At 40.6% G+C, this 72,089-nt stretch overlaps 1 protein-coding gene and 1 long non-coding RNA gene across 2 annotated transcripts; one reads left to right on the top strand and one right to left on the bottom strand.

The window, feature by feature from the left end:
• Window positions 1-27,436: 27,436 nt before the first annotated feature.
• On the bottom strand, window positions 27,437-46,343 carry LOC125484841. The gene is made up of 2 exons (XR_007263664.1): window positions 46,282-46,343; window positions 27,437-27,876 (listed from the first exon to the last, which is right to left on the bottom strand). It is a non-coding gene; the product is annotated as an uncharacterized LOC125484841 (long non-coding RNA).
• LOC109927452 (G-protein coupled receptor 83-like) lies at window positions 45,568-67,730 on the top strand. Its single transcript, XM_020527477.2, has 4 exons — window positions 45,568-46,172; window positions 49,188-49,313; window positions 59,599-59,732; window positions 65,369-67,730. The coding sequence occupies exons 1-4, from the start codon at window positions 45,747-45,749 to the stop codon at window positions 65,985-65,987; spliced, it is 1,305 nt and encodes a 434-aa protein (XP_020383066.1). The 5' UTR covers window positions 45,568-45,746; the 3' UTR covers window positions 65,988-67,730.
• Window positions 67,731-72,089: the final 4,359 nt, after the last annotated feature.

Below are 72,089 nucleotides of genomic sequence, written 5' to 3'. Positions count from 1 at the left end.
AAAGTCAAGTGAGAACATTTGGGTCAATGCATGATTATGAGCAAGAAGACGTTTGAAAAGAGAAAGTAGCATCCATAATTTTTCAAATGATTAATTTCAAGTTAAATACCAGTTGTTGTGGTTTAGTGACTGAGTAACCCAGATAAGGTTAAAGGACAAAAGCGAAATACTACAGATGCTAGCATTCTGAAAAGGAAACAGAAAATATTCAGAAGTGCGCAGCAGGTTCAGCAATATCTGTGGAGAGTGAAATAGGATTCTTTTTCAGACAGATTTCGGATCACTGGTCCCAAGTTGTTAACTCTGCTTTCTCTCCACAGATGCTGCCAGACCTGCTGAGTTTTCCTAGCAATTTCTGTTTTTGTTTCCAACTTCTGGCATCCACAGTTTTTTTTAAATGTTATCAAGTAGGATAAACAGCCAAAAATATTAAAGTGCTGCAAAGACAAGAAAAAAGATGCATTGGTTATCCCTCACTTTTTAAAATGTTACAGAGTGTGAATAAACATTGGGATACACACAAGGAACTGAACTAAAATACCACCATTTCAAAAAAATAAATATTTTGTTGGATTTATCATCATGGAATTCTTTAGAAACATGAGATAAATGACATTCCATAAATTCAAAATCATTTGCCAGATCCAGAAAGATTATTTTGCTCAGCAGTACTTATGATTTAGTACACATTAGAGCATAGACTACATCAACAAGATGTAACTATTTGGGAAGTTTGTAATAGCACCATTACAGTGTAAATAGAAAACTTGATCAATTATATGGAAAGTTGACAACGATGGGCACTTTAATAGCTTAACCTGTGCAGGAGCAGCTAATCACTGACTGTAACATCTGGATTAATACGTCAAGCTGCATATGTGCAGACAGCAGATGTTGCAGGCAGTTTCACAGGGTAATGTTGGCAATTACTAACACCATCATTGCAACTGTAAATTCTCGGCTAATTTGTTAAAAATTGTAGATGCAAACTGGTTCAGGAAAATACCTTAACAACCTTCAATATGTGCACTCTTCTGCTCTCCCAGGCCATTCACAAATGTCAAAATTAGATTTTTTTCTGCTGGGAGTGCCTTGATCTAACTGATACATGCGTGGGTCGTGTTTTGCCACAGTTGCTGAAATGAGACAACCTGTACATTCTTGAGTTACTAATGATTCACGTGGGGAATTAAAGCACAAGGCTTATCTGAATTTCAGTGGCACTTCTATATTGTGCATGAATTCAAATACAATGGGAAGTACGAACAGGGGTTTGCTGAGACTCCAATGGCATAATGATTTGATGCAGCGATAATATGCTTCGTATTTTTTTTTGTTAATGTCTTCTGAGGTCCCTCCTTTGACCATGCTTAAAAATCAGTGCGATAGGATGTGAAAAGATATGAAATGCTTCTTGGAACTGGCTTCAAACTGAAAAGTGCTCGTGGACAATGCAACCTCTAAATTCATACTGTCCTTTCTAGCAGTAAGTAATGCCTGCATTTCACAATGAAAGCACATAACAAACATTGATTTAGAGTAAAGATAAACTGTGTCTCTTTCTAAAAGTGAAAATATCCTCCGAGTGATGCGTGTCACGACAAAGGTTAGAGTAGGTTCTAATTTTCTGACCCAGAAGTAATATCTAGTATAAAACATCAAACACTTTCAATCAAGATTGAGCTGTTTTGATGCCTAGCCTACTTGCAATCCCAGCAAAGCTTAAATGGAAAAAGTGTAGTGTTGTGCCAATATTTCAGATTGCAGGAACTAAATATACGAACATTGGAACAGAATTAAGCCATTTAACTCCTTTAAGACTTTCAGTGTTCAAGTTGAAAAGGTTAAATAAGAGTTAAGCAGAAAAGAACAATAGATTAGTAGGTGTACTCTAGACAGTTTGGTAAAGAGCCAGGACAGGGAGTAAATGATAGAAATAAGCATGCAGCATAGATTGAAAATCAGCAGGACAATGGGAGGTGTTGGTCGTCATAAATAAAGCCTGATGTTTCTACTGTGGGAAATAAGTAACATTTTTGGACTTTGGACTTAGACTCCCTACAGTGTGGAAACAGGCCCTTCGGCTCACCAAGTCCAATCCGGCTCTCACAGCATCCCACCCAGACCCATCCCCCTATAACCCACCTAACCTACACATCCCTGAACATAATGGGCAATTTAGCATTGCCAATCCACCAAGCCTGCACATCTTTGGACAGTGGGAGGAAACCGGAGCACCCAGAGGAAACCCACGCAGACACGGGGAGAATGTGCACTGGTTAACATATAGTTGTAAACTGACCAAATTTGAAGTTGATTATCTGGTTTCAGTTGTATAAGAGAAGAGAACTTGTGGGATTTTGCTAAAATTCAGTCTTGAAATGTTTAAGACTAACTGTCCCTATCTACAAATGACTAAATGATCATAACATGTATCTCAGTCTCAAGGTGGTTTGTCAAGTTGAGCCACAACAGTATCTGGTATATTCGACAGGATCTTGTGTCGCTTACCTGGGACTAGTGATGCAATAGTGTGAGTATATTCTAATTTGTTACCCATTGGTAGGGTAAAGATCCACACCAGACTGACATGGACAAGATCCAAAGAATCTGAAGGAGGAGCTGAGTGAGGAAGCAGAACCACACTGGTGGGACTGCAAAGCTGAAGCTGTGCAAACAGGTCAGGTTCTTAGAAGCTACCAAGTCAAACCGGCTGGTGAAACTGTACTGGTCAGGAGGAAGTGAATATCTGAAGGAAAATCATACGTGTTTTTGGAAGAGAAGTCGGAGGAAAGTTTAAAATGCAACCCTTTGAAATTAGCAATTTTTTTGTGGGTCTAACTCCGCACAGCTTTTGTACTTTTAGATATTTTTAAATTCCAAAAAGGTATGATTGGCCAGATTGAATGATTTATTAGGCTCCTGACTGAGTGCCAAGGCAATTTTTTTTTTCTTTGTTTTCTCTTCTGGAAAGCAGCCAGCAAAGAACATTAAGTCCTTGTGAAGACAAGGGATGAAAAAAATAATGAACAAATGCAGACACAACCACATACACATACGTAGTTTCTTTGGGAACATCATGTTTAAAAAGGAAATTTAAAATGTAAGGGCACAAATAACACGGTTTTTTGAATTTTGAGTTGTGAAATGTCTAAAGGAATTTAGCAGATTGCTTTTGGAAAAACGGAAATGATTTCCAAGTGTAAAGAATGAGCATGCAAGAAACATTAGCACTTGGAATCAAATAGAAATGTTTGATTTCTGTTTTAAAAATATTTTATTGGAACAAAGGTTCTCTAATTCTCGTGAATGAGACAGAATGTTAATAATGTGATGCCTTAGTGAGAAGAGAAAATTGAAAAGTTTTTTGTGAACTTTGAATAATTCAATTGAATATACCAATTTGGGATTTCCATAAGTTGTAATGAAAGGAAAATGCAGATGAGACTTATGTATATGAGAGAAAGCTCGAATTGAAACACTAACAATCTGGAATTTATAATAGAAATAATAAAGAGTATTCACAAGTTGGATATAGTTTAAAGAAAAGAAAATTGTAGGATCTGGTAATAAAAACATTTGTGCCAGCCATCAAGCCATAACTTTGAGGTGTTACAAAGAGCTGCAACCCAATCAAAAGATCGATAGCTCTCCTGCACTAATCAGTGCCACTGGGATCGGTGGCCACTACTGGTAATGCATATGGGGCAGGATCACAATGTTCTAAATGCCTTAGGGTTCTGGATGGCTTTTTGCTGGAGTTTGAAATTCCATATGGGGAGGAGTATCTGATTGGGTGGTGTGATTAACCGGAAGACTTAGGAACAGAAGTAGATCAATTAGCCCGTCAAATCTGAGATGACATTCCCTGAGATCGTGGCTGATTTGATAATCCTCAACACCTCTCCACTTCCCTGTTTTTTCTTCCACCATAAGACTTAATTCTCTTATCGATTTAAAAATCTGTCAACTTCAGTCTTGAATGTACTTAAGGACCCAGCTGCTACAGCCCTCTGTGGTAAACAACTCTGCAGTCATTACCCTTTGAGAGAAGAAAGAATTTCTTACCTATCTCTTAAATAGGTGAACACTTACTGTAAGACTATGACCTCTGGTCACAGACTCCTCCATAGTAAACATAGGTACAGAGGAATATAGGAAAAGGTATAGGCCATTCAACCCATCGAGACTCCTCCACCCACCCTGGCGTCACCACAAAAGTTCAATACAGCCAAACCTGATCTGTTGAAGCCCTCCTCCTCTGGCAGGTTGAAGGGTATAACATTAAATATATGTGGGGTACTGAGTATTCAGTTTCTGTAGCAGCTCAGAAATACTCACTCCTCTTTTGATTATCACTGCATTCTAATTTGGGGGGGCCCTGCTCACAATGATTGTGGATCACTCTAATGTCTTGTTAGTGCAATGGAATGTTCCCATTCAGGAAGCACTGATTGAGTTCTTCTTGTGTTTAATCCATGCTAAGTCTTGCCCTGCAGTTGCTTGATGCTGACATCAATTATGAGAAGATTTTTCTACCACCAGCTCTTGAGTTATGTGAACACTGACTACATTACCCAGAAATACAAAGTTAGAAACATGGACTTAATTTTATTGGAAATCAGTTCGGTGTCTTTTCAGGTGGGTCTTATGGAGGGTTTTTCTCCATGAGCAGAATGAGTTTCCTGACGCTATGATCTCAAAAATGCACCATGCCCCTACTGAGTCCCACTCATCCAATTTTCCCACTCACAGAGGCAGAAATATTCCCTCTGACAGGACATCCTGGGATTCCTGGTACCAACACAATATTCAAAAGGTTGTGTGCTTTCAGTCAAGCACTGTCAGCCTGGGAGATGTCCTGCATAGTTTGATTTATTTGACCCAGGTGTTGCAGTTGAGGGAAAATTGGTGCCCAGATTTTCAGACAAGGAATGAGGGTCATGATGGATGGGATGATGCAGAGGAGGGCTTGTTCTCTTCTTACAGGATCAGCAGAAGAGACCATGATACCGGACCCTGCCAGCCTGGCCCGACATTGCCACCTGGTTAGTGCAATCCAAAGAAATGTCCAGTGGTGTAAGAAGAAGACCAAAGTCTAACTAACTACCTTTGACATCCATAACTGGCCACAATTGCATAAACCAATCAGTACCTTGTTGCTGGCCAAATCTCACTTTGTATATAATGCCTATGTGTTAGGCCATCTACAAACTGTTCCTGTTTACAGATTAAAACGGGAAGCAGTGTAAACACCATATACAATAAGTTTCAGTAACTCATTTTTAAAAGTGCAGCAATTAGTTTCACACTCCTTGGTGTTAAAACAGAACTTTTTCCATTTCAGTCCATAATCAAAAATACAGAAACTAAGATGACATGGTGTTTACCACGTATGCGAGTTTTTAAAAGGGGTTAGGGTTTCAGCTAGTAGAGTTATATGTTGATAATACATATTTTCGTTTTGCCTGTGGCTATTATTTATTGATTTCTAATAAATAGCAGTTCCTGTTAAGTACAATAACCTGGTCAGTGGATTCTGTTAACTGGAGTGCAACAGATTGGCAAATTGGGGGCTTTGAATCATTTGATTAAACCTTTGACTTTTGTGATGACCCTGTGAATTGTGAGGCAGGGTGCGTTGTGACACCAGATGTCAATCTACTCAAATCTGGTCTGTTGAAATCGTCCTCCTCTTACAGATGGAATGGTGGGATTTGAACTGTATGTGGGGTCTGAGAATTCAATTTCTGTCAGGGCTCAGGCCGTTTTTAACCCATCTGCACCAGCACCAACATTAAAAGCTGTGCTAACATTTCCAGGAGAAAATGTTCCAAAATAAGGAAGAGGGAGCCAGAATGGGTGGTGTAGTGCCAAACATTTGAAACCCTGTGAAGAGAGGAATCTAGTCCTGGCCAGCGAAGACCCAGACTGCTCCTTGTCAATTAATAAACATTGCTGAATCCCCAATATAAACTTCTGGGTGTTCATCATTGACCAGAAGCTTAACTAGATGACCCAATAAGTGCTGTGGTTACTAGAGCAAATGCAAGTAAGGGGCTGAGTATCATGCAGCAGCTGGTACCCTATGCCTGACTCCCTAAAGCCTAAAACCTATCCTCCATCTACAGGACACAATGGAATGGAATGTTCCCCACTTCTTTGGGTAAGTGCAGCTCCAGCAACACACAAGAAGCCAGATACATTCCAGAAAAAAGCAGCCCACTTGATTGACACCCTTTTGAGAACTTTAAACATTCACTCCCTGCACACTATCACATCTTGGGTGTGGTGTGTAACACCCATAAAATACACTGTAGCAACTTGCCAATGATCCTTCACCGGCACCTTCCAACATTGTGATCCCTGACTGGAAGAACAAGGGTAACAGATGGATATGAACAACACCACCTCTCAGAGACACACCATCTTGACTTGCAAATAGCATGCTGTTACCTCATTGTCACTGTGTTAAAATTCTTTAACTCCTACCTAACAAGGATGTGGTAGTTACTATACCATATGGATCACACATATTCAAGAAGGCAATGGTTTAGGAATAGGCCAAGAAGTGATGGCTTTGCCAGCAACACTCACATCCTATGAATGGATGATTAGGTGACCTCAAACCAATCATAAGTGAAGGGCATGGACACAGTGGACAGAGAACAGCTATGTCCCACAGTTGAAGGGTCAACAACAAGGGGCATAATTTTAAGGTGAAAGGCAGGAAATTTAGAGGAAATTTGAGGAAAACGTTTTTTTTTACCTAGGGGATGGTGGGAATCTTAAGTGCATTGGCTGGTAGGGTAATAGAGGCAGGAGGCCTGATAGCCTTTAAAAAGTATTTGGATGAGCATTTAAAAATGTTATAACACTCAAGGCTACAGCCAAATGCGAAAAAGTGGAACTACTTTTTGTTGTGAAGACTTAAAGGGCCAAAGGCCCTCTTTTATACTGAATGATTCTATGATTCTAAATAGTTGAGGACCTTGCGAGGATCCTTGTATGAATCCACAAGTTAATTTGCTCAAATTGATGTACATTTTACTCCAACTTTCTATTTTCTACCATCTAATACATCTCCCTGCCTTGCATGGCTTCAAATAAATGGTAACTCACATGCAAATGCAACTTCATCTGAAGATCATTTGTCGTCTTCTCTTCCCTGAGTATTAGACATTTCAACTCTGGGAAAAAGATTCTGACCACCACTCATATCTATGCATCTCATAATTTTATAGACTTCTATCAAGTCTCCCCTCAGCCTCTGCTGATCTGGAAAAAACAACCCAAGTTTTTCTAGATATAGTAGGAACTGCAGATGTTGGAGAATCTGAGATAACAAGGTGTAGAGCTGGATGAACACAGCAGGCCAAGCAGCATCTGTTCCTCTGATACAGCTCATACCCTCTAATCCAGGCAGCATATCAGCAAAACTCTTTTGCATCCTCTCCAAAGCCTTCCTGTAATTTGGCGACCAGAATTGAATGCAGTACTCTAAGTGTGGCCTAACCAAAGTCTTAAAAAGTTGCAACATGACATCCTGACTCTTGTACTCAATTCCCCAACCAATTAAGGCAAGCATGCCATACACCTTCTCTACCACCCTATCTACTTGCGTGGCCATTTTTGGGGAGATATGGACTTGAAACCCAAGATCCTCCTGTATATCAGTGCCATTCAGAGTCCTGCCATTAACTGTATGCTTTTCCTTAACTTTTAATCTCCCAAAGTGCAGCACCTCACACTTACCTGAATTAAACTCCATCTGCCATTTCTCCACCCATATCTGCAACTGATCCATATCTTGCTGTATCCTTTGACAACCTTCTACACTATCCACAACTCCATCAATCATTGTATCATCTGCAAACTTACTAATCCACCCATCTGCATTTTCATCCAAGTCATTTATATGTATCGCAAACACCAGAGGTACCAGTGTGGATCCCTTTGGAACACCACTTGTCACAGACTTCCAGCCAGAAAAACAACCTTGCACCGCTACCATCTGCCTTCTATGGGCAAATCAATTCTGCAACCACAGTCAGGTCACCATGGTGCATCTTAATCTTCTAGATGAGCCTGCCATGAGGGAGCTTGTTGAAAGCCTTATTAAAATCCATGCAGACAACATCCACTGCTCTACCCTCATCGATAACCTTTGTCACCTCCTCAAAAAATTCAAACAAATTAATAAGCCATGCTGACTATCCCTAATTAGGCCATGCTTTTCCAAATGCACGTAAATCTTATCCCTAAGAATTCTCTCCAATAACTTTCCAACCACCGTTGTGAGACTCACTAGTCTATAGTTTCCTAGATTATCCTTATTTCCTTTCTTGAACAGAGGAACAACATTAGCTACTGACTAGACCTCCTGGACATCTCCAGCGGCTGATGAGGATACAAAGATCATGTTCAAGATCCCAGTGATCTTTTCTCTTGCCTCTCTAATTCATCTGGGATAGATTCCATTGGGCCCTGGGGACGTAGCCACCTTAATGTCCTTTAAGAGATCCAACACCACTTTCTTGATCTCAAAATGCCCTAGCGTATTAGCTTGTTCCACACAAATCTTAGTATCCTCCATACCTTTCTGCTGGGTGAAATATCGACACAAAGTACACATTTAGGATCTCACCCACATCCTCTAACTCCAAGTACAAGTGTCGTCCTTTATGCTTGAGTGGTGCTAACATCTTCCTAGTTATCCTGTTTTTTTAACGTACGTATAGAATGCCTTGGGATTCTCCTTAACCCTCTTAATTGCCAAGGTCATTTCATGAACCCTCTCGCTCTCCTAATTCATTGCTTGAGTTTCTTCCTGCTTTTTTCATATTCCTCCCAGTCCCTGTCCGAGCTTCCTAAACATTACATACGCTTCTTTTCTTTTAAATTGACTAAATCCACAACCTCCCTCATTATCCAAGGGTCCCTGTCCTTTCCATCCTTGTCCTTCCTCCATCCTGAAACATGCCAGTTCTGAACTCTGATCAGCAGGCCTCTAAACAATTCCTACATGTCAAATGTGGATTTAACTGGTAACAGCTCCTCCTAATAAATACTCCGTAGCTCATGCCTCATACTGATGTAATTTGCCCTCCACCATTTTAGTACCTTCCTCCAAAATCCTGACTTATCTTTATTCATAGCTATCTTAAAACCTAAAGAGTTGTGATCACTGTTTCAAAAATGGTCTCCCACTGATAAGTCAGTCATCTGGCCAGGTTCATCAGCCAATACAAGGTCCAATATGGTCCCTCCTCTAGTTGGACTATCCACATACTGTTTCAAGAAACACTCTTGGATGCAGATAACAAATTCTGCCCCATCTAAGCCTCTTGCTTTAAGGGAGTCCCAATCAATATTGGGGAAGTTAATGTCACCCACTATGATAACCCCTTTGTTATTGCATTTTCCATTATCTGCCGACATACTTCTTCCTCAATGTCTCAGTGGCTGTTAGGGGGCTCATAGTACAATCCTATCAGAGTGATCGCACCCATTTTATTTTTGAGCTCCACCCATATTGCCTCAGTGGATGAGCACTCCAGTATGTCCTCTCTGAGTGCAGAATTGACATTCTCTGAATTAAGGTTTTAGCAAAGATCTGTAGCTCGGGTTGTGGGTGAGATTGATGACTTGCTCACCGAGCTGGCTTGTTTCTGTTCAGACGTTTCGTCACTATGCTAGGTGACATCATCAGTGAGGCCTCCAATGAAGCGATGTTGTCCTACTCTGCTTGGAATTTATGCTGTCTGGTTCATTATGGTCAGTCGTGTCATTTCCAGTTTTGATCTGTATGGGTTTGTACATGAGGTCCAATTCTATATGTTTGTTGATTGCATTATGGGTTGAGAGCCATGCCTCTAGGAATTCCTGTGCGTGAAAAATGTTTAGCTTGGGCTACTATGGTTACATTGTCCCAGTTAAACTGATGGCCTTCACGGTCCGAGTGGCCTGATATTAAGGAAAGTTCATGTGTTGTTTTGCTGCTAGCTAATGTTTGTGTATTCTGATGGCTAGTTTCCTTCCTGTCTGTCCAATGTAATGCTTGTGGCAGTCGTTGTATGGTATTTAGTAAACTCTGTTGGTTCAGCATGTTGTCGGAATGCGGTCTTTAATCCTTGTGAGTGTTTGTCGTAGAGTGAATGTGGACTTGTGGGCTACCATGATTCCTAATGGTTTTAGGAGTCTTGTTGTCATGAAACATCTGAACAAAAACAAGCCAGCTCAGTGAGCAAGTCAGCACCTTATTCTCCTGATTAGTAACGCAACTCCTCCACCTGTTTTTACCTTCCTCTCTATCTTGTCTAAAAACAACAATACCCTGGAACGTTGAGCAGCCAGTCCTGTCCCTCTCTCAACTAAGTTTCAGTAATAGCCACAACAACATAATGCCATGTACTGATCTAGGCTATAAGCTCATTTTTAACGTAATCCCCAGAGTGTGGAAACAGGCCATTCAGCCCAACAATTCCATACCAATCCTCCGAAGAGCATCCCACCCTGATGCATCCCCCTACTCTATCCCTGTAACTCTGCATTTCCCATGGTTAATGCACCTAACTTACACATCTCTGAACACTACGAGTAATTTTGCATGGCCAATCCACCTAACCACCACTCATCTGCCTTACCGATAATACTCCTTGCATTGAAATAAACACTTCAGCCCACTGGTATCATTGCGTTCACATACCTGTCTGCCTGTCTTTCCCTTCTGACTTATTGGTCCTAACATCTACTTTCCCCTCAATCCCTCCACTTGCTGACCTGCTGCTCTGGTTCCAAGCCCCTTGCCACTCTAGTTTAAACCCTCTGGGTAACACTAGTGAACCTCGCTGCACTAGGACGGATTGATTTGAATTAAGAATTTTGCTTGCATTTCAAGTTACTGTGTGGTGAGTTTGGATCTGTAGTTTATAGCCAGTTCATATAGGCCTTGTTTTCACTCAGATTGCTGGAGAATAGCCTCCATGAGCTGGCATTCCATCACTTTGTTGCAGTTTCCTACTCTGGGGACTGGCTGCAAGATCTGAGTCAAACCATTGACATTAACATTCAGAGGGAGACAGGCTATAAGGAAGTAAAGCTTAGTCACAAGGGATTTCAATGCTCAAAGGTAAACAATGCTGCTTATTTGTTCATCTGGAGCTGGTGCTGAATAATAACAGTTGCAGATTAAATTATTAGTTCTGGAATTCTACCACAGCAATCCATGCACTATGGAATGGGACAAGTACCTAATACCTTTTCAGGGACTTTGCTGATAATTTAAAAGATATTTTAGTTAATAACTGGGACAGCTGCAAGTCGACTAACTTAAATAACTGACTTTATAAAGAAGCTGGTATCTTGTTGAATTTCTCTCACTGCCTTCATTCTGTAAGTACACACTATTCAGAAAACTCATTTAAAATGATCTTGACATTTAAAGTCTTTGTCAAATGCATAGCATGTGCCCTGACTAACAATACGAACCAGCATTTCATTCTTAAGCATTGCTGTGACTTGAATGGTTATATGTCTTATCCCAAATCATTTTAGCCCCTTCACTTGAAGGGTCCTTGGACTATAACTGGCAGCTGACCAGACACTGGCACTTAGCATCTGCTGCTCTATGAGCAGGATGGATATTTGGAATGTACAAAAGTAGACCAAGATGAAAGAAAAGGGAAGGTCATTAAAATTTAATTTCCTTCCAATTTTCTGTTCCCCTCCTTTTCTTATCCTGATTTGGACTTACACCACATTTTCCAATAGTTCAACCAGGTAATGGTTTCATTTTTGAACCAGAATGAGAGAATACCAAACTACCCACAAAGCCAAATATTTTGAAATTGACTGTCCCTGAAAAGGTATTAGGTACTTGTCCCATTCCATAGTGCATGGATTGCTGCGGTAGAATTCCAGAACTAATAATTTAATCTGCAACTGTTATTATTCAGCACCAGCTCCAGATGAACAAATAAGCAGCATTGTTTACCTTTGAGCATTGAAATCCCTTGTGACTAAGCTTTACTTCCTTATAGCCTGTCTCCCTCTGAATGTTAATGTCAATGGTTTGACTCAGATCTTGCAGCCAGTCCCCAGAGTAGGAAACTGCAACAAAGTGATGGAATGCCAGCTCATGGAGGCTACTAACTTCAAAGCTATCTTTGTCATATAATGTAACAACCATTACATTTTACTATCGCCTCTTTATGAACAACTCAGAGATTGCCTTATAATCCCTGTTTAATTTCTTTTCATCTCGCTATTTATCTGTGTCTATCTGTGTTGTATTACCAATTCTTCTTCTCAAGGTTAGTTCTTCTATAGGAAGGTTGTTGTTAAACCTGAGGGGGTGCAGAAAAGATTCATAAGAATGTTGCCAGGACATGAGGGTTTGAGTTATAGGGAGAGGTTGAATAGACTGGGGATTTTTCTCTCCCCTGGAGTGTTGGAGGTTGAGGGGTAAACTTATTGGGTTATAGTGGAATGGGTCTGGGTGGGACGCTCTGAGGGTCGGTGTGGACTTGTTGGGCCGAAGGGCCTGTTACCACACTGTAGGGATTCTATGATTACGTTTATAGAAGAAGTTTGTAAAGTCATGAGGGGCATACACAGGGTGAATAGCCAAGATCATTTTCCAAGTTTGGGGGAGTCCAAAACTAGAGGGCACAGCTAAAGGGAGAGGGGAAAGATTCAAAAAGAACCTGAGCAGTAACTTTTTCACGCAGAAGGTGGTGGGTATATGGAATGAGCTGCCAGAGGAAGTGGTGGAGGCAGGTACAATTGCAACATTTAAAAGGCATCTGAATGAGCATATGAATTGTAAGGGTTTAGAGGGATATGGGCCAAATGGTGGCAAATAGAATGAGGTCAGATTGGGATGTTTGGTCAATGTGGATGAGTTGGACCAAAGGTCTGTTTCTGTGCTGTATGACTCTATGAGTCTAACAAGTAATAAACTCACTTGTTTCTTAACTCAAAAAACTGCCTAATAAAACTCTCATAATTCTAAATTATGAATGCTTCTATGTCATTAGGCAAAGTAGTAACAGGAAACAAAATCAACCATTTTAGATATCTTTTCTTAATTTTTCTGAATCAGACAAATTATTGCACACGTCTGGAGTATGCGGGACATGAATCCAAACTTCCTCTAGTCCAGAGGTGGGGACACTACCAATGCAGAGCCCATTGAATAACTTGTTACAGAGATAGTAGGAACTGCCGATGCTGGAGAATCTGAGATAACAAGGTGTAGAGCTGGATGAACACAGCAGGCCAAGCAGCATCAGAGGAGCAGGAAAGCTGATGTTTCAGGTCTAGACCCTTCTTCAGAAGTGGGGGAGGGGATTCTGAAATAAATAGGGAGAGAGGGGGAGGCGGATAGAAGATGGATAAAGGAGAAGATAAGAGGAGAGGAGACAGACAGGTCAGGGAGGCGGGGTTGGAGCCAGTAAAGGAGAGTGTAGGTGGGGAGTTAGGGAGGGGATAGGTTGGTCCAGGGAGGATGGATAGGTCAAGGAGGCGGGATGAGGTTAGTAGGTAGGATATGGGGTTGGGGCTTGAGGTGGGAGGAGGGGTTAGGTGGGAGGAAGGACAGGTTAGGGAGGCGGGGAAGAAGCTGGCCTGGTTTTGGGATGCAGTTGGGGAAGGGAGATTTTGAAGTTTGAATGTGGTATACTGTATCCGCTGTTCCAGATGTGGCCTCCTCTACATCGAGGAAACCAAGCGGAGGCTTGGGGACCACTTTGTGGAACACCTCCGCTCGGTTCGCAACAAACAACTGCACCTCCAAGTCGCAAACCATTTCAACTCCCCCTCCCACTCCTTAGACGACATGTCCATCCTGCATAGGTATATGCATGAGAAGGGTTTAGAAGGATATGGGCCAAACGCTGGCAAATGGGACTAAATTTATTTCGGATATCTGGTCAGCGTGAACAAGTTGGACCAAAGGGTCTGTTTCCTTGCTGTATATCTGTTTGACTTTATATTTTTACACTGGAGTAGGTAGGACTTTAACCCAGAGCTACGAACGCACCAACTGAGCACATTAAACAACTTTTCTCCTTGCATATCCTCAACTACTGTTTTATGACTCAGTGGATAAGGGGACTCGGGCTTAAATATTCCTTAATTGCAAGCTCAATAATTAATTGGTCTCACTAAAGGTGAAGGTACCACCAAGCCTAGCTGTCTGGCCAGCTGCACTCTGTCACTGTAAGGGCAATTGTCAGGCCAACGGTTGATCCAAATCCTCATTGTAATTGGAGTTTTTTGGCGGATAACAGCTGTTATGACGCAATTAAAAAGGACATAGTTATTTTGAGGAACCACTTAAATATGATGTTTGTGCAGAATCTCATTGAAGAGCCGAACTTCAAAAACATTGCAAAAATGTATGTAATTATTTGCAAATCACTAGGCAACACTCTGCCTTTGTTTAAAGGCATGTTGCTCCACGAAGCTATCATTAAATGTCTAATAAATTTTCTTTAAATAGGATTATTGCGTATTATGAAGTAGTCAATGGAATAAAACAAATCAATTTGAAAAACCTTGTGTTTGTTGGATGGATACGGGGGTGGGAAAAAAGCATCGAACATATGCACACAATACATAAACGTTTTAATGCAACTCAGTTTCTCAATCATGTGAGCAAATTGTCCTAATTACATTTACTCATGTTGTTCCCATTTCTCTTTGCACCCTTTGTCTTCATCCACCTGTTCAATCTAACCTTGGATAATGCCACAGTTCCTCATCTAATTTGATTAATCTAATTTCAATTTCAGCCAAACACATTACTCCTTCACTCAATGGAAACAGTGAGCTTCTATCTACCATGTCACACCATTTCAATATTTCAAACACAGTTATCTTAAAAGGACTTCACAGTGCTTGCCATCTTATATGCAGTTGCAACTCATGCATACTCATCAACAAGCCAACTTGTCACAATGAATTCCCCTTTCAACTTAGGTTCTGCAAAAAAACAGCAATAAACATGTTTAGATGGACAATTATACATAAGAGGCATGTGTCATGGTTTTCAGGGAATGGATGGCTGTCAGGGCACACTTTAAATATGGTGCCAGCACTTTCAACACATGAATTAATGGTGAAGCCAATGACTTTGTGCCCACATTGCTGTGAAAATCTGTGTTTGACCTGCACATAAATAGCTAATGAGCTAAGTTGCACATGATCTCTAGATTAAACCAGACACACCTTCCCGTGAGATGGCGAAATGGATTATTTTGCCCCTTGTCACTGTTTTCTGCCTGTCTTGACTTAATCTAGTTTGTTTTCTCCCCCAATTTCAAAGTCATTAATTTTCCATATGATACTTTGTTAAAGACATTTTATGAAGGCCATGTACAATGATTCCACCTCATTTCCCCAGCTACTATATCTGTTACTCTCCAAAGAATCCTGAAAAGAGTAAAGCATAATGTGTGAATTGAGCTCGCCATACAAGAGATAATTATCTAATTGACCAATATGTTCCATGTGAATTGTGTATTAGGTTTACAGTTAACATTTCATAAATGACATGAGACTCATACATGTGAGAAAACCTTGCTACTATTCACTTTGTGTTAACTTCCCCCACACACCATAAAAAAAATGGAACATGAATAGGACAATTTCACCTCAAGCCTGACCTAGTATTCTATAAAATTATGGCAGATCTGCCCTAGACCTCAAATCCTGTTTCATGCTAGCTCCTCACAGCACTCAAATCGTGTATATTTCAAAAATCAAGCTATGACTTTTGTAAAAGCTTTCCATGATATAGCCTCCACAGCTCTCTGGGGTAGAGAATTCCAGACATTCACCACCCTCTTGGAGAAGAATCTCCTTCTTATCTCAGTTTAAAATGAGCATCCTTTTACTCTGTAACTCTGCCCCTAATCTGGGATTGTCCGACTCATGGAAACATCTTCTCAACCCCTACCCTATCAAACTACCTCAAAATCTTATATATCTCAATAAGACCACCCCGAATTTTTCTAAACTCCAATGATTAAAGGATTAACCTGTTCAGCCCTTCTTGATAAGTCAACCTCTGCATCCTATAAATCAGCCTAGTTAATCTATTTTGATCTATCTCCAATGCCAATATATCCTTCTTTAACAAAACTGTACACAGCACTTCAGGTACAGTCTCACCAAGACCCTGTGTAGTTGCAACAAGACCTCCCTCTTTTTAAACTCCAACTCCCAATAAGTACAAAATTCAATTAACATTGTTAATTAATTGCGGCACCTGCACTGGAACATTTTATGCATCATGTACAAGAACATCCAGATCCTTTTGTGTTGAGACTTTTTTTTGGAATCTATCACCATAAGAGTCTGCCTTTTGATTTTTCCTATGAAAGTGCATCGCCTCACCCTTTCCTACATTAAAATCCATTCCCAAGTTTTTGCCCACTCATTCAACCTATCTATGTCACCTCGCAGATTCTTTATGTCCTCATCAAAACATGCTTTCCAACCTATTTTTGTATCATCAGCAAATTTGGACATAACACACTCTTCCCCCTCTTCAAGTCATTAAGAAAGATGGAAAATAACTGAGGCCCGAGGACTGATCCTGGAGTCCCTCCAATCTGAAAAAGTTGCATTAAGACCAACGCTTTGTCTTCTGTGTGTTAACTAATCTTCAATCAATGCTAATAAATTACCCCAATACTGTGAGCTCCTATCTTGTGCAATGATCTTTTACATTACACCTTATTGAATATCCATTGGAAATCCAAAAACACTCCAATAGCACCTTTCTTTGCTGATATGGTTGGGATTGTTATGCAGTCCTCCATTGTGACAGCCAATGCAACATTAACAGTTTAAGTTATCTACAATTTGCCTGTTCATTGTTATCAGTTCCCCAGTTGCATCCTTCAAGGATCCCACACACACTTTAGCTACTCTCTTTCTTTTTATATACTGTAGAGACACTTAGTTTGTTTTTTTTTATATTTCTTGCCAACTTATTTTCATAATCACTTTTCTCCCTTCTGTAGCTTTTTTAGTAATCTGCTGCTGGCTCCTAAAAAAATAAATCCCAGACTACTGCCCGATCACTACTTTTCACCATTTTGTATATCTTGGTTTTAATTAGATATTCTTATTGACTGGTTTTTGTTCATCACATGTGGTTCATCCTTCTCATTTGGGATCTTCTTTTTGAGCAAAATATATTTTTACTGAGCATTATGAAATATCTGCTGAAATATCTGACATCCAGTGACCTTCCTCTTAGTCAAATTTCCCAAGCCATTTTAGACAACTCTTTCTTTCTTATCTCTATAATTACCTTGATTATGTTGAGGACAATAGTTTGAGACCTGAATTGCTTTCACTCAAACTGAATTTGAAATTCTGCTGTACTGTGGTGATTGCCTCCTGGACGGCTCTTAACTATGAAATTGATTATTAATCCTATCTCATTACTAGATCTAAAGGAACATATAGTTTGTGCAATGTACTGCTTGAAGAAACAGTCCCTGATGCACTCTCCAGATTCATCTTCCATGTTACCCTTGCCCAGCTGATTTTTCCAAACGATACATTGATTAAAACATCGTGACAATTGTGATGCCCTTCTTACCTGCCTCCATTATTTCCTGAGTTACACTTTGTCCTACAGTAAGGCAACTCTTCATGAGCCCAAAGACAACTCTCACCGATTATTTTTTTCACTTGCTATTGCTTATTTCCACCAAAACTGATTCCACGTCACAATCTATTGTACCAATATCACTATTCACCTCTGCACCAATACCTTCCATTATTAACAACACTATCACATCTGCCTCTCCCATTTTATCAGTTTTTCCAGAATGTCAAATACCTTTGAATTTTGAGTTCCGTAGTCGAGATCACTCACTAACCATCTCTCTCAAATCATGCTAATTTATTTATATTTGTGCAATTAGCTCATTAATCTTGTTGTAAATGTTGTGTGCATTTAGAGAAAACAGCCTTAAGATTTGACTATTTACCATTAACCTGTATTCCAGTTCTAATTGATGCTGCATTCTTTTGCTTATATTTTCTGCCCCTTCCTACGACACATTGGTTATTGATTGCCATTTCACTTCCCTGCATAACTGATCATATGTTTCTTTTTGATTTTTTAAAAATTCTCTTCAATTGAAGCCCACTCTCCCCCAAAATTTGTTTCAAACCCTATCTAACAACTCTAGTTATATGATTCATTAGGACAGTGGTCCTAGCCAGGTTCATATGAAGCTCATCCCAATAGAACAGCCCTGACACCAGGTAGGCAACAAAGCATTCAAGGCCGTCCTCTCTCCTGCAGCCAACCGTATCTATTCACTTAGGTATAGTATCCTCTATTGCTACTATATTTCTCTTCTAGCCCCCACTTGAATGGGGTTGTATACCATTGTACTGTGGTAAGTTCATGCATTCTCCTTGCAGTCTGTGCCCATGTCTACACAGGGAGCCACACAGGAAGCTGCAGGGAGCAGTTGGAGTGTGGAGCAGCAGCACAGAGTGAGTATAAAACTAACTGAGCTCGGGGTACATTGTAACTGTGAAAAGAAAATTGGAGTGACATTACAAGGAAGCTGTGATCTTATTGGCTGGTAGGAAATCTGCACAAAATTCAAAAAAGAATACAAAGAAGTATTAATAAATAAATTAACTCATTTATAAATTTATATACATTAATAAAGTAATTAACGATGTCAAGATGGCTGGGCAGGTGATGTGCTGCAGCTGTATGATGTGGGAGCTGGCAGTTCCCATTGTGAGCTGCAGTGACCACATCTGCAGCAAGTGTTGGTTGCTCAAGGAACTTCGGCTCAGAGCCGATGAGCTGGAATCTGAGTTTCAAACACTGCGGAACATCTGGGAGGGCGAGAAGTACCTGGACGCTTTGTTTCAGGAGGCGGTCACACCTAGTAGATTAAGTACTTCAAATTCAGTCAATGATCAGGGACAGCAGGGTGTGATTGCAAGTGAGGCAGGTCAGGGAATCTTGAATTCAGGAATGGAGGAGCCTCAGCTCTTGACTTTGTCCAACAGGTATGAGGTACTTCCTCACTGTGAGGATGAGGAAACGGCTGTAGGGAGGATGAGCCAGCTGTCTACTGCACCGTGGTACAGGAGGCCATTCAAGAAGGGGAAGGAAAAAGACAAGTCATAATTGTAGATGGCTCTATAATTAGGGGGATTGATACCATCCTTTGCAAGCAGGATTGAGAGTCCTGCATGGTGTGTTGTCTGCCAAGTATCAAGGTGAGGGACATCTCTGGTCAGCTTAAATGGATATTAGAGCGGGAGGGCAAGAGATCCAGTTGTTGTGGTCCACACTGGGACAAACAACATAGGCAAGGCTAAGAAGGAGGACCTGTTTGAGGATTATCAAGCACTAGGAATGAAATTAAGGAACATGTCCTCAAGGGTTATAATCTCCGGATTACTATCCGAGCCACATGCAAATTGGTTTAGTGATAAGAAAATTAGGGAAGTAAACACATGGCTAAAAGAGTGGTGTGGGAGAGAGGGGTTCCATTTCATGGGACATTGGCATTAGTTTTGGAACAGGAGGGATCTGTACCATTGGGACAGTCTCCACCTGAACTGATCTGAAACCAGTGTTCTAGCGAAAAGAGTAAGTAGGATGGTCACTAGGACATTAAATGAATGAAGTGGGGTGTGGGTGGGAAAGGGAGGGGAAAACAACAGGAATTATAATGGTAAATAGAAAAGAAAGCAGCAGGTTAACGTGTGCAGGAGGATTTAACTACTTTGAAGACTATGAAAAATGTTAAAACGAAGAGATATTATTAATGGCCATGTTAGAATTCAAAAAGAAAGTATAAAAACTAGTGTAAAGGCATTTTACCTGAATACTCTTAGCGTTTGAGAAAAGGTAGGTGAATTAATGGCACAAGTCATCGCCAACGAGTATGATTTAGTGGTCATTAGGGAGACATGGTTGCAGGATGGTTACTGGGAACTAAATATCCAGGAGTACCAGACTATTCAGGACAGACAGGAAGGTAAAAGGGAGTGGTGTAGATCTGATATTCAAGGATAACGTCTGGGCGGTAGTGAGACATGATATAGTTTCTATGGAGAATGAGGTTGAATCCATTTGGATGGAAATTAGGCATTCTAAGAATGAAAAGTCACTGATAGGCATAGTCTATAGGCCACTAAATAATAACGTCGCATTGAGGCGGGCAATAAACAAAGAAATAACTAATGCCTACAAAAATGGTATGGCAATTATCATGGGGGATTTTAATCTACATGTCGATTGGTCAAACCAGGTCAGTCAAGGTAGCCTGGAGGAGGGGTTCATCGAATGTATCCATGAAAATTTTCTTGAACATCATATATTGGAACCAATAAGGGAGCAAGCTATCCTAGATCTGGTCCTGTATAATAAGTTAGGAATAATTAATGATCTCATAGTTAGGGATCCTCTTGAAAGTAGTGATCACAGTATAGTTGATTTTAGAATACAGATAGAAAGTGAGAAGATAAAATCCAGTACCAGGGTCCTGTGCTTAAACAAAAGAGACTGCAATAGGATGAGGGGGGAGTTGGCTAAAGTAGACTGGAAGCAAAGATTTTACGGTTGGACAGATGATGAACAGTGGAGGACTTTCAAAGCGCTCAGCAAAAGTATATTACAGTGAAAAGGAAAGACAATAGAAAAAGGGGTAATCAGCCATGGATGTCTAAGGAAATAAGGGAGGCTATCAAATTTAAAGATAAGGCATACAAGATGGCAAAGACCAGGGGGAAACTAGAAGGTTAGGAAAATTTTAAACATCAACAGAAAGCCACAAAAAAAAGCTATAAAGAGAAGTAAGATAGATTTGAGAGTAAACTATATCGGAATATAAAGATGGCAAAAGTTTCTACAAATATATAAAACAAAAAAGAGTGGCTGAAGAAAACGTTTGTCCTTTAGAGGATGATAAGTGGGATTTAATAATGGGAAATGAGGAAATAGTTGAGGCATTGAACAGGTATTGTGGATTCGTCTTCACAGCGGAGGACACGTACAACATGCCAGTAATTGATGACAAGGAGACTAAGGTAGGGGAGGCAACAAGGTGCAGGGCTGGATGAACACAGCAGGCCAAGCAGCATCATAGGAGCAGAGAGGCTGACGTTTCGGGCCTAGAACCTTCATCAGAAAAGCTAGGGGAGGGGAGGACCTGGAAATAATTATTATCATGACAAAGGTAGCATTGGGCAAGCTAATGGAGCTAAAGGTAGACAATTCTCCTGACCTTGATGGAATGCATCCCAGGATACTAAGAGATGGTGGGAGAAATAGCAAATGCACTCATGGTAATTTTCCAAAATTGGCTGGACTTGGGGGCAGTTCCAGCAGATTGGAAAACAGCAAATGTGACGCCACTGTTTAAAAAAAGGAGGTAGACAAAAGATGGGGAATTATAGGCCGGTTAGCTTAACTTCTACAGTAGGAAAAATGCTTGAATCTATAATGAAGGAGGAAATAGTAAGATGTCTAGGTAAAAATTGTCGCATTGGACAGACGTATCATGGGTTCATGAAGGGCGGGTCAAGTTTAACGAATTTACTGGAATTCTCTGTAGACATTACGAGACCGGTGGGCAAAGGGAATCCAGTAGATGTGGTGTATCTGGATTTCTAAAAGGCATTCGACAAGGTGCCACTCAAAAGGCTGCTGCATGAGATAAAAGTGCACAGCATTACAGGCAATGTATTAACATGGATAAAGGATTGGTTAACCAACAGGAAACAGAGTGGGGATGAGTGAGTGCTTTTCAGTTTGGCAAACAGTGACTAGTGGCATGCCTCCAGGATCAGTGCTGGGACTGCAATTGTTTACAATTTACATGGATGTTTTGGAGTTGGGGACAACGTGTACTATGTCAGTTTGTGGATGACACTAAAATGAGTGGTAGAGCAAAGTGTGCAGAGCACCTCAAAGTTTGCAGAGGGATATAGATAGTTTCAGTGAGTGGGCAAAGGTCTGGCAGATGGAGTACCATGTTGATAGATGTGAAGTCATCCATTTTGGTAGGAATAACAGTAAAAGGGACTGTTACTTGAACGGTAAAAAAATTGCAGCATGTTGCTGTGCAGAGGTACCTGGGTGTCATTGTGCATGAATTGCAGAAGGTTGGTTTGCAGGTACAACAGGTAATTAAGAAGGCAAATGGAATTTTGTCCTCCATTGCTCAAGGGATTGAGTTTAAAAGCAGGGAGGTCATGTTACAGCTGTATAGGGTGTTGGTGAGGCCACACCTGGAGTATTGTGTGCAGTTTTGGTCTCCTTACTTGAGAAAGGATGTACTGGCACTGGAGGGGGTGCATAGTTGATAGGATTGGCTTTTGAGGAGAGAGACAGAGTAGACTAGGATTATATTCATTGCAATTTAGAAGAATGAAGGGGGGGAATCTTATAGAAACATATAAAATTATAGACAAGATAGAAGCAGGGAGGTTGTTTCCGCTGGCAGGTGAAACTACAACAAGAGGACATGGATTCAAAATTAAAGGGAGCAGCTTTAGGACTGAATTGAGCAGGAAATGTTTCACCCAAAAGGGTTGTGAATTGGTGGAATTCACTGCCCAGTGAAGTAGTTGAGGCTTCCTCATTGAACATTTTTAAAGCTGAGATAGATATTTTTTGAACAGTAAAGGAAGTAAATGTTATAGTGAGAGGGTAGGTAAGTGGAGCTGAGGCTATGAAAGGATCAGCCATGATCTTATTGAATGGCAAAGCGGGCTCATAGGGGCAGATGGCCTGCTCTTGCTCCAGATTCTTATGTTCTTATACTTATTGGACAACAGCACTGGCTAAGGTCCCTCTAAAAGTAAAATTCTGGATCACAATACTTGCCTTACTTAGAGTCACACCTACCAGGTCTCAAAATGGGCCAAATGTGATGGGAGGCTTTCAAATTAGGTCCCCCATAGAGATGAGCATGTAAAAGTAAAGTGGGTGCAACTGGCAAATGTGTATTGACATGATTGGAGAACTGGTTGGCAGATAGAAAACAAAGAGTAGGAATAAACGCAAGAGGATTCGGATACAAGAACTCCATAATGTGTTGCAGTGTCTACAGGTCACACTCCAGGGCATTAACTTGGGCTTAGGTTTCTCTGTGCTTGCTGCAAATATACTCACTGTGGATCATACTTACACCCATTCGCTTCCACACACTGCAGTTGCAATATATTACCTAACAGCTAGTTCTATCCTAATTAATTAATTAACTTGAACGTTGTATATTTTAAAAGTGAATTTCATAACTGTACTGTTCAGCTGTAATAACATCTTCTGCTTTAAACCACTCGGCCAATCAAAAGAGATACAGCAGGAATAATCACAAGCATTAACCCGACTTCCTATGGTGCCATACTTCAGCTCCGAGAGGGAGAAACATGTTAAAGGGGCAGTCAGCTCCCGTTTTTATTAAACTTCAACTGCTGCTGTTCTTTTCACACAGGTCCACTTCACAAGCAATGCTGACTTGCCACACACTCCTCCCAGTCAGGAGCAATAACTCAATATGTCAGAGATAGTAGGAACTGCAGATGCTGGAGAATCCGAGACAACAAGGTGCAGGGCTGGATGAACACAGCAGGCCAAGCAGCATCATAGGAGCAGAGAGGCTGACATTTCGGGCCTAGACCCTTCATCAGAAAAGGGGGAGGGGAAGGGGGCTCTGAAATAAATAGGGAGAGAGTGGGAGGCGGATAGAAGATGGATAGAGGAGAGGAAACAAACAGGTCGAAGAGGCGGGGATGGGGCCAGTAAAAGTGAGTGTAGGTGGGGAGTTAGGGAGGGGAACGGTCAGTCCAGGGAGGACGGACAGGTCAAGGGGGCGCGATGAGGTTGGTCGGTAGGAGATGGAGTTGCGGCTTGAGGTGGGAGGAAGAACAGGTTAGGGAGGCAGGGACGAGCTGGACTGGTTTTGGGATGCGGTAGGGGGAGGGGAGATTTTGAAACTTGTGAAATCCAGACTTGTTGTCCTTGTTGAACACCAGAGTTGAATGATATTGTGAAGCCATCAATCCTGAGTTGTTGGGGAAACAGACCCACAATTGTCAAGGTCATGCCATTCCCTGTGCTGAAATTACAGGAGTGAGTCAGACTGCACTCCATTGAAGTGCAACAACTGCTTTTCAGTTTTAGAAAGAGTGAAATAACAAGCATTTGAATCAAACTGAGGCTGTTGCTTTTGTTAACAATCTGATGAAAAGTATCAAGAAAACTCAATTGAAATGTATGTACCTTGCAAATTAAATCACAGTATGTAAGCTAACAAAATGTTATCACTGAAATTAAATTATTAAATTCCTTGGGAAAACGGAAACTGGTATTTAGAGACAGCCAAGTGAACTGCAGCATGAATCACAACAAGTTAACTGGTATGTATAACAAGCAATTAGGATGCAAATGATGAATTGGATTTTTTGGTCCCACCGGTATCAGGCATGGAGGCAGGTATAAATTTAAAAGAGAGTGCTGACAGCTGACATGCTGATTCTTTGGTTCCAGCTTATCCCTGACTACTTCCCCTAAGGCTGAATTGCCAATTGAGCTGCTTAATGGCTAATCATGGGCTGAGTCGGTCTACAGATGATGCTGGGGGAATATTCAGCTGGCTGGAGTGAGCCTTCAAGCAGCAGATCAAGGAGACAATCTTTCTGTCTTCATCATCAATCACAGGCTCACTGCACAAGTGAAGCCATTGCAGGAACCAGTCCAAGATTATTCCCAGCCTCTATCACGCCTGTTTCTCCCCATTTCTTTGTCATAATATCCAGTGCTTATCCCAAGTCATTTTCCTCAGGCTTCCCTGAATCTCCAAACAAATTTCCAGCAGAAAGATACACTTGAGTGTTTCCTTACCCCAGCTACATCAAGGTGAATCTTCAAGTGTCCTTAGGTTTTAAATGGTTCTTCCACTTCAACCAGACAGTGAGCTCCCATGTAAATTCAGTCTGGTAGCTTACAGAGAACACCTTTTACTCCTGCTGTTCTTCTCTCTCTGTGCCCAGAACCTCCAGATTTGACTGCCTTACCAGATTACCAAATCTGCCAAAAGCAAAGCAGCTATTCCTTTCTTTGTCCAGCTTGGGTTGCAATTTGACTTCATCTGAACACCATGGCAACAAGATCATACAGGCTTGTTCTCAGACATAACTAGTTGGAAATCACATGACTCTCACCATTACACATCTCATTTTAAACTGAAGAGACAGTTGTAATGATTAGCTTAAGTCTTGCCATGAGGTCCTGTGAGGAGAGATTGTGGACACTAAGTAGACTGTGTTTATATTTACATTTAAAAAGATAGATGATCTAATTGAAAAATATGAATTCCTAAAGGGCTTAACAGAATAGCTGTTGGAAGCATGTGTTCATTGGGAGTCTAAATAAGAGATCATAGCTTCAGAATAAGGGTATTAGTCATTTAGGTCATAAGATCACTAGAAATAGAAGCAGGAATATACAATTAGGCCCATAGAGCCTGCTCTGTCTTTCAGTACAATAATGACTAATCAGATTGTGGTCTTAACTCAACATTTCTGCTTGGTGTCTATAACCCTTGACTTGTTATCGATCATCAATCTCTTTAACTCAGCCCTGAATACATTCTTTCTGTAGAAGACAATTCCAAAAAGTAATCACCCTCTCTCCGAGAGAAGAAATTCCTCCTCATCTCCACTTAACTGGAATTCCCCTTATTTAAATTATGCTCCTGGTTCTAGATTCTCACACAAGGGGAAAACATCTCAGCATCTACCTCAGAATCTAATGTGTTTTCATAAAATCACTTCTCAGTGTTCTGACCTCCCACAAAAACTGTGTATACATGCTCAGATTGATGTGAGGAAAGGATTATTTCTGAAAGAGTTATGGATCTCTGGAATTTTCAACCCCAAAGATACTCAGTCATTGAATACACTTAAGTTGAAAATTGGTTTGTATATTAAGGGAATTAAGGGATATGAAGCTCATATGGGACAGTGGAGTTAAGGTTGAGGATCAAACCTGATTATATCGAAAGGTTAAAATGTCTCCAGCTTCCATTCCTTATGCCCTTACATTTTGATCATCCTTATTTGATTCATCCACTGAGTCATCACAACAAAATTTCAACCTAGGTGTTGTTACATTGATTGGTTTCTCTCTCACTCACCTGGACATAATGTTTAACTGAATGAACTAAAGAAGTGTTACAGCCCCAGGGTCTAAATGAAATCTTTGATGTCACAGTGCTAACTTTGAAACAATTGCTTTCCTATCAACATAACACTTCAAGGGAGAACTGTCACATGTAACGGTTCATATTTTCTCTCACTGTTGATACATTGCGTTTGTTGCATGGTGAATTTATCAAATCAGTTTGGTCATAATAAAGATCTGTCTACATGTAAAAGACACATATCCAAATCAAAACACAAAAGGGTCATACCCAGAAGGTAGACCTGCACATTTGCCTCCTTCACACCTAACAAACATGGTACATAAAAACTACAGCTGCAGATGAAATATTGAATCATACAAAACAGAAGAGACACTTTGTCTCATTGAGTTGCACTGACATAAAGCTATTCTAAGTCTTATTTCAACTCCACTACACTTCACATTTATAAAAGAAAAATTGTGCTCAAACTCTTAAAGATAAAGAATTTTATAAACAAAAACAGTGCTGAGGAAGGGTCACTTGACCCGAAACATTAACTTTGATTTCTCTCCACAGATGCTGCTAGACCTGCTGATCTTTTCCAGCAATTTCTGTTAACCCACCTTGAAGAAGTTCTATTCCTCTCCTCCAGCTTAAAGAATTTTTTGCAGTTAAAGGAGAGGTGGTATTGTAGTGTTCACTGGACAGATAATTCATAAACCCAGGTTAATGCTCTGGGGAATTGGGTTCAAACCCCACGACAGGAGTTAGTAGAATTTAAATTTGATTAATAAACCTGCAGTTGAAAGCATGTTTCAGTGATGGTGATCATGAAACAAGAATCGATTGTCCTAAAAATCTTTCTGGTTCACTAATGTCCTTTAAGGAAAAAAACTTGCCATCCCGATTTAGTCTGGTCTACCTGTGACTTCAGATCCACAGCAACGTTTGACCCGGAATTGCCCTCTGAAAATGACTTAGCAAGCCTGTCAATTCAAGAGTAAATTAGAGATGGGCAACAAATGTTGGTCTTGTCACTAATGCCCATGTCTCATGAAAGAATAACAAAAAAAACCCAACATTTAAATCTCCATTAACAAGTATTGTCATTATTTTGTATGAAAATAAGTTACATATCTTCCTTTCTTTAGCACAGAGATCATTCATTTACAAGTATCTCCATCAACTGCACTCAGTATTGTGATGTAATTAAGTCACAATCTTTTGATCTTCACTTTGTTACGAGATACTTTAATTTAACATTTGATTTTCCATTTTCAAATTAAAAACTTGTGAACACACAGACTTCACAAATGATGAAGTAACACAAAGATATCTATCAGAATCAAGCTTGTGCAATGCCTGGAGTATAAATGCATCATTCAAGTGATATACAATGAATTATTTCATGGATAGATTCAGGAAACCCCACTCCTTAGTCTTCGCGTTGTGAATTATCCCACAACATTATGATGTCGTTTTCAGCCATGCTGTTTTATAACCATTTCAATCATTGCTCTATGTTCATCTCAGCAAGGGTGAAGCATTGTCAATTACATTACAGATTTACTTAATGTCTCCGGGCTGGAAAACATCAAATTAGCTGGTGTTGCTGCTTTTGTTGGTGTCTCACAGATCCCAAAGATGTGTGTACTGCATCTAGATGTATTTAGATCTGGAATGTACAAACATGACAACATGAGTCACTATGAGCCTATGAACGTGGGCAAAGGGAAAATAATGTGCTTGTATAAAACATTGACAAGATCTGAGTAAATTGTGTGAATTGTATAGAATCATAGAAAGTTTGCAGCACAGAACCACTTGGCTAGTTATATCTTTCAAGGTAAAATATGAGTAAGCCAGCTGAATCTCACATTCCTCCATTTGTTTTGTAACCTTGTAGGTTAAACCACTTAAACTGCATACCCAGGCACCTTTTGAATGAGTTGAGGGTTTTTGCCTCTACTACCAGAGTGCAAGACACCTACCACCCTCTGAGTGAAAACATTTTTCCAACTCCAACAAGAGGAATATAATTATTGCCCCTTGGCACTGAATAGTATTACTGTTGCTGAATCAACGTCCTGGAGGTTACCATTAACTGGAGATTGAACTGGATTAGGAGACAAACACTGTAGCTACAAGAGTATGTCAGAGGCTAGGAATTCTGCTATCAATGATTCACCCTTGATTTCCCAACGACTGTCATTTTTTAAATTTTCTATGTTTTTAATTGTGGATAAAAATGGGAAAAGGAATGCTTTAAGGATCAAGGATTACTGAAGGTTTTAAAAGCAAATAACCTGACATACATTGTGAACACTGCTTATATAGTTGTTTGTTCATGCAATGGTTACAGTTTAGTTTTCAGATGAGTTGGTGCCAAGGAGCACGTATTGATAGAGGTTCAGCCGGCAACAAGTAGCTGTTTAGTTGTTGGACTAGTGATTAATTACTGATGAGAAAGGCCTTCAGCCTGCCAACATCTATATGATTAGTTCTCAGGTAGCTGAATAGCTTGGTACTGTGAACAAGATAGAGAGAAGCCTTCAAACCTCCTCCAACTCAGGAGCTCTGATGCTCTCTGCAGTAAAAGCCATGTTAAGCCTCAAGAAAACCAATTTATTTTTCCTTCAACAGTGGCTGTAATCTATGATTTTGAATTAACATGTCAGAAACCATTTTTACAAGTGTGACTGGGCTACCCTGAGCCTCTTGCAAACGACTGAAAGCAACTGGAGAAGGAAGACTGAGAAACAATGCTCTGATCAGAATTAAAACCATCTCAGCAGATCTTGTGAAGAGCTTTTCCAGTTTTTCTCCATACATAACACCCATTTCTTTCCTGTGTGCGTGCGTGTATGTGTGCGTGTGTGTGTGTAAGAAGTGGAAGCAAAGTCTTTGAATGTATTTAAGACAGTAGTAGATAGATTTTTGATGTGCAAGAGGGTGATAGGTTACTGGAGGTAGGCTTTGAGGGGCAGTATGGCCTACTGTTGCACCTATTTCATATGCTCGCTTGAAGAGAAGTTATAGTCTGCATGAACACATGAGGGATCATTGAGATTTTTTTGGCACGTGGCAGGAGGGTTATATTGATTGTTTTGCAGATATACCTCATCATTTGGATGATATACCTATCATCCAGGATAGACCATGGGAGCTGGGTAGGTAACATGACATCGATGGGGCATAGGGAATGCGTAAAAGGATGAGGGATGAAAGGGTGTTTCTATTCTATTCTTTATTTTTATACTTTGGACATGATCTGAATCCCAGTAGAAAGCCTTGCATCCAGCTCGTCTCTACACCCAATGTCCAGGGTCACCTGCACCAACACTCTCCTTTCCCCTTCCTGCACTCCCCTGCACCCTGACATCCCACCCCATTCCCTTCATCCCATCTTGCTTCAGTGCAGTAATTTTCAAGTCCTGGCAATATTCTTGTAAATCTCTGAACTCACATCAATGCAATTATGTCCTTCCCATGTGGGAATGACATGGTTGGAGCTGTAAACAAAATTCTAGCTGTGGCCTAACCAATATTTCATACAGTTTCAAAATTACATCACTCCTTTCGCATTATATACCTCATCCAATATGGGAAAACATTACATATTCTTCCTTTAACATCTTATCTACCAGTCCCAACATCTGTGGTAAGAACATTGTTGGAGTTTATAATCAATGGATAGGGCATACGAATGTCTCAAAAGTTTTCAGTGAATCAGGAAAAGCCAGCACGGACTCATGACAGACAGATCATGCCTGACAAACCTTACTGAAATTTTTGAAGAGGTGATTAAGGTAGTCGACAGAGTAATTTGATAAAGTCCCCTTGGAAGAGAATGTTAACTAAGGTAGAAGCCCATGGAATTGAGGGCAGGTTGCTGACATGGCTGGGAAATTGGTTGATTGGCAGGTGATAGAAAGTAGGAATAATGGATAGGTACTCAAATTGACAGGAAGTGGTGTCCCACAAGGATCTGTGCCAGGGCCTCAATTATTCACATTGTTTATTGTCAGCTGGATAATGGCATAGAAAATCATAAATCCAAATTTGCTGATGACACAACATTAGGTGGCATTGCAAACAGCATGGATGAAAGCATAAAATTATAAAGAGATATTAATAGACTAGGTGAATAGACAAAACTGTGTCAGGAAGAGTTCAACGTAAGCAAGTGTGAGGCTATCCATTTTGGACTGAAAAAAGGATCGATCAAGGTATTTTCTAGATGACATAAAGTTAAATTCATTAGATGTACAAAGAGAACTGCGGATTCAGGTGAATACACCTTTAAAATGCCATGAACAGGTGCAGAAAATAATCAAGAAGGCTAATAGAATGCTGGCCTTTATATCTAGAGGACTGGAGTATAGCAATGCAGAAGATACACTGCAGTTTTACGAAACCCTAGTTAGACCCCACTTGGAATACTGTGAGCTGATCTGGCCACCACACCACAGGAAGGATATACTGGCCTTGAAAGGGAGTAAAACATACAGGTAGTTCTGCTATAACATGTGTTTCGTTAATGCAAATTAGCTGTAACATGATTGATGAACAGTGGATGTTGTTTGGATGACGCAAACTTTCTGCTGTACAGGTATAACGATTTTCTATAGCGATCTCCCTATAATGCGATTTTCTATGGCGATTTTCTATAGCACGATTTTCTATTGTGTGAGGTCACACAAGAAAGCAACTATTGTGTTATAGGAGAAATACCTATAGATTTACAAAAATGATGCCTGTTCTTCTCTGATTATGAGGAGAGAATGTACGCATTAGCCCTGTTTTCTCTCGAATTTTGAGGCTTAAGCATTGATCTGGTTGAAGTCTACAAGGTGTTAACAGGAAAAAAACAGGGTAGATAAAAAACTATTTCCACTGGTTGGAGATTCTAGAACTAGGGGGCATAGTCTAAACATTGGGGCCGGACCATTTAGGAGAGATGTTAGGAAGCACTTATACACACAAAGGGCAATAGAAGTTTGGCATTCTCTTCCACAAAAGACAGTGGATACTGTGTCGGTTGTTAATTTTAAATCTAAGGCAGATAAATTTCTGTTAAGCAAAGGTGTTAAATGATATGGACCAAAAGCAGGTATATGGAGTTAGGCCACAGATCAGCCACGATCTTATTGAATGGTGGAATAGGCTCAAGAGGCTGAATGGCCTATTTCTGTTTCTATATTCTTGCACTTCAAGGACTTGCAATCTAAGCTCTCTCTTTTTCTCTACTCCTTTTAATATCTCCCTTCCGACTGTGTATACTTTTGTCAAACGTTGTTCCTCATATTACTTCAGATTGAATTCCACCTATGACTTTACTGTCCACTCAACCAAACCATTGATATAATTCTGGATTCATCTGCAAATTCGTCAATCATACATCCTATGTTTTAGTCTAAACACGAACATATTTCACAAACACTGAAGAACCTAAAAGTGAGTTTTGTGGAACATCACTGGAAATCACTCTCCCTTTGCAAAACCATCCAATAGCTATTTGCTACAGAGTTCTTTCAGAATGTATCTTTCATGTCCAAATTCCATTTAAATTTTCTGTCCAATATGTTCTCTGGGGAGTAATATTGCCTCAGACAATTGAATAAAATGGACAATATCAAACTCATTTTTATACATCTCTCCTGATTTTCATTTTGGGACAGATGTATACTGGGTAGCTCTTTGATATTGCCCATGTTTACAATAACACACAAAATCAAAACTACCTACTGTTCCTGAATGGGGTATCCAAAGTTTCAAAGCTTTCAATTGCAAGCTGAAAATAAAAGCAGGAAAGATGTTGTTTTACATGCTAAACATGCAAAGCAGCCTTTTCACATCCAGCAGAATGCAATTGGAAACCAGCACCCCAGTAACTATTGATAACAATCTTACCGAATAAAATAGTCAGGTGTAGCTCAATTACACATATATATCAAATGTAACAAAATAGTTTTAATTTTCATTGTGCACTGTGCCTTAATTTCCTAAAATCCATCTATCAATGAAACTTTATGTACGCTGCACTTCTGCGGTTTAAATCAAAGAGTCTGCATTCTGAAATTATCAAAGCAAACCCACAGAGTGCCCTCTTGTTACAAACAAATATCTTCAAAAGGCATTGCAGTCTTTCATGAGAAATCAACATTAATCTTTAAAACATCTTTGGATACAGAAACAGAATCGATTTCTCAACAATAATTCAGCTGCATTAAACAGTTGTATATATGATTATAAAGGAAACCAGGTAGGGCTACTTTAAAATTGTAATATTCTCACTTAAAGTGAAAGATTCTGATTTGAATTTTCCATGCCCTCAGATTTTGCAAAAGGAGATTATTGTATTCTTGCTTGTCTCTCTGATACTGTTATCCCTCAGAAATAGTTTTGTTCCCTTCCTCTTTATACAAAGCAAAATGCCAATCTACCATCTTGTTGTGGTTGTTGATAAATTAAGTTCTCCGTGAAGACCAGTAGCTAGAAACCTAAAGTTGCATTGTATGTGGATGATAGGTCATTAACCTAAAATGCTAATTACCAGATGCCACGCGCTGAGTGTTCCCAGCATTTATCTTTGCGATGTTTCATTCTATGGGATATTGGTATGAATGGCTAGTTTCTGAACCTAATGAATACAGATGATAATAAGGCATCAGTAAATCTGACAGAATGTCTATTACAAGACTAAAATGTGCAACAAGAAAGATAGACTATAGTATTATTATTTTACAAGCGCCTCTTTTTGCCTTTCAAGGTAAAGCTGCATTATTCATCAAGCTTATTTTGTTTATGATTTCCAAACAGTTTTACTGACTTCACCCTGTTTTAATTGGACCTCTGCCATATATATTTGGTGAGTGTGAGGTTAATCCAAGTCAAAACAGTGCAAGAGAACGGTGATTGCAGTTCTATTGAAATTTTGTTCTTTGGGAAGCATTTAAAATTTTGCTAGAATTTTCAAGTAAAAGTACCGTTACGAGAAACAATGACAAATTCACTGCGTATAGCAACTGGAGCAATTTGTCACTTCCCATCCATCACCACATTGTGCTAAATTAGTTGATTTTAGCTAAGATAGTTAAGGAACATTTTGGTTTAGTCTGATTTGGAACTGCTATTTAGTGATGCAAAGGGCAGGAATTTTGCCAATGTTTCCCCTACATCTTGGTCAACTGGGGTGAGGGAGGTGAGAGAAGTTCAAAAGTGCATGAAGAAGTTGCTGAGCAGTGAATTTCTCCAATAGGAGCACTCATTATTTATTAAATATGATGGGCATCAATTGAAGGTGGAAAGGTAGTAGCCTGCCCTCCAGCACTGGAAAAGCAGAAGCTTGCTTTTCAGTACTGGATGAGCATAAATTCCTCCAATTCACTATTGAGAATACTGAAATTACTGACTTAGGTCCCTGATCCAAACTCCAATTCCCAACTATAGACTTCATCACTTTCCATTGTAACAGTCTGCAATTAAGTCCATTTGTGGTTACGAGGACATTTTTTCATTTTCTCTAAAAACACAATTCCAAATATGTGTTTAAAAAACTGATTACAATCAACAGACAATTCTGTTTTTTTTAAAGCTGTCTAATCAGTCAGTCTGCAAATGATTCAATTTTGCAGTTCACCAAGTGTGCTCAAAATAGGCAATCAAACGCCTGGAGCATTTGAAAGATCTCAATTCCTATTGGTTCACACCATCTTGCATTTTTTCAAATGTTTCTGAAATGAGAAATCAAAATGTTTCAGATTTCCTGCACCTGCAGTATTGTGCTTTTATCAAAACGCAATTACTTGTTTTGAAGCAATTACCAATACATCTGGAATATACAAATGAGGAGAGGACTTTGATGGTATTACCAAGAAGGAAAAGAGATTAAAACAATACAGTGCTGAAGACAGGCTGTGAAGCTGTGTGTGTGCTCTGTCTGTCTGTCTGCCTTACCCTCTCTCTCTGGTGTGCCCAGTTCTGCAAAATTGACCAACCCTGAGAGAAAACCAACATCTTTTAAAATGTTGAAATCTCCTTGATACAACCACATTCAGGAGAGCAGGTGAAATAAATAGCCACATTGTCATACATGAAATAGGTTGTTTGTCTTGCGAGGAAATATTGGACAGGTTGCACTTATTATCATTGGAGATTAATAGATCAAGGGGTGAACTGATTGAAATGTATAAGATTCTGGATGGTCTTAACAGGTTTCTTTTTGACCCTATTCAATATGAGCATGGCCAATCTAATTATGTTTCAAATTCCATATTCTCATCTAGCCCCAATAGCCTTTGATTCCTTTGACTAAAAATCCACCTCTCTCTTAAAAATACGCAATAATTCCTCTTGTGTGTGGAAGGAAGTTCCCTCTTGTGGGTCAATAAGGAACTAGGGGACATTGTTTAAAATTAGGGGTAACCTTTTTGCAATAGCAATGTGGAGAAATTCTTTTCAGATGGTTGTGCAACTTTGGAACTCTGCCTCACGAGGCAGTGGAAAGGAATTAATGAGCACTTCTAAGAGAGAGGTGGATCGTTAGGCAAGGGAATCAAAGGCTGTTGGATGTAGATGGGAATATGGAAGTTGAAACATAATTAGATCAGCCATGATCATATTCAGTAGCAGAGCAGACCCAAGGGGCTGAATGGTCTACTTCTCATCCTAATTTTATACGTTCATACATGACGTACAACTCACCACAATGACATCAGTTAAGGGACAAATAACCACACACTCGCTTGTCTTAACCTTCATGGACTATTAAAAGCCTTGTACGCAAACCTTCATTCTATGCTTGTTTGAGTTTGCAGGCCCAAACGAACGCATATGACCCTATGAATGGTATGACATTACCATTTTATCTAAGGTACTCCCAAGAACTTTACATGGTGCTTTGTTTAACCTAAGGCAATCTGTCTGTGTACATTCTTCATAGTCTGAAAACATAAATAGTGGAAAACTTAGCAAATTGGCAAATCCTCTCTAAATTCAAAAGCAAAATCCTATTACTGTCAAATGAGAAGTGAGAGAGTTAAGCCAGTAATTTCAACTCTCCTCTCCTGGTTTTAACACTGTTCACAATCTTATGTCACATTTGATCCTGAGATGAGCTTCTGACTTGTTATTCAAACTAGCATTGAGACTGCTTCATTCCAACACAGAAACATTGATTTCTTTCATCCCTGTCTGAGCTCATCTACTGCTAATATCCTCATCCATGCTTTCATTTCCTCTCGACACAACTATTCCAATACACGCTTGCCTGAACTCCCACAATCTACTCTCAATGGACTTCAGGACATCAGAACACTGCGGCCCATGTCTGAAAGTGTAATGAATCCTGTTCCTCTATCATATGATATTAGCTCCTTGTCAAGCTGTTGTTTCAAATCCTCAGATACAACTACAGCACAGAAAGAGGCTCATTAAGCCTATTGTTGTCTGTGTTGGTTAACAAATATTTGACTACATTAATCCCATTTTCCAGCTTTTAAGCCCACAGCCCTGGGAGGCTATGGCAATGCAAGTGAATATGTAAAAAAACTGCTTAAATGTTCCAAGTGTTTCTCACTCAACTACACTTACAGGCACTGAGTTCCAGACTCCCTCTACTCTCTGGATGAAAATATTTCTCCTCAACTCTCCTTGAGCCTTCTACATCCTAACTTAAATCTATGACCCTGCTAATTTTTGCCTTCTTATCCACCCCTGTTATGCCCTTATACACCTCTATCAGGTCCCCTCTGAAACTTCACTATTCCAAGGAAAATGGCCCCAGCTTATCCAATCTTCCTTCATAGCTTAGGCCCTCCAGCCAAGGTAGCATCCTGATAAATATCCTCTACACCCACTTTAATGCAATCTCAACCTCCCTATAATGTGGTGGCCAGAACTGCATGCAGTAATCCTGTTGTGCCTTAACCAGCATTTTATGCAGTTGTAGCATGACCTCCTTGATTTGTAGTCTATGCCTTGGCTAGTAAGGGCAAGTATCCAAATGCCTCTAACTATCTTCCTACCTGCCCTGCAATCTTCAAGGATCTGTGGATATGCACACTATGGTGCGTCTGATCTCCAGTACTATCCAGGATCCTACCATTCATAGTCTAATACCTTACCAAATGTGTTATTTTACACTTTTTCTGGGTAAATTTCATTTGCCACTACTCTGCCCAGCTGATATTATCTTTCTGCAGCTATCTTCCTCAATGTATTTATTTAATGTATTTACCACATTACCAATTTTCATGTCATCCACAAACTTATTGATCATTCCCAAAACATTTAAAATCAAATCATTAATCTAGACAACAAATAACAATGAGCCCAAAAGCAAGCTCTACAAAACCCCACAAGAAACAGCCTTCCAGTCTCAGAAACATCCATCTACCATCACCTTTTCTGAAGAAGGGTCTAGGCCTGAAACATCAGCCTTCCTGCTCCTCTGATGCTGCTTGGCCTGCTGTGTTCATCCAGCTCTACACCTTGTTATCTCATCTACTATCACCCTCTGCTTCCTGCCTCTCTGCCAACTTTATATCCAACATGCTTCTTTGCCTTGGATCTCATGGGCTTTTACTTTCTTGACATCTACCATGAGGGACCTTAAGAGCATCCTTATTTTTGGGTGTGCCAAATTAGAGGTGCCTCTCTGCAGCTTTGTAAATTTTTCTATTAAAATATCCCATGGCATCGATAGTACCCGTTCTGCAGGGTTGTCTGCAGCTGAGACCAAGCATCTGGGAAGGGTCTCAAAGCTTTTCTTGAGGCTAGTTTACCATTGAGAGGCCACCTCAAGGCAATTGGTCTAATCCATTATGCTTTGGTGAGTCTAGTGACCAATTGGAAAATTCCAGTAGGCAACTGACAACGACCTTAATTGGTCTTCATTATTTTGCTGCCCCCATTGTTTGTAGCCAGATAGCCCTGCCATTGCTGATCCTGCCTCTGGCAAGTTGACATATGCACCAACGTTGCTGAATACCACTCCCACCCCTGTCTGCTCTTGCTCCCATTTGGGATAAAAGAATCCAGCTCCATTGCCCCTCAAAACATTCTTCACTAAAATGAGGCCATCAAATCCTTTCTCCCTTCATCACTGACTACAACTAGAAATCTTTTATTCTGGTCAGGATTGCAATCAGCAGTGAGTCTCTTGTTGTCCTGCCAATGTTTGCCGACGCGGCTCACACAAATGAAGGTTGTATCAGAAGGCAACTGGTACCTGTGGAAGCACACTCCAGCATGAGTCATCATTTCAGGAGAGAAGGCGAGAGAACTTAAAACAAGAACAAAAGACGCTTCTTCCCCTTCACTGTCAAATCTGGAAAATGTTCACTGTCACACCTGGTCTTTGATTTCAAAAGTGAAATTGTATGAGTCAGTCCTAGCTCTCTAGTTACTGTGGTTCAACAGAGGTAGACTGAAACACTAAATGACTTGGAAATAATTTCCTGCACAATTACTTGCTGCTCTGGATTTTTCTATTATCTTGCAAAATAAAATTGTAACATTAGTTTTTGGGCCTGAAATTTCATATACAATATATTTCTGACTATCATTCAATTTTTTTTCTTTTAGATGTTCAATATGGAGTTACAGGTCTGAGCCTCACTCTGTTTGGCAAGCTCTTTCAGAGATAGCTATAATAAGTAGAAAAATGTCATCCAGCTGAGTAGGAGTGCTCATCTGAAGTCAAATTGGTTCCATGGAATGACAAGAAATTAGGAGGAATTGACAAACTAGGGAAAGGAAATTAGACTACTAGTCCGTGCCTGTCTTTATATTGTAAAATAGCTTCCTCTTCACCCACCTTAAAAGAATCCTATCAGGACACCTTTACTCCTTTCTCTGTCATTTATAAATTTAGCTTCCTCTTAAATGCAACTACAGTATACAGCTCAACCACTCCATGCAGTAGCAAAGTTTCAGTTTTTAACCATCCTCTAAGTAAAGACATTTATTCAGAATTCCTATTAGCACTTTCACTTATGATCCATGGCTATGGATTCCCTCACAAGTGGGAACATCTGCTTTACATCCATTTTATAAAATTCCTTGTGATTTTAAAAACTTTGATGTTGTCACTCTTAAATCTTCCCTTTTCTCAAGAAAGAGCTCCAGATTTTTCAGTCTTTCCTTATACTCGGTATCACATAGTTCTGTTTTCATCTGATACGTAATTTGCATTAGCTAGGATTATCTGATGCTGACACCAATTGTTCAAAAATTAAACTTTTTTTTTCTTTGGCCTGATTAGCTTGAAATTCACCAAAAATAGTTTGGTTAAATATTACAGAATAAGTTTAAAGTTTTTAGAGGAAGGAAATTAATGCATTGCAGGCACAGGAAATCTCAGTGATTAGCACTGCTGTCTCAGTTCTCAGGAACCTGGTTTTGATTCCACCCTTGGGGGACTAGCTGTGCGGAGTGTCTGCCAGGTGCTCCCATTTCTTCCCACAGTCCAAAGGTTGGCCATGCTGAAAAAACAAATTGCTCCATAGCATAGCCAAGGTAAACACGCCATGCATCGTTATGGGGATGTGTTGGTCTTTGGAGGATTGTTATAGATTCAATTAGCTGAATGGCGTCTTTTTGCACTATAGGGATTCTATGATTCTAAAGTATCCAATGACCTTTGGTGTGTTTACATGTCCAGTAATTGTAAGCTAGTCTGAGATTGCATCTCCAGGAGAGGAATGAGATCAAATGAAAATTAAAATAGAAACAATTAAAATATTAATTATTGGTAAAGGTTTTCTTGCAACTAATGACACAGGTGACAGACAAAGCAAATGCTTAACACCCTGTTTCCATAGCTAGTTTATTGTTTTCCCTCCAGAATGGTAGCACGGTGGCTCAAGGATTAGCCCAGCTGCGTCACAGCACCTGGGACCCGGGTTCAATTCCAGCCTCAGGTGATTGTTGGTGTGGAGTTTGCACATTCTCCCAATATCTGTTTGGGTTTCCTCCCAATGTCTGTGTGGGTTTCCTCCCACAGTCCAAATATGTACAGGTTAGGAAGATTGGCCATACTAAATTGCCCATAGAGTCTAGGGATGTGTAGATTAGGTGGATTAGCCAAAGGAAGAGTTAAAGGGATAGGGTAGTGGGGGGAGGTGGGTCTGGGTGAGATGTCCTCCAGAGTGGACTTGAAGGACTAAATGGCCTGGTTCCGCACTAAAGGGATTCTATGATTCTAACAGCTCACCAGCCTGTCACAAGAGATTGTAGCTTGAAGGGCATCACTTTATATCAGGCATGACTAACCAGAAGACTCACACACTCTTACCACCTGCCAAAGACATACTAGAAGGATTATGAAGATTGCTAATCAGCATGAATACACTTACCATGGCCATTAAGGCCTGAGTGGAATTTGAACCTGGCCATTCAAGCTTACAGACAGTGGCATTACCCACCATGCCACAAGATCTCACACTGATAAGTGACGGTCGTGATAAATAGAAAGTTAATTTCTTATGGGGAAAGAGTTTGCAATGACAAGTATATCTCTGTAAGTCTTTTCTGGGTATTTTGCTGTTCTTTGGTTTTAAGGACAATGCTACTTCTTGTTATAATATTATAGCATTCTCCTAAGGTGCCAAGCTGTAGACTCTGAAAAAAAGTAAGAAAACTATGCTAAATATCAAAGGGTCAGATGTGTTGATTACAAACCTGAAAAGAAAGCTTGATAAAGATGAGATCAGGAGTGAGACTAAAGAACTTCTGGAAAAAAGTCATACCAGACTCAACATGTTAGTTCAGTTTTTCTTTCTACAGATGCTGCCAAACCTGTTGAGTTTCTACAGCATTTTCTGTGTTTATGCCAAGAAAGAAGCTGAGCAAGGTTATGTATTGCATATTTATCGGTCAAAATTGATATTCAGTTCTTCTTCATTTTTCTTTGGACTACAGACAGTAGAACATAGAACTGTACACCACAGGAATGGGCCCTTTGGACCATGATGTTGCGCCGAACATGACGCCAAATTAAACTAATCCTTTGGTCCATATCCCTCCATTTCCTGCATATTCATGTGCTTATCCAAAAGTCTCTTAAATGCCCCTATCATATCTGCCTCCACCACCATCCCTGGCAGCACATTCTAGATTCCTACCACTCTCTATATAAAATCTTGCCCCTCACATCTCCTTTGAACTTTCCCACTTTCACCTTAAATGCATGCCACCCTAGTTTTAGACATTTCAACTCTGGGAAAAAGATTCTGGCCATCAATCCTATGTATGCATCTCATAATTTTGTAGACTTATATGAAGTCTCCTCTCAGCCTCCACTGCTCCAGAGAAAACAACCCAAGTTTTTCTAGATAGTAGGAACTGCAGATGCTGGAGAATCTGAGATAACAAGGTGTAGAGCTGGATGAACACAGCAGGCCAAGCAGCATCAGAGGAGCAGGAAGGCTGACGTTTCAGGCCTAGAAGAAGGATCTAGGCTCGAAACGTCAGCTTTCCTGCTCCTCTGATGCTACTTGGCCTGCTGTGTTCATCCAGCTCTACACTTTGTTATCTCAGCATCCTGGTAAACCTTATCTGCACCCTCTCCAAAGTCTCCACCTCCGTCCTATAATGTGGCAACCAGAATTGAATGGTGTACCCTAAGTGTGGCCTGACCAAAGTCTTATAAAGCTGCAACATGACATCCTGACTCTTGTACTCAATTCCCCAACCAATAAAGGCAAGTATGGCCTACGCCTTCTTTACCACCCTCTCTACTTGCGTGGCCATTTTCAGGGAGCTATAGACTTGAACCCCAAGATCCCTCTGTACATCAATGCTGTTGAGGTTTCTGCCATTAACTGTAGACTTTACCTTAACATTTGATCTCCCAAAGTGCAGCACCTCACACTTATCTGGATTAAACTCCATCTTCCATTTCTCCACTCATATCTGCAACTGATCCATTTCTTGCAGTATTCATTGATAACCTTCTATACTATCTACAACTCCATCTGCAAACATACTAACCCGCCTATCTACATTTTCATCCAAGTCATTTATATGTATCACAAACAACAGTGGTCCCTGAGGAACACCACTACTCACAGACCTCCAGCCCAAAAAACAACCTTCCACCACCACCCTCTGCCTTCTATGGGCAAATCAATTCTGTATCCACGCAGGCAAGTCACCTTGGATCCCATGCATCTTAATCTTCTAGCTGAGTCTACCATGAGGGACCTTGTTGAAGGCCTTACTAAATTCCATGTAGGCAACAAGGGGAGGCGATGGCCAGTGGTATTATCACTGGACCGTTAGTCTAGAGACCCACACAATGTTCTGGGGACCCGGGTTTGAATCCCACCATGGCAGATGGTGGAATTTGGATTCAATAAATATCTGGAATTAAGAATCTAATGATGACCGTGGATCCACTGTCGATTGTTGGAAAAAACCCATCTGGTTCACTAATGTCCTTTAGGGAAGGAAAGGTCTGGCCTATATGTGACTCCAGACCCACAGCAATGTGGTTGACTCTTAACTGCCCTCTGGGCAATTGGGATGAGCAATAAATGCTGGCTAGTCAGTGACGCCCTCATCCCGTAAATGAATTAAAAACAAAACTGCCCTACTTTCATTGATCACCTTCATCACGTCCTCAAAGAATCCAATCAAGTTAGTAAGACATGACCTGCCCTGTACAAAGCCATGCTGTGCATCCCTAACTGGCCATGCTTTTCCAAATGTATGTAAATCCTATCCCTAAGAATCCACTCCAATAGCTTACCAACCACCGATGTGAGACTCAACAGTCTATAGTTTCTTGGATTGTCCCTATTTCCCTTCTTGAACACAGGAACAACATTAGCTACTCGCCAGTCCTCGAGGACCTCTACATTGGCTAATGAGGATACAAAGGTCTTGGTCAAGGCCCCAGCAATCTCCTCTCTTGCCTCTCTCACAAGTCTGGGATAGATACCATCGGGCCCTGGGGACTTATCCACCTTAATGCCCTTCAAGGCACGCAACACCACTTCTTTCTTGATCTCAAAATGCCCTAGCATATTAGCATGCTCCACACTAATCTCACTATCCTCCATATCCTTCTCCTGGGTGAATACCAACGCAAAGTACTCACAATAATTTTGCAGAATTTTTCAACTGAGAATTAAATGGTTTGAATAAGATATAGGATTGATAGTTCAGACAACCTTCTTCAATGCCTTGTTTTCATATGATTTGATATTAGAGTAACTGTCAGTGTACATATGGGCTAACCATTTGTATACCAAGAAATATCTGTGCAAAGCATGAACTACCAGATGGCATGCAACCCTAAATATCATACAGCTAACACAAAGTTTGGCCCTGTATGGTCACATTTTAACACAATTTTAATTGTATTTAGTTATAATTTTATCATTATTCGTTATAACTTCCCTCCAGACAGACAAATTTCAGATCAATCGCTCATTGTTGAACAGCTTCCTGTTATTTTAGCAATGCTTTATACACACTATTTCTAACTCTGAATTATGATAATAATTCACTTAATTTCAATTTCTTGCGTCATTCAACTCATGAGGCATTAATAAGCAAAAATGTGTTCTGAGAAACCTGTTTATTTTAACTGAGTTGATTAAGCTCAATGAGATCCTTTCAGAGTTTTGTTCTTTCTTTCCCTGAACACACTTAATTTTACTGGTGGTAAGGTTCCAAGAAAGCCTTTTGGGCCATGAGCGATCATTCCTCATATTTGAGTATAGTAAGCACTGGTAACTATTCTGTACTTGGGGCTATGTAAAATGGTCATGCTCCATTAAATTCAGTCATTGCTTGAAATCAATGCAGAATATTCCCCACAGAAATCATCAGGTATCAGGAGTGTGGGATAAACTTGCTTTCTTTACTCCTTAGGAATAGATTAGATCATTCAGTCACTTAAGCCTCATTTAGACCATGGCTCTCCATTACCAGCAGGGCTTCATTTCCGTTGTTACATTTATATAAAGAAAATCTTTGGACCTGAGTCTTGCAAGATCCAATATCTCCAACATCCACAGCCTTTTGGCTCCAGGCTTCAATGGACCCTTGTGTCTAAACTGGCTTCTCAATTTCACTCTGGAATAACCTAGTTTCAGTTTTAAAATTACATCCCCATGTTCTTAATTTGTCCATTATGAGAAATAACTTCCCAGAATCTATCCTATTGAAACCTTTCAACCTTTGATAAATCTTTCCATTCTGTAACACCACAATGCAAATGCCAAACCTACATCCTAGGTAATGTTATCTGTTGCTCTCTGTAGATCAATGCCGGTGAACACAATTACAGACTTTTCTGTTATTGCAATCTACTTCTTTCCTTATCACTCAGTCAGGTTAACTCTAGCATAACAGTGTGCCGGATTACAAACCTAGCTGCCTCAGACTCACGACTGAGACATAGGCATTGCCCACACTGATGAGGAATAGCTGGCAATGCTTCAGTCATTCAGGTAGGTCTATTCTTCTTCTCTGAGTTCTGAGCTCAGGATCCTGTTTCTGTGACGACTGGTCCTAGATAACCCTGTTGATGTCTTCAAAACACTTATTTTTACATATTTTCTCTTGAAGGTTCTGGAAAGTTTAACTCCTGCCCAAGACACTTGTGACTTTAAGATAATCTATCCAAGGGTTGTATAGACAGGGGAGTCTGTTTCATTTGTGCTCCCTTCTGTCTTTAATTTTGTCGCCTTGATAACTACAAAGGTCAAGCAACCTTTAAGCAACAGTTTTCTGCTTCCAGAGCATTGCCTGGTCCTGGCTTTTGTTCCTGTGAAGTTGGCCACTTTTCCCCATTATCTTTAAAGAGACTTAGTTTTAACCATCTGGTACAGTGCAGAAATTTAGGTGCAACCATATGGCTACACTAAAATGAGTTCTTGCTGCACAAACTAGGACTCCAACCTTGGTAGTTTTCCACTGCCTATAACCAATTTTAAAAACAGCAATTGCTTAGTGAGTCATGAGAACCATTTGGAAGGATTTTTGTTGTTCTTTGGTGAGAATATATTATCTCAAAATCCATCTGTATGGTTTTGGCCTTCAATAAAAGTTTACCTCTGGACCCGAAACCTTAACTCTGCTTTCTCTCCACAGATGCTGTCAGACCTGCTGAGTTTTGCCAACAATTCCTGTGTCTGTTTCTGATTTCCAGCATCCACAGTTCTCTCTTTTTTTAAAAGGTTACCTCTTATTTATTTTCTTCTAACCTGAGAAAGTAACATAGTTAGGGTCTGCCCTCCTGGTCACTCCTCACGGCTGACTAGCTAATACAGCAAAGTGCAACGATGTTTCTACCTGGTGGCTCTGTTCAAATCTCAGGGAGCTGCAGAAATGGGGGGAACTTGAAATAAAAACTCTATTTCTCTCTTTGCATTTGCTGCCACACCTGCTGAATGTTTTCAACACTTTCTGCGTTTTTGTCATTTCAGATCTCTAGCATTTGCTTTTATTTTAGTGGGGACCTTTATATTATTCTTTGGAAAATGGCTTGCTGGTCTTTGGTGACATGCTTCTGTGTATTCTGACTTCCGAAGCGCAAGTGGTCTCTATAGTTAATAATATAATAAAACGGAAAGTGCTGGAGAAGCTCGGCAAGTCTGGCAGCATCAGTAAAGCTGGTCATATTGGACTGTGAAACGTTAACTCTGTTTTTCTCTCCACAGATGTTGCCAGACCTGTTAAGTTCACCCCAATGCTTACTGTTTTCTTCTATATTTCAGATTTCCAGCATCCACAGTATTCTGCTTTTATTTGGGCTCTATAAGCTGCTGAAGTGCATCATTCACCTCAGTATCACTGCGGAAACAACAGTGGTGGGGAAATGATGTGAAAGGGTCATTTTGAGTTGATAGGAGTGGGAATGGAAATGATAAATTAACGGCTGAAGCTGAAGCCAGAAGTGACTTTCTTATACACTATCTGTAAATAATGTTCATTCATTCCTGAATTATCTGATAAAATGTGGCTTGGGGCGGGGTAGAGGGGGAGGGGGGGGTCTTGTAACTTATGACTGAATGAAAATAAAATTCTCTTCTCGAAGTGCAGTACAAAATAAGTCGAAAAGACTTTTGAATGCAACTTGCCGATTGGTACAAGGTGAGTGATGGAAGTTCTGACCATTTGGAGCATTTGTTTTTAGGCTTAAATGGTACAATACTTGGCGGGGAGGTGGGGGGGGGGGGGGGGGGGGGGAGAGATCTGTGGGGGAGGAGATGTGGTGTGTTTCTGGTGGGTTGGGATGGGGAGTGGGGAGTGGATTGGCCGCAGGAGGGAATCCGCATTAGGTGTTGCGGTAAACCCGCCTCTTTCTTGTTCAGTATAAAGGAAGCTCACCACTCAAAGCCACAATGCTGGGGGAAAAGATCAAATTTCAGAAAAGGGAGATGTGTGGATTCTCTGACGGGACCCTGGAGCTGCATCACAGAGACCAGTTGCAGCTATTTGTTTGTATTGGTGCAGAGACTGGGGACGAGTCAGAACCGTGCGCTGCAAAGCGGTTGATTTGATCGGCTCGGAGCCGGGAGCCAGATGCCCCGAAATTGCCGATCGTGCTGTTCCATGAGCGCTATGAGCCGCTATCTCTGGCTGCCTTTGCCCTATGTCGCCAACACTTTCCGAAAGAGCCCGGAGGAAGCCAATGTCAGCGACTTGCTGTCGGCTCTGTACGACCTCTCCAACAGCTCCTCCTTGTTCAACTGGGGCAACCTGACCATCGAGGATTGGGGTGTCTTCAGCAACCAGACCAAGTATGAAGCCGAGTCCCAGAACCCGACTGTCAAAGCGCTGCTGATCGTTGCTTATTCTGTCATCATCGTCATCTCGCTCTTCGGGAATGTCCTGGTTTGCCAGGTGGTGGTCAAAAACAAGAGGATGCACTCTGCCACCAGCCTGTTCGTGGTCAATCTGGCGGTGGCCGATATCATGATCACACTCCTCAACACCCCCTTCACTTTGGTAAGACCTGCCTGTTGTCTTAGCACTAAACCTCGAGGCATCCCTGAAATCTCCAGAATTATCAGGAGCAAGGTTACATTAATGGGAAAAGAAACTACCTGTAACTCACCTCTTATTGTGTTCGGGGATAGGATGGAGCTGGGAGCTGTCCTCAACTGTGGGCATTGTCAGGCACGGGTCTTTCAAATGTGCCCTATGTTTAATGATAGTATTTTTCTAACATGCCAATTAATTGTGCTTTTAAATAGACACTGCTGACTTAAAATATCTTGACAGTGGGTAATTGGTTTTACAAAATACATTTGGAATTATTTTAATTGGTAATGAGTCACTCTTGTGCATTTGGGACATCATTGTGAATTCTCACGGAGATTTCGTGAAATATTAATGCCACAGCTCCAGCACCAACTGTCATGAAATTTGAAAAGAAATATACTGAATCTGGAGACACTTAACAAGCTTGCTGTCTTAGAGATTATTCAGTGATGCCCAAGTTTGCTTTAGAAGCTGGGCTCAAAGGCAGGTTGATTAGAGATCAAGATACAGAACTGATTCTCCTAAACCAATTATCTTAAAATTGAATATCCACCTGCACTATTCAGTTCACCCTGTTGGGTGTTAGTATCTCTATCTGTGTAGTTCAGGCATTTTAAATGTAAGGTCTACACCTGGAAGGTACCCAGGATTTTGGAAACAAAACCTTCACAATTGTTTTTGGAATGTAACAGTTTTACGATGTTGTGCCCTTAATGGACTTTATATTACTGCCACAGGTTTCATTTCACCCATATGAGAAACTCCAATCAGATTTCCAAGAGTTAATCTCATCTATGTATATCTTCTATAAAGTGACATTATTGTCATGAGAATATGCACATTAAAATCTGAGAATTTGAGTTGCCGGTGAATCAGGGATTAGACCTGACAGGCTTGCATCTTCCAGCAGACTAGAATTCCATGTTTTTAAGGATTACAGTGCTGCTGACAACTCCCTAGTTCTCTTTGATATTCCTTAGCATTCTCAAACAGACATGTTGCATCTGATAGTCTTTAACATTGTTGTAAATTGAGATTGAAGAAAGCTTCTATTTTCAGTTAAATTTGCTGATGGCTCTGAAATTGACAATGAACTCAAAAACCACTTCCCCACTGGTCATTATATTGATGGGACCAGGCTTAGCTGGTCAAGATCACAATTGGATGCAGATATCTGACTTTTTTAAAATTCACTCATGGGACATGGGCATCACCAGGTAGGCAGCATTTATTGTCAATCCCTAGTTGCCTTTGAGAAGGTGCATTAGTCATGAGCAATGTTACTTGTAACATTTCTTAAAGAGATGCTCTATTTCATGATAACATTTAACAACAGTTTTGTCAGCATGAGATTGCCAATTATTGAAGAATGTTACTTGTTGGCTCCACAAGGATAACTTTGTTTTTAGTGCTGTAAAATGTTGCTGTATATTAAATCTGGCTACCTGATTTTAATTTTCACTATTTCAATCAACTGATTTGATTTGTCGGCCCACGCTGAAGTATGAATGTTGTGGTACAATTTCCAGCATTGTTTTTGGATTAATTAGCCTGCTGCACATTCCTTAAGGCTGATTGTCTGTAATCCCTTCCTTGTCCTGAGGTCTGTAATCTATTGGTCCTATGAGGCAGTTCCCTAGTTTTTCCACTGGAGTGACCCCCTGTCAAAGCTTAAACTGTTGCGACTCCTTGGTGAGCTGTGGGAGAGAGAGAAGGGAGCAACTCCAGCTATTACTACCTGGCAGTTTGCAACACCAGCTTGTGACCCCACTTGTGGTCCTGACCTCTAACTTGGGAAACCCGGCATAGGCTTACAGATCTATTAACGTTCTAATATTGTTCTACTCTGCTTAGCTTTCCTTTCTCTTGAAAAAACTAACCAAAGACTGTTTTCAGTAGCACAGAAAATAACCATACCATTGAGTACAATAATGAGTCCTACAGATCACAAAGGTATGAGCATTAATCCTTAGTTTGGACTGTTATCTGTGCTGCTGATACCTGCCAGTATGTTCTGGGTCCAGATAAATGAACATCAGGCAGGATCCATGCACGTTCCCACTCCATCTGTACAAATAGCCCTGAGCTTCCAGTTGTCTACCACTTTAACACACCACCCTGCTCCTATGCTAACATTTCTGCCTTAGGCCAGCAGCAGTGGTCCAGTAAAGTTCCACCCAAGCTGGAAGAACAACATCTCATCTTATATCTCGGTAGCTTATAGCCCTCAGAACTCAACATTAAGTTTAACATGTTTAGAGTGTGAACGCCTCCCTCCATGCTCCGTACCCACCCCCCCAACCCCTGTCCCCCTCACCACCACTCATACCCTTGGTCCTGTATTTTATGATTGTTGCCAACCCATTTTCAACTATTCGCATTTCCATTATCACCTATTCATCATTTATTACTTCTCCGGATTACAGTCAGAAATCCCATTACCTGCTACGATTTTTTCTTTCTCTGAGCACTGTCTCCATCTATTCGTCTCACACTTTCCTTCCTCCCTAACCACACCCCGTCGTGTCAACAGTGTAAGTATCACCATCTCCTAGCTGCTTTCAGACCTGATGAATTGTTACTGGACTCCAAACATCAGCTCTTTTTTTCCCTCTCCATAGATCTGTCAGATCTGCTGAGTTTCTCCAGCACTTTGTGTTTTTGTTCCATGCTCCTGCGACTTACTCAGCATCTCCTTCTGGAAGTGCAGCGTGTGGATATTGAATGAAGACAGAATCAGCTTTGCTTGAATGCACTACTGACATTCACATATTAACTTAAGTATAATGCAAGTGGCTTTCTGACTTCAGTATATTGGACCTGTACCCCTGTCTTCAAGTGAAAGGCAGATGAACTTGTGTTTAAGGTGACCTATTCAAACACATTTTATTTTATTTCTTCTTGACAATGAAAGATAACTAATCCATAAAAGATTGTATATAGATTGCAGTGTGATGATGCTTGCTGTTTCTCTTGCAGGTTCGGTTCGTAAATAGCAACTGGGTGTTTGGGAAGCTGATGTGTCATGTCAGTCGGTTTGCACAATATTGTTCTGTGCATGTGTCAGTACTGACACTCACTGCTATTGCATTGGACCGACATCAGGTACAGAATAAACACCAAAGCACTAAATTGATACACAGGATGCTTCTACTATTGAATAGAAATCCAGACAACCTGCCTATGATGGTAAAGGATTCAAAGGGGTTTACAAATTGGGAAATTTAAAGTGCTGGAAATTCTTCTTTTCAAAATCTTATCTGTCATACAAAGCAGGCATCTTAAATAGTTACCTCTCATGCTTGACTATTTTCTCTTCCTTTCAGTCCCTCAACTTGATGTAATACTGCCTCATCTCCCCTGTTATCAGTATGATCATTCTTCTGAAATCAGCTTTTTGCAACAAATTTTTGCCAGGCAATTTGACCATGGGGTCATAATATTCAATGACAATCCTTCTTTCACAAGGAGCATTGTTACAACCCATTGAGGAAAGGGCATTGATTCTCATGCCCCATGACTCCTGGTGGCAATGCAGAAGTTAATGATTTAATCAAAGTATGCTAAGTCCCCAAATGACTTGTCTGAAGGATTCAGGTTAACAGAAAACACTGAGCAGGTTTACGTGCTTCATAAAATCTACTGATTAAAAGGAATAAATAAGTTCAAGTTGCAGGTAAACAAAACTATGAACTATGAACATATACCTGAACTTGTTTAAACTTTAATCCCCTTTTAAACCCCTACACACAAACAAATAAATAAGACATTGGTGGGAGGGAAAAACAAGGGAAACACAATTTAACAGCACGACTATTTAGAGCTCACTGAGATGTTATTTTTGCTTCTGAAGACTTTGTATTCTTTGATCTCTTTTCTCCAGGTTTTTCTCATTCTTCAGAAGTCACAGACTGATTGGTACATTAATTGCAAAGTCTCTCAGTCACTGGTGAAAGGCAACAACTTGCTGCAACTGGTGGAAGAACATAACTGGTTTACTTCATGCACTTTTAATGCAGAGATAGAGACACAGAACCTGCTCTTCCAGCAGTGCAGAGGTTCTCACTATAAACACTGAAGATGTTCACCTGACCAGAGCCAATTACAGAGCTGTCATCAAGCTGCACATTTGCACAAACCAATCAGTAATCTGTTGCTAGCTGAATCTTATTCTGCCATCACACACCCCTCCCGCTTAAGTGTCATGCCATTTTATCTCTCCACCCTAATGCTTAAACATTGCAGTAGTATAAACAAAATCACAATGAGTTCCAGGAACTTGTTTTTAAAAGGGCATAAATTCCTCTACAGTCCTTGATTTAGAACATTCCTGTCCCCATTTCCCACCACTATCAAAATTAAAGATAAAAAGATGCCATCTTTATAGCACAATCCTAATTGATATGAATCGCCAGGCAGTTTCACAACTAACATTGATTATTTCACATAAATATAGAAAATGCTGGAAATGCTCTAAAGGTCAAGCAGCATCTCTGAAGAAAAAGAATTAACATTTCAAGTCTGTGACCTTTCTTCAGAAGTTTTACTAGCTATCTTGCCACAGACAGAGGATCAAACATTGGACCATTTTGTTCTGATTTAACTTAAAAAATGATTCTGTGCTGATGTGTTTTTATCTGGTGCAGTTCTGTTCATAAAATAATAATATTAGATTAATCTCTTCATGGTACAACTGGCTTCAATTACTTTACAAAATCCAAGACCAAAACCCAAACCACTGTTTATATGGCATATATTCAGTGTGGTATGACATTGTAACCTGTTGCACTTCCGGTGTCTGTGTCCTCTGCAAACTTGAATCTCTGTTGACAGCAAACGACTGTGGAATTTGACCTTATTTCAAAAGTCAGGAGTGGGGAAATACTTTTATTTCATAGGTACAGTGCTAGTACTGTGCAATTAGTTCCAAAAGAGAACATGAATTCAAACATCATGCTTCTTGACTTAAAGCAAACTTGTAGCAGTGTAAGAGCTAAGGAAGCCTTAAACTGAAACCCATTAAAACTGTGGTTGCCAAAAGAAATCTTTATATATTGGACAGAATTTGTGATAAATTCCTGATGTTTAGAAAAAATGCAACCACTGGATAATGAATCTATAACATAAAAAATTTGTGAAAGGGAATATTGTTAGAAACGCATAAATCTGAGTGCAGTACATTGGCTAGAACTTATAAGGAGGAAAGTATTTTAATTTATGCCCTTTAAGAAACAATAAGACCCATTATACAGGACATCACCAAGTTTAATGAAAGCCATGGGACAAAAATTTAATATAATAACAACTTAAGAGATGTCATACTTAGCTTTTAAATCCTATAGATTGTTGGAGGATAGGAAATATGAGAGAGATAAGGAATTACACTGTTTTGGGATGATGGGAGTGGACATATTGAGGTAGGATACAGTATGTGTCTTGACTATAGCATGATGGCAGCGCAAGCAAAGAAGGTGATCTGTCTGAAATGTGGGAGGAACCAGATGGTAGAGTTCAAAAGAGCAATGTCAAAATAATGAGGTAAAAAATGGTAGTGGAGCAAGTTTGTTTTCTTCTGCCTGTTCAGAACTAAATAATGGTGTTTGGAAGCATCAGAGGTATGGAAATAATATTCATATTTTGCATTGACATGAGCTTCATAGAAAGCTGAGAAATGTGGAAACATTTGACAGTCTTTATCAATAATTCAAGCACACTGAGGGAATTGCATAACGCAGTTCATGCCATATTATCTTTTACATTATCCAACAATGTTTATGCCCACGCTATCAGTGCAGCATTGTTTTCCGTTTTTAGTTAATCTTTTCATGAGCTTCGGCTTTCATCAAGGTAAAAGATCTGAAAGGTGGGCAAATAAAATACTTCTGCACATTTGGCCAATAAGTAATTAATAGTTCCTGTGAGAGTATCCCTTTCTTAAACGAAGCATTTTATCAACCTAACTGCAATGTCTTCATTCCCTGCGTAAGCTCTTCTTGTAGCTTTTCTGAATGAGAGGCCATGGTTTTAGGATAAGGGGTGGATGCTGGGACATTGGGTAATTTTAAGGAGGTGATCGACAGATGTTTAATCGGTAATGGGTTCAGTTTCTGGTCAATGGTAAGCCCCCAAGCTATTGATAGTGGGGTTTCAGTGATGGTAACACCATTGAATGTCAAAGGACAGTGATTAAATTCTCTCTTGTTGGACATGGTCGTAGCCTAGCATTTCTGTGGCATGTATGTTACTTGTCACTTGTCAGCCCAAGTCTGAGTATTGCTCAGCTCTTGCTGCATTTGAACATGGAGTGTTTCAGTATCTGAGAAGCCATGAATGGTGCTAAACAATGTGCAGTCATCAGCAAACAACCCCCGCCTCTGACCTTATGATGGAAGGAATGTCATTAAAGCAGCTGATGATGTTTGGATCTCGGACCACTACCCTGAGGGACTCTTACAGAGTTGTACTGGAGCCGAGATAGCTGACATCCAACGACAGCTATCTTCCTCTGTGGCAGGTTTGACTCTGACTAGTGGAATTTTTTTCCCCTGATTCCCAATGATTACAGTTTTGCCAGAGCTCCTTGGTGCCACACTTTGTCAGATATGACCTTGATATCAGGGGCAGTCATCCTCACCTTACTGCTGAAATTCAGCTCGCTGTCCATGATTAGTCCAATGTTGAATGCTGTTGTGTGGATGAAGGGTTGAGGAGAATGGTTGCCATGGAGTGTGCAGGCATGTTGTGCAGAAGAAACAGTGGACAGCTGGCCAAGACAGCCATCTGGTGAAATACATCATCCATTCATCTGCTCTGTTTCACCTGTCGGATTTTCTGGGTTTTTTTGGCAGTGGAGAGGAGATTTAGACGGTGCGTGTAAATAGGTTGAATTGCCAGTGAGGGGAAAATTACACTCTACAGCTCCATCTGAGCAATTTACCATTCTAGCAAATTGGGAACTCCAAGATGGCATTGGGAAAAATAAAGTTTTCTCGTAAGTTTTTAAACTTACAAATACCTCTTTAAAAACCAAAAGAACTGTGGATGCTGTAAATCAGGAACAGAAACAGAAGTTGCTGGAAGCTCAGCAGGTCTGGCAGCATCTGTGAAGGAAAAAAATCAGAGTTAACGTTTCGGGTCCGGTGACTCTTTACCTGCTGTGCAAGGGGTTGTGAACTTGGACCTACTATCACCTGAGTTGTTTCTATTTTTTCTATTCATTTGTAGGATGTGGGCATTGCTGGCTGGCCAGCAGTTCTTGCCCATCCCTAGTTGCCCTTGAGAAGGTGGTGCTGAGCTGCCTTCTCAAACCGCTGCAGTCGTCCTGCTATAAATTGACCCACAATGCTATTAGGGAGGGAATTCCAGGATTTATACCCAGCGACAGTGAAGGAATGGCATTATAGTTCCAAATAAGGATGGTGAATGGCTTGGAGGGAAACTTGGAGGTGGTGGTGTTCCCATATGTCTGATGCCCTTGTCCTTCCAGATGGAAGTGGTCGTGGATTTGGAAAGTGCTGTCTGAGGATCTTTGGTGAATTTCTGCAGTGTATCTTGTAGATCGTATACACTGCTGCTACTAAATGTTGGTGATGGAGGGAGTGGATGCTTGTGGATGCAGTGCCAATCAAGCGGGCTGCTTTGTCCTGGATGGCATCAAGCTTCTTGAGTGTTTTTGGGGCTGCACTCAACCAAGCAAGTGGGGAGTATTCTATCACACTCCTGACTTGTGCCTTGTGGATGGTGGACAGGCTTTGAGGAGTCAGGAGGTATTCCTAACTTCTGGCCTGCTCTTGTAGCCACTGTGTTTATGTAGTGAGTCCAGTTGAGTTTCTGGTCACTCCCAGGATGTTGATAGTGGGGTATTCAGTAACACCATTTAATGTCAAGGGGTGGTAGTCAGATTGTCTCTTATTGTTGATGGTCATAGCCTGGCATTTGTGTGGCACGAATGTCACTTGCCACTTGTCAGCCCAAGCCTGGATATTGTCCGGATCTTGTTGCATGTGAACATGAACTGCTTCAGTGTCTGAGGTGTCACAAATGGTGCTGAACATTGTGCAATCATCAGCGAACATCCCTATTCTGACCTTATGATGGAGGAAAGGTCATTGATAAAGCAGCTGAAGATGGTTGGGCCTAGGACGCTGCCCGGAGGAACTCCTGCAGAAATATCCTGGAGCTGAGATGATTGACCTTCAACAACTATGACCATTTTCCTATGTGTCAGGTTTGACTCCAACCACTGGAGAGTTTGCCCCCTGATACCCATTGATTCAAGTTTTGCTAGGGCTCTTTGATGCCACACTCGATCAAATGCAGCCTTGATATCAAGGGCTGTCACTCTCACCTCACCTCTGGATTTCAGCTCTTTTGTCCATGTTTGAACCAAGGCTGTAATGAGGTCAGGAGCTGTGTGGCCCTGGCAGAACCCAAACTGGGCGTCACTGAGCAGGTTATTGCTGAGGCGGTGCTGCTTGATAGCACTGTTGATGACAGCTTCCATCACTTTACTGATGATCGAGTGGAGACTGATGGGGCGGTAAATGGCCGGGTTGGGTTTGTCCTGCTTTTTGTGTACAGGACATACTTGGGCAATTTTCCACATTGCTGCACAGATGCCAGTGTTGTAACTGTACTGGAACAGCTTGGCTAGGGGAGCAGCAAGTTCTGGAGCACAAGTCTTTAGTACTATTGCTGAATTGTTGTCAGGGCCCGTAGCCTTTGCAGCATCCAGTGTCTCCAACCGTTTCTTGATATCACGTGGAGTGAATCGAATTGGCTGAAGAGTGGTATCTGTAATGCTGGGGACCACTGGAGGAGGCCGAGATGGATCATCCACTCAGCACTTCTGGCTGAAGATTGTTGCGAATGCTTCAGCCTTTTACAGTTGGTTCCATGATGTAACGGTTAGCACTCTGGACATTGAATCCAGCAATCCAAGTCTGAATCTCGATGGGACCTCTAATTGCTGTGTCCCAACAAGTTGTCTGGGGTGGCACGGTGGCTCAGTGGTTAGCACTGCTGCCTCACAACGTCAGGGACCGAGGTTCGATCCCACCCTCGGGCGACTGTCTGTGTGGAGTTTGCACATTCTCCCCGTGTCTGCGTGGGTTTCCTCCGGGTGCTCCGGTTTCCTCCCACAGTCCAAAGATGTGCAGGTTAGGTGGATTGGCCATGCTAAATTGCCCATAGTGTGGATATATAGATGAGGTGAGTTATAGGGGGATGGGTCTGGGTGGGAAGCTCTGAAAGTCAGTGTGGACTTGTTGGGCCAAAGGGCCTGTTTCCACACCGTAGGGGTTTCTGTGATTTGTCTCTCACCTCTCAACACAGACACCAGCTCTCTCTGTTTCATGCAGCCTGTCCACTCAGTGGCTCTCTCTCACCTCATCCTCACAAGCTACTAGGAATTTTGAATCAGCTGTGATCCTATTGAACGGTGGAGTGGGCTCAAGGGGCAGAATGGCCTACTCCTGTTCCTATTTCTTTTGGTTTCATGGTCTTTCTGTCCAAATGAAAGTAAAACACTGGAGATACTGAAAATCTGAAATAAAATACCCCTTTCTCCCCTTTGGTCACTCACTGGATTCTCCTCACCACCCTCCTCCTGCATTGCTACTAGCTGCTGTTCCATCCATCCTCTTCATATTCAGTCTCACCCTTTGTCACACTGCAGGAAAAGTTGCCCCCTGGCCTGCCATACTGGAATCTGATGAGCACCCTTGACTGAATGTGACAGTGCAGAACAATTGACACCCCTAGGCCTCACTAAGGACTGGACCCCTTTGACTTTCTCTCATGGTTGAAGCATATGCAGTGTGTTTGCTGCTTAAACTGCTGGCACGTGCTGTGAATGTGACAACCACGTAGCACACTGCCATGCAGCACCATGCCAACTCCCTTTATCGTTCAGTGCCTCACAATGTGACAAGCTGCCATTTCTGCCTATGGGCAGAGCAAACCACAGAGGCAGAGAATGACAGAGCCTTCAAGTAAGTTCAAAGTGAATGCACACTATGAAGGAAAGCTAAAATCCATAAGATGCATCAGGTGCCCATGCCTGAGATTCATGTGTCTCCCTGCAGTGCAAAGAAATGTGACAGTTACAGGCAGGTTAAAGGTGATTGTCACAATTTAACTGGGAAGAGTACATCAATAATCATGCCCACTGTTTCGCAAGCTGTCACTAAAGGTACAAATTCCAAATTAGACTTACAAAGATGACCAAATTGCCTGACTGATTGCTCTCAGGATAAAAGCAATTCACATGAGACTTTATCATTAACAGAAAATGGCTCTATTTATCATAACACACATTACTTTTGGCAGAGATAAAAAGAAAGTTTCAAATTACTACAATGCAGCTTAAATTATACCCCTTTAAAGTACAAAATATCTACACACTCATTTACCACTAAGGCAGACAGAAGTCAGATAGTTTGATACAAATATTATAGGTGGAAAAAAAGAATAGACAGGGACAATAACATTCTGAGGATCAAAAGTCCAGATTTCAAGGGTTATATTGTCTCAAATCTTTTTGATTTCAACAATGGTGACATGCTGGTGTGTGCAAAAATGATGGTTGTTTCTCACTGCAATATTTGGTGAGGGGAAAACCAGAAATTCTTTACTCAATGTCAAAACTCCATTTTTTCATCAATTCACCATATTTTCCCACATTTCTCACAATCAACCTTGCCACTGAAGGAAGTGGATATTGCATCCATGGTTTTAATTAGAGGTCATTGATTTGATCAAAGAGCTGAATTTTCTGACATACATCAGGGACCCAACTTTATGACTATATCAGGGTCCGCAGCCTATGCCCTGGCACAATTGTCTGATCATCGGACTCCTGGTAATTTGTTTTATTCATTTACAGGATGAGGGTATCACTGGCTAGGCTAGAATTTATTGCCCATCCCTAATTGCCCAGAGGGCAGTTAAGAGTCAACCACGTTGCTGTAGGTCTGGAGTCACATTGTAGGCCAGACCAGGTAAGGACAGCAATTTCCTTCCCCAAAGGACATAAATGAATCAGATGGATTTTTCCAACACTTGACAACAGATTCATGGTCATCATTAGATACTTAATTCCAGATATTTATTGAATTCAAATTCCACATCTGCCATGGTGGGATTGGAACCCAGGTCCCAAGAACATTACCTAGGTCTCTGGATTAACAGCAATAATATCACTCGGCCATCATCTCCCCGTGGGTCATCTCCATGCTTGTCACCATATTAAGAATGACAGAAAGGGTTGGGACGTGGGAAACATAGAAAATAGGAGCAGGAGTAGGCCATTTTTCCCTTCAAGCCTGCTCCACCATTCAATATGATCAGAGCTGATCACCCAGCTCAGTATCCTGTTCCTGCTTTACCGTACCCTTTGATCTCTTTGGCCTTAAGAACTGTATCTATCTCCTTCTTGGAAACATCTAGTATTTTGGCCTCAACCGCTTTTAGTGGCAGAGAATACAACAGGCTCCCCACTCTCTGCTGAGGAAATTTCTCCTTACCATAGTAACGCAATCAGAAGGGCACTTTGCAAATGGTGACCAAGAGAGGTCAGCGCTGCTGCGGTAGAGTGGCAGTCTCAAAAATGTTTAACATGGAAATGGCCTCAGATGCCTTCTGTAAATTTGATGATGAAGAGGCCCTGAGTGGTTTGGGGCTATCAGTTTGGAAAGGGCACCTTCTCCACAGGATTGCTTTGTGCCATGGCTGTGGCCTTTCATTATGGCAGCTCCTTCATTTGGTGCTTAGATCCTCAGACTCTAATGACCCACTGAAAGGCAAGTACCTTTGAGGAGCTTCCAATCTCCGCAGTCTGTCTCTGTCTTCAGGTAAAAGGTGATTCTAATCAACCTAAATCGCTCTATCGACTGCCTGCCTCTTCGAAACGGGCCATTTAGCAAAGAGCAAAGAACAGTGCAACACAGGAACAGGCCCTTCAGCCCAACAAGCGTGCCCTGACATATTATGCCGTTCTAAACTAAAAATATTTTGCCTCCATGCGGATCTATATCCCTCTGTTCCCTGCCTATTCATGTATCTGTCAAAATTCATCTTAAATGTTGCTATTGTATCTGCTTTCACTACCTCCTCTGGCAGCACATTCCAGACACTTACCACCCTCTGTGTAAAAAACCTGCCACTCACATCTCCTTTTAAACTTTCCCCCTTCTACCTGAAACCTCTTTTCATGCCTGTCATAATTTTGTAAACTTGCTTCAGGTTGTCCTCAGCCTCTGACATTCAAGTGAATACAAGTCAAGTTTGTCTAATCTCTCCTCATAACTAATAACTTCCAAACCAGGCAACATCCTGGTAAAGCATTTCTTCAAAGCCTCCACATCTTTCTGGAGCCACTTTGCTGTCACCCTGGGCAATTACCATGGAATTGGGATGGCACCAGCAGATTGTCTTGATGTGATTCATTTTCTCCTACTTTTCTGACCACCTGCCCCTCCCAACATCTCCTTACCCCTTCCAATGCCAAAGGCATGGCACCAGAAGAAATCAGTTCTATAAACCTCATTTTTTTCTATCTGTAAATGTTATCAGACCTGCTGGGATTTTTTTTTCATGTTTAACTTTCTGTACATATCATCACTGATGGTGCTCAATATAAATACTCTTCAAAGTGGGGACTGAATAACTGTACAGTTGAGCTAGATCACTGATTCCGAGCAGCATCCTTTTATGTTCGAAACGATTATAAGCTCTATTGAAGTACTTGACACATTCCATGACATGTGGTCTATCAGCAAAGTCTGAACAAATCCATCAACATCTACTTATTGGAAAAGAGAACAAACATCATCAAAAGTACAATTTCTAATTTATCCTGCTTCTGCAAGAAAAAAAATCTAACTGGATCTCTCCATATTATATCTATGGACAAAAACAATTTTTTTTTCCCTCCAAAGTTTTATTTACTCTGTGAGAACTACTGAAATAACTTCTTACATCTCTCTTTCCTGTAGTGATTTTATTATTACTTGCTACTGAACAGGTACTTGGGAGTCATTTATAATTGGGTTCAGAGCCTGCCTTCCCTCAATGTTTGTATGTTCTTGTATGTGAATGTTTACTAATGACCATTGGCTGTGATGTCCTGTCTGGCCAAATGGATGCTGCAGCCCATTTCCCAGACACAAGAAGGATATTGACTGGGTAAAGGATCCTATGGGTAGTTGACACCTGTGGAACCATGCCTCAGAATGATATCTTTAACAATAGGAGAGAACATTGAAGAGAGAAAAAGTACTTTGTCTCAAACTGGAGGCTGTGCACACAGATGATAAGTTGCCAATGTACTCGCACGTTATTTGGGACAAATGTTGGAACATTCTGACTCCCCTCTGTGTGTTTTGCACAGGTTATCATGCACCCTCTGAAGCCCAGGATGTCTATGGTTAAAGGAGTCATCTGTATCATTGTCATTTGGATCATGGCAACCTGCTTCTCCCTTCCACATGCGATCTACCAGAAGTTATTCAGAGTTGAATACAGGTGAGGCAGAAAGTGAAGCCAGCCGGGGAATATTTACTGTTTTTAGTTTATTACATTTTACATAGACACACTTAATCTTTAAATCTGGGTCAAGTTTTTTTTCAATATTTGATGAGGCAAAACTGTCAGACTTTGCGATCATTAGCCTGTGAAGCTAATTGTAACTTTCAGCACCTACACATATGTAGAATCTGCTGCCAGCAATTGCCTTCTCCCCCACTGGGTGTGCTGTTGATGAGACTGGCGACTGCAATCTTTAGAAATCACTGAATTGACAAGAACATCCCCTTTTTCATTGTAATATCACAATGCAAAAGCCTTGAAAAGTTATGTCTCTAATACATTTCTGTTGAGTTTTTCATGATGTACTACATTATAACTGATGTTGAATAATCTTCCGAGACCTGGAAAATCATTCTTTTAATTGTGTAATGTCAAAGTTTTCCATCATGATAAACATGCATAGTTCTTCAATGTAATTATTTGTTCTAAATGTGTTAAAGATGCTTCAAATTTTAATCTGTCTAACACAATCTGTTTATTTTGCTCTGTGTAAAATGGTTTAAATATGAAGTTAATTGGTGCATTCCACTTTCCGGAATTCTTCAATGTGGTTGACTACTCACTCTTCTCATAAACATCACTGTTCCTTGACACCTGATATTCACCCTGACTTTGTGCCAGAATTAAACCAGAATACTACATTACAGAGATTGTTACATCTTTGTGATCAATTCACTGTCCATAAAATCTGGGCCATAATCACCCTTGTTTTCATTATTGGTTACGTTCAAACAATGAATGGCGATAACCTGACCAAGGAAGTTGGTTTAATAGACATAAATGAAGAAGCACCATACCACTTAGATATACTTTGTTTTGTATAAGGATTTAAATATCAATATCTGCTGAATTTAACTCCTTATTTTCCTGAGTGACCTGTCAATACTTGATTTGATTTGATTTATTGCAGTCACATGTACCTAAGTACAGTGAAAACATTTGTTGTGTGTGCAGTACAGGCAGACCATGGCAAACAAGGACATAAAGATCACAGGGTGCTTAGACAGAGTGAACCAAACAAGGTTACAGATGCGCAGGAGGTGCACAAAGCAAGATCAACATTAACAAGATCAACGTTATTTGAAGTTAGAGAGGTCCATTTCTGTTGCTCTACTCAATGTGATAAAAAAAACTGTACAGACAAGAGATCCCAGATCTGATTCTCAGGGTTGTATCTTACATTCTTTTGGATAAGACTTAGTTGTTTGAGTTTTTTTTTGTGGGGTATCCATTGAGTTCTCTCATCATATTTTCCAAATGCGCCACATTAATTACCTACCTCGTCCCTGTGGTGTCCGTCATGTCCAATTCCAGCCCCAGCTTGCCACGGGTCATTCCCAAAACAACTCGCCACACAATGGATGTCCCAGAATTCATCAGCATCCCTTTGCAGCATCTTCAAAAGTCCATTGTGCATCTGGACAAGCACTGTCAGAATGAAGCTACCCTGCAATGCTCCTAATACTTTCTTTCCCCAGATGTGGCAATATTGAATCCCCAATTGAGAGATACGGCCTTCAGGGATGGTGTCTTGGTAAAGTATGTCAAGCACAGACTTTGATATCCATCAAGCAGCTTGGGCATGGTCAGTCAGCCACTTAAAGTGGTCAAGGACGGGTTCACCTATTCTATTGGGTGAGGAGTCCCATGTAGAATCATAGAGTCATACAGCATGGAAACACACCCTTTGGTCCAACAGGTCCACTTTGACCATGTTCCCAAACTAAATTGATTGATTGAATCACTAAATTGGTCCCACGTGCCTGCACTTGGCCCATCTCCCTCCAAACTTTTCCTATTCATGTACTATTCCAAATATCTTAAATGTTGTAACTGTACATGCATTCACCACTTCCTCTGGCAGTTCATTCCACATACTAAACACTCTCTGTAAAAAGGTTGCTCCTCATCGGCTTTTTAAATCTTTCTCCTCTCTCCTTAAAAATATGGCCCCTAGTTTTGAACTCCCCCACCTTGTGGAAAAGACCTTTGCTATTCACCTTAACAATGCCCCTCATGATTTTATGAACCTGTATAATGGGCTGCCACTCTTTCATCTTGGCTATTTCTGCCCCACTGTGAGCTCATTCTTCCAAGGATGAGAGAAAATGAGGAATTGAGTGGGATTAAAGTGGGTGCCACAGCTATTGGTGCTGATCAGGGAAAAGAGTTACTGTCTCCTGAGTGGGTTAAAAGGGATGGGGTTTGCAGAGGTTGACAGTGAGTGAAATAAATGTTCCCGGTAAGAGTAAGAAGGATAGGTCATGAGCCTTGGTGGAATTTGGGTCCAGTAGCAGAGACAGCGATTATGAAGTAGCAGAGAAGATGTTGTCATTTACCCTGGCCGTGCATAGAAGATCACTGAGAGCTGATGGCATTGCATTCTTGTCAGTCCAGGAGCAAGAGGACATCCCTTTCTCTGCACCACTTCATCCACCAGGGTCCTTCGCTCCCTGTCTGCAAAATGGAGCACGAATTTCCCAACCCTGTCACGATGAGGGCAAATGTCATGCGCGGTTCAGTGCAGCTCTGGAGTGACTGTGTTTGTCTGGGTGTGCAACAGCCTCTTAAAGATGACACTGTCCCCAGGGATATTGGTCTATTCCAGGATATCCCGACTGTTGTGAGTTCTTTAGGATACAGTGAGTAGTACAATTCAGGTGGGATCCAATGAGAGGGATGCCACAGGGACATAGTAAGGAGATAAAAAGGCAAGTTTGGTATAATAATGCCACAAAACAAGCCAGGCCTCACAGAGAGTAACACTGCAGTTAACGCGATAAAATTGACAGTTAGCCAAAACAAGGATACAAGATTCAGCTCAATATCTAAGACAGCAGTAAGTCACTTATTCATCTAACAAAGGCACATTTCAGTTGTCCTTCAGGCCACTGTGCCAGATTTCACAGTATCCTGGGCATCTTGTAATTCAGAAAACACACCACACCAGGTGAAAGGTCACAAGAATTGACATGAGCACCTAGTTAGAGAGGAAAGGATTTCAAAGGCAGGAAGAGCTCTCAGGTTTTCCAGTGCTGCTGCTGGAGGAGCTACTAATAGAAGTAAGATCAAGGAAGCAGTGAAAGAGGATGCCCCATCCATGAGTGGTCCAGGTACAATGGAAGGAGTTTACCAGGGGACTCACACTACCTCCACCGTCCCATATATTTTTGCTCACAGGTCTTTATTACCTATCATGTTGGTCACGTTAAATTAAGGCACAAGTTCCTATGTACATAAAGTGAGCATGATATAAAGCTAACTTATACCATTATCTGGCATGTCTTTGCAGTGAAAATAATTGGGTGAATGTAACAACTTTAACATGCATAAGAAATATCTGGAATCATGGAGGTATATTTTTCCCATCATAACATTATGCAGATTTCCTGACTTGAGTGTCAGGCAGAGCTGCATTAAGGAAGAATGTTATTAATGTTAGCCTGCACTAGAAAGCTAATCACTATGTTATAGATGCAGGCACCCATCCGAAAGCATGTGTAGAGTATGCCAATTCTTTTCTCCATGTATTTTCTCTCCAGTCAAACAAAATTGCCACATAAATAGGAACAGATGCAATTGGAGTATAATTTACATAAGTTATAGATATATATTACACACACAAAGTGTGTACTAATCTTCAATGCATTACCAATCCTTGGGAAACACAGAGGAGAAAATTGGGAAATAGGAAGAGAGCTTCAAGAACAAGTTGTTAAAGTTTGGGACACCATTCAGCACAGTGGGTTGTTGATATTTCTCAAATGATCCAAGTTTACCATAGTAATAAATTAAAACAAAAAATATTGCAACTCACAGGGTGGATTTGGCAGCATCTGTGGAGTGAAAAGCAGAGAGGCCAGATACTGCCAAATCTGTTGAGTATTTTCAGCATTTTCTGATTTTATTTCAGAAGTGTGAAATGCTACCTTCTGGTAGAAAGAACATGGAGGAACAATACACAATAAACAGTGCTATTTTAAAGGGTGTGGGGGAGCAGGTAGAACAATCAGTTAAAGCAATATACAGAATCCTTTATTTACAGAGGGAGTAGTAGTGCAAAGGGATACTGCTGAATTTGTATAAGCTGCTAGTTAGACATCAGCAGTACAGGGTGCCACACTTGTGAACAAACTGAACAACATGCAGAAAAGGTTTACAAGAATGGTTCCAGGGATCAGTAATTAAGATAGAATCTGGTGTTCTTTTCTTTATTGGTGAGGCCCATGTTCAAATCCCACTTGCTTCTAAGGTGTGCAAGAACATCTCTGATCAGACTAATTAGGGTCTCGTGGTGTCAAGCTCAAGTCAATTGCTGTCTTTTTATCAAGGACCGTCAATATCAGCTGAACTCTTGAACGCAACTCTATTGTCCATGTTTGGACCAAAGTTCTTATGAGGCCTGGGACTGAGTTGAATGTAAATTGAGTATTAGTAAGCAGAACATTGTTTTGTAAGTGTGGCCTGATAACAGTGTTTACAAAACCTTCTGTAACTTTGACATTTGAGAGAAAGCCAATGGGTCAGTAAATGGCCACATTGGCTTTGACCTGATTTTTTGTGTACAGAACAGACCTGGACAATTTTGCACATTGCCAGATTGATGCCTATGTTACAGCCATATTGGTAGCATTCCTGGAAAGCAAACATATGCACACATATGATTTGGAGAACAGAGAACAGATTTGGATTTGGCTAAATACCCTCTTTATTGTTATTGTGATCTAGGCTCACACGTAAACAAAACTAACTGGATGATGGCACCTAGTTCCCCAGAACTTGTACACCAACAAGGAATTAATGCTTTCAGATGAATAGTGGAGAGGACAGAATTTGAAAACAGATTTTACAGTGCTCTTAAGGTGACACACTGAAAATATTTTATTTTATATAGCACCTTTCACAATCTCTGGGCATCTCAAAGCACTGCACAACCAATTTTGCCCTTTTGAAGTGTTGTCAATATTGCAGAAAACATGCAGGCAAGTTAAACACAGGCAAGATATCACTAACAGCAATGAAATTAATTACCAGATTATCTATTTTAGATGTCATTTGAGGGGTAAATGTTGAACAAAGGTTTGGGAAAACTGCGCTGCTGTTCTTCAAATTGTACCACGATGACGGCCTGTACTCAACATTCCATCGAAAAGAAAGTATGGCCCCCCCCATCAGCCTAGGTTATTTTCTCAAGTGTCTACATTGGGAGCTGGACCTATAGCCTCTGAGTGAGAGTGCTGCCACTTTGCTAAGGCTGACACATGGCACTAGTTGACACTAATTGAACAGTGTTATGTAGAGTAATCAGTGAGTAGCTAACTAATCAAAGCTTAGAACAAAAGCTAAAAGCATAGTTGACAGCCCAGATTCTCATTTCCATTCAGCGGCATCCTGTGATCGTGTGAATAGAGATTTGAAGTCACATTGGTGTGAACATTCGTTGTGGACGGAAATTTATTTGAGATCAATGGGTTCAATCACCGTAGAATGGGTGGCTCATAAGATATCGCCATGTTTTGCTACTGCCTACTTCCTCACCTCTAAAGAACTCACTCATCTATTTTTTGTTCCAGGAAAGAAAAAGTGCGAAGTTTATGTCTCCACAATTTTCCGCAGCCAGCTGATCTATACTGGAAGTACACGGACTTGTCTACTTTCATTCTCCTGTATGTTTTGCCACTTCTGATTATAACTGTAGCCTACACGACAGTGGCAAAGAAGCTGTGGTTGAGGAATGCCATTGGAGACATCACTGTCGAGCAGTATTTTGCCCACAGACGGAAGAAAATAATGACCCTGAAGATGCTGATGCTCGTGGTGGTAGTGTTTGCTGTCTGTTGGTTTCCCCTCAACTGTTATGTTGTACTCATCTCCAGCAAGGCCATCAACACCAATAATGCCATATACTTTGCTTTCCATTGGTTCGCCATGAGTAGTACTTGCTACAACCCCTTCATCTATTGCTGGCTTAATGCAAATTTCCGAGGTGAACTTAAATCCTTGCTGGATATGTGCAAAAGGCGAAGGGTCACCCATGCACAACCCCCTCCCTGTATATCTCCTCCCTACAGGCAGGCGTGGATTGAAGACAGAAGCCAAAAGAGAGGCAATCAAGCTCAAAACTTGAGGTTTAACACCAACTCTGCAAGGACTGATCTTTCCGTTGTTGAACCTATTGTGACTGTAAGCTAATCTGGAAAGGGAGGACATTTTAAATGGTACATGTCAACAACTAGAGTATGTGCAAGATCTTCCAACCTTTAAAACATCGTTCTTCAGATGTAAGAATCTCTGGCCAAGCTGGCATTTAGTAGCCATCACTTGTTTTCCCTGAGTAGGTGGTGATGGTCTCACTATAGTGGTTTGATACAACCACATGGTAATGTCAGAGGTCAGACACATGGTAAAATCAGCGGCCTACCATCACTGAACAAAAGTAATCAGTTGGGATTTTATGACAATCCCACAACTTCATTCACACTTTTTATTGTTACAAGCATCCACCACTCTTCCCATGTTTTATTAAGGATCTGAATTCACATTCCTAAATTGGAGCTCATTACTAATCCAGGTTTCTGGATTATCTGACCAACAATTTCATCACTACACCATCCTACTCCTTTCTAATGAGAAATATACGACTAAGTTTGATAGGCATTTAAGAATGATCCAATCTCTCAGGAGATTTTGAGAAATGGTTGAAAAGTTGAAAATAAATTAAATTACTGTGTGTAGTTCGGAAAATATTGGTGTAATCTGGTGAAAATATATGCTTCATTGTTGGACCAGTGCATCTTGCTGAAACTGTATGTTGAGTGCTGTAAGCCTACTTATTGTTGCATTGCATCACTGCAGTTCTCACTAAGCAATCATATAAACAGCATATATTTAAATTGTTCAAAATTATTCTTAAAACTTTGTATCATGTTTTGTTGTGGTCATGTTACTTGGTCAAAAGAACAATTGTATACATGGACATTATGGACTCAGATCAGATTGTATAGCTAAGTGCACAAATTAATCAAATTATTTTGTTACTACCTGCCTCTGTGGCTACATGTACAAACAGGCATCAAGGATGCTTACTAATAACTTGTATCTCAGTATCAGTTTAATCTTAGAAATAATTTTCAGTTAATCTCTGGATCTTGGATTTAAATCTTGTAATTTATAGCCTTAAAGAAGAGATCTATTCCTTGTTTTGTTTACAAATGGTCATAATTAGCTTTAGAATGAGGAGGAAGGAAATCAAAATTTTACATAACTTTGATATTTACACCTTTACGTTAGAAATGTTTTCAAAACCTATGTTTTAAAAAATAGCAACGTTTATATTTCCAAAATCATTATTGTCACTGATTTATTTTGAGCATAAAAGACCCCAAACGAATGAGGGAGACTATTCAACTCATCCTTCCATTAAAAAAACCTACAACCTGCCATCCCAAACCAGTGGTGTTTGCAAATTTGACCATCTTAATGTTGTGATTTTGAACATTTAGATAAATGTGAAGCAGTGAAGGCCATAACAAGAATCCATGGGTTTTAATACATCAATAATTAAGGTGCCTATGATCCCATGCATATGCCGGAAGTCCAGGCACAGTGTCCTCTAGTTTTCATGACTTCCTCAAAAAAAGATCCAGAAATTTGTCTGGGAGAACCTGTACCTTCTATGAAAGTTGGCTGTGAAAGTTCACAAGCCAGGATGAAATATTGAGAGGCAAATCTGAGTTGGAATCCAGCAAGGACTTTATGTGTCTATCTCAACTGTAAATTACCAACCAGTGTTTTAGATCTGAAGGTAAAATCAACCTTAGTTTTCGTCTTCATAAAAAATTAATGCTCAAAATATATTTGCGCTAAAAAAGGTTTGACTATTTGTTGTTTTGGGCTTTCCAACATGGTTAAGCATGGCACTGAAACCGCAGTTTTGTCATTTGACTTCTCTGTAGTGTAACCTATATTACAATAAACACGAGACATTCTTATTTGAATCTTTAATCTCCATTAGCCCCATGTATGTTGAAATAACTTATGAAAGCTCAGAGCAACTGTTTTCTAATTGTTATAGCCACTAGGGACAAAGGAAACCCCAACTTAATCAATAGGACAGTAGAGTATTTATTGAAGCAAGAGAGAGAAAGAGGACATGGCAAAGGAAAGGATCCAAAACTCACTGGTGTAAAGATTGCAGAGAGTCATGACCCTCTCAATAAAGACATTTCTCCTCAGTCCCAAATAGTCAATCTCTTATCCAGAGATTGCAAAACCTTTGTTCTCCTCTCTCCAGCCAGGGAAACAGCGTCTCATCAATCTATTCAAGAGTTTTCTACATTTCAATAAGGTTGCGCTTCATCCCTATAAACTGCAGACAGTAGAGGTCCAGTCAACTCAATCACTCCTATAGTAAAGCGAAATGTGTTGTTTGCGGGCTCTACAGGTAGATTGTACCATACAAAGTACATAAGGTAGCAGAACAGAGTGCAGAATACATTGTTACAGCCGCAGACAAGATGCAGAGAGAGAGGTCAACATTAACATTTGAGAGGTCAATTCAAAAGTCTGATAACAGCAGGGAAGAAGCTGTTCTTGAATCTATTCGTACGTATATTCTCACCCATCAATAAAATTTGAAGGGAGATTCTCATAATATCATTACCATATCAAAGCATATGAGCTGAGGGTACAAACGACTCATCTTACCTGGGACCACTTGAAGCATGACATGCTGATGGAAGCAAGCTACTCTTGGTGACCAAATCACTTAATACTGGCCCAGACATTTCTTTGTCTGTAAATCAAATGTTTGAGTATAATAGTGAGCTATAATAAATGTTCTGTTGGATTCTTCATAACCACATTACCCACATCTTATTTTTATGCTAAGGGAAATGATATAAGCATTGCCTTAACAGATACAAATGCTCTACTGAAGACAAAACTCATATCAGTTCACACTACTGCAACTGTGCACTTACAGAGAAAATATGTACATTGGTTTTGACTTTGAAGAAGATGAGGGTGTGCCCTACAGATCAAAGCAAGCCAATGCTTCTGGCAGTTCTGCAATAATGTTTATCTAAACACTCATTGATTTTTTAAATTATCCTTGCAGTTGTTCATTCCTGTTCACCTATAAGAAACAGCTTCAATACTTGCTGACAACCTTGACATAAAGTTTCATTTTTGCTGTAGATTTAACAAGAACTGAATTAGTGCCAGTATGATGACAACTCTAAGCTCGGCTTATTGTTTCGCTCTCAAACTTCTTTCAACTTTCAAAACCATGGCGTTGGTTTGATGTTCTTTTGTTGTAGAGTTCTCTATGTCTTACTGGGAAATTGAGCTGCAGGTGCAGGGAGGAAGAATTGGGGATTTGAGGTATTATTGTTTCAGGGCACAGATGTGTCCACCATGACCCTGCAAAGTTGATGTCTTCATTGATATCACAAACTCTCGCTAAGGGCACAAACCTTACACAAACTCTCCAACAGTGACCTTTGGGTTTTCAGGATCTGTGTTTCTTCTCTCTTTTGATATTCTTTCATTGTGGGGAGTTAACAAGACATTAAGTATCTGACTCATTTCTACCTATTAGATGTACAACTGAATCTTTCAATTGGATTTCAGCCTATGACTCATCATTTACACAAACACATCTCAGATTTGATGAATTGTTACAAGTATTATTTATTACTGAGTATGAAACAGCTGAACAACATGCTTCCTTGTAATGAGTAAGTATAATGGGTATATTTAATGTGACTGGCAAGAGAAACAATGACAAAAAATAGGAACAATATTCTTATGCTGCAGATGGTTAGAATCTGGAATGCATTCCTTGAGAGTGTGGTGGACAGAGGTTCAGCTGTAGTTTTCAAAGGGAATTGGATAAGCAGCTGCAGATCAGAAACATGCTGGGCTATATGAAAGGAGAGAGAAAGGGGATGAACAGAGTTGCTTTTACATAGAGTTAGCAGGCACATGACAGGCTGAATGGCCTCCTCTGTTCTGTAGCTTTTTGCAGTCAGTCTCCATTTAAATAATATTCCGCTCCTCTATTCTTCCTGATAAAGTGCATATTGTGCTGGGTCCACTGCTTCTCGTCATTTATATAAATGATTTGGATGTGAACCTAGGAGATATGGTTAGTAAGTTTGCAGATGACACCAAAATTGGAGGTGTAGTGGACAGCAAAGTAGGTTACCTCAGAGTACAATGGGACCTTGATCTGATGGGCCAATGGACCAAGGAGTGGCAGATGGAGTTTAATTTAGATAAATGTGTGAGGTGCTGCATTTTGAAAAGGCAAATCGTGGCAGAACTTGTACACTTAATGGTAAGGTCCTGGGGACTGTTGCTGAACAAATAGACCTTGGAGTGCAGGTTCATAGTTCCTTGAAAGTAGAGTCACAAGTGGGTAGGATAGTGAAGAAGGCATTTGATATGTTTGCCTTTATTGGTCAGTGCATTGAGTATAGCAGTTCGGAGGTCATGTTGTGGCTGCACAGGACATTAGTTAGGCCACTTTTGGAATAGTGCATGCCATTCTCATCTCCCTGCTAAAGGAAGTATGTTGTGAACCTTGAAAGGGTTCAGAAAAGATTTACAAGAATGTTTCCAGGGTTGAAGGATTTGAGCTACAGGGAAAGGCTGAATTGGCTGGAGCTATTTTCCCTGGAGTGTCGGAGTCTGAGGGGTGACCTTATAGAGGTTTATAAAATTATGAGGGGCATGGATAGGGTGAATAGTCAAGGTGTTTTCTCAGGGTGAGGGACTCCGAAACTAGAGTGCATAAGTTTAAAGTGAGAGAGGAAAGATTTAAAAGGGACCTAAGGGGCAACTTTTTTCACACAGAGAGTGGTGCGTGTATGGAATGAGCTGCCAGATGAAGTGGTGGAGGCTGGTACAATTACAACATTTAAAAGGCATCTGGATAGGTATATGAATAGGAAGAGATTAGAAGGGTATGGGCCAAATGCTGCCAAATGGGACTAGATTTATTTAGGATATCTGGTTGGTGTGGACAAGTTGGACCGAAGGGTCTGTTTCCATGCTGTACAACTCTTGACTCACATTTCCCCACATTATATTCCACCAACCAAGTTTTTGTCAACTTACTTAACTTATCACAGCACAGTGGCTCAGTGGTTAGCAGTGCTATATCACAGCACCAGGGACCCAGGTTTGATTCCAGCCTCAGAAAACTGTCTGTGTGGAGTTTGCACATTTTCCTCATGTCTACGTGGGTTCCTCTGCGTGCTCTGGTTTCCTCGCAAAGTCCAAAGATCTGCAGGTTAGGTGGATTGACCGTGCTAAATTGCTCATAATGCGCAGGGATGTGCAGGCTAAGTGGATTAGCCATGACAGGGAAGGGGGTGTCAGTCTGAATGCTCTTCAGAGGGGCGGTGTGGACTTGATAGGCCAAATGGCCTCCTTCCACACTGTAGGGATTTTTTCTATACCTCTGCAGACTCTTTGTGTCACTCTCCTCACTTGGCCTTCCAGCTATTTTTGTGTCATCTACAAAGTTGGCTATAGTGCATTCACGTTCCTCCTCCAAGTCATTAATATGTATTGTATATAAGTCTGCCCCCAATACTGATCCCTGTGGCACACCACTAGTTACTTCTTGTCATTCTGAAATGCCTCCCTTATCTCAACTCTGTCTTCTATCAGTTATCCAATCATCTATCCATGCTAATACACTACCTGCACCAGCATTGGCTGTTAGCTTATTAAGTAGCCTAATCTGTGGCTCCTTGTGAGATGTCTTCTGAAAACCAAATATATTTTATCCACTGCTTCCCCGTAAGTATCTTGTTCGTTATCTCTTCAAGAATTCTAGTCAGGTATGATTTCCCTTCATGAAGCCATGTTAACTCTGCTTATCGTAATATATATCTCTAAATGCTCTACTATTACATCCTTTACATTTTCCCAACAACTGATGTTAAGCTCATTGGCCTGCAATTACCTGTTTTTTTATTTATCTCCTTTTTAAATACAGGTGTTAAATTGTCAGCCTTATCAATCCTCTGAGACTTTTCCAGAATCTACGTACTCCTGCAAAATATGTCTGCACCTTCTGTCTTTAATACCTTAGGATACATTCCATCAGATCTAGGGGGCTAATTTGTCTTTGATCCCATTAGTTATCCAGCACATTTTATTTATTGTATTTACTTCCTGTCCTCCTCTTACTCTTGAATATTCAGTAGGTTTTGGAATGCAGATGGTGTCTTTTACTGTGAAGACTGATGTAAAGTATCCATTCAACTCCTCTGCTAT

Source organism: Rhincodon typus, chromosome 14 (assembly GCF_021869965.1).
Source record: "Rhincodon typus isolate 14 chromosome 14, sRhiTyp1.1, whole genome shotgun sequence".
Classification (NCBI taxonomy): domain Eukaryota; kingdom Metazoa; phylum Chordata; class Chondrichthyes; order Orectolobiformes; family Rhincodontidae; genus Rhincodon; species Rhincodon typus.
Note: the sequence above shows the minus strand (reverse complement) of the source record. Positions and strands in the feature narration are given on the sequence as shown.

Coding starts and splice junctions, on each gene's coding strand:
- LOC109927452 (XM_020527477.2), top strand. CDS start 45,747: ATGCCCCGAAATTGCCGATCGTGCTGTTCCATGAGCGCTATGAGCCGC. Junction 46,173..49,187: donor TCAACACCCCCTTCACTTTG/GTAAGACCTGCC, acceptor TTTCTCTTGCAG/GTTCGGTTCGTAAATAGCAA. Junction 59,733..65,368: donor TTATTCAGAGTTGAATACAG/GTGAGGCAGAAA, acceptor TTTTTGTTCCAG/GAAAGAAAAAGTGCGAAGTT.